This window comes from Ostrinia furnacalis, unplaced genomic scaffold (genome assembly GCF_004193835.3).
Source record: "Ostrinia furnacalis isolate ACB-3 unplaced genomic scaffold, ASM419383v2 OfSCF7590, whole genome shotgun sequence".
Taxonomy (NCBI): domain Eukaryota; kingdom Metazoa; phylum Arthropoda; class Insecta; order Lepidoptera; family Crambidae; genus Ostrinia; species Ostrinia furnacalis.
This window is the reverse complement of record NW_021137829.1, coordinates 873,311-944,597: the sequence shown is the minus strand read 5'-3', so window position 1 is coordinate 944,597 and position 71,287 is coordinate 873,311. Positions and strand designations below refer to the sequence as shown.

The 71,287-nt window shown below is 36.8% G+C and overlaps 7 protein-coding genes across 11 annotated transcripts in view; 2 read left to right on the top strand and 5 right to left on the bottom strand.

The window, feature by feature from the left end:
• The window catches only part of LOC114365422 (UDP-glucuronosyltransferase 2B1-like), a 7,080-nt gene extending 6,800 nt beyond the window's left edge, over positions 1–280 (bottom strand). Inside the window, exon 1 of the mRNA XM_028321995.1 lies at positions 1–280. This exon is cut by the window's left edge and continues 650 nt beyond it. The gene's annotated coding sequence lies outside the window, so the exon portion shown is untranslated.
• Positions 281–2,326: 2,046 nt separating this feature from the next.
• On the bottom strand, positions 2,327–7,285 carry LOC114365436 (2-hydroxyacylsphingosine 1-beta-galactosyltransferase-like). The gene is made up of 8 exons (XM_028322014.1): positions 7,021–7,285; positions 6,562–6,649; positions 5,964–6,162; positions 5,157–5,351; positions 4,429–4,750; positions 3,728–3,947; positions 3,027–3,246; positions 2,327–2,635 (listed from the first exon to the last, which is right to left on the bottom strand). The coding sequence occupies exons 1-8, from the start codon at positions 7,165–7,167 to the stop codon at positions 2,362–2,364; spliced, it is 1,665 nt and encodes a 554-aa protein (XP_028177815.1). The 5' UTR covers positions 7,168–7,285; the 3' UTR covers positions 2,327–2,361.
• A 2,383-nt stretch (positions 7,286–9,668) lies between these two features.
• Positions 9,669–16,507, bottom strand: LOC114365446 (nischarin). Its single transcript, XM_028322025.1, has 4 exons — positions 15,932–16,507; positions 15,024–15,270; positions 12,798–12,916; positions 9,669–10,758 (listed from the first exon to the last, which is right to left on the bottom strand). Exons 1-4 carry the CDS (start codon positions 16,370–16,372, stop codon positions 10,168–10,170), a joined length of 1,398 nt encoding a protein of 465 aa, XP_028177826.1. The 5' UTR covers positions 16,373–16,507; the 3' UTR covers positions 9,669–10,167.
• Positions 16,508–18,611: 2,104 nt separating this feature from the next.
• Positions 18,612–46,867, bottom strand: LOC114365418 (UPF0518 protein GJ17503). Of its 4 annotated transcripts, none has more exons than XM_028321987.1 (16): positions 46,586–46,867; positions 43,456–43,627; positions 42,442–42,626; positions 38,733–38,802; positions 36,467–36,551; positions 35,708–35,816; positions 35,118–35,278; positions 33,407–33,543; positions 32,586–32,672; positions 29,300–29,488; positions 28,483–28,833; positions 27,319–27,820; positions 26,873–27,051; positions 25,707–25,848; positions 21,614–21,736; positions 18,656–21,245 (listed from the first exon to the last, which is right to left on the bottom strand). In XM_028321987.1, the coding sequence occupies exons 2-16, from the start codon at positions 43,600–43,602 to the stop codon at positions 21,001–21,003; spliced, it is 2,712 nt and encodes a 903-aa protein (XP_028177788.1). In that variant the 5' UTR covers positions 43,603–43,627; positions 46,586–46,867; the 3' UTR covers positions 18,656–21,000. The 4 variants fall into 4 exon arrangements, with proteins under 4 accessions (XP_028177786.1, XP_028177788.1, XP_028177790.1 ...); XM_028321989.1 differs by having other exon boundaries at positions 29,300–29,467; XM_028321988.1 differs by lacking the exon at positions 46,586–46,867 and adding an exon at positions 43,867–43,884.
• Positions 46,868–47,405: 538 nt separating this feature from the next.
• Positions 47,406–49,197, top strand: LOC114365445 (uncharacterized). The gene is made up of 2 exons (XM_028322024.1): positions 47,406–47,563; positions 47,702–49,197. Exons 1-2 carry the CDS (start codon positions 47,515–47,517, stop codon positions 49,018–49,020), a joined length of 1,368 nt encoding a protein of 455 aa, XP_028177825.1. The 5' UTR covers positions 47,406–47,514; the 3' UTR covers positions 49,021–49,197.
• Positions 49,198–50,165: 968 nt separating this feature from the next.
• Positions 50,166–52,130, top strand: LOC114365453 (leucine-rich repeat-containing protein 71-like). 2 transcript variants are annotated; one of them, XM_028322038.1, is made up of 2 exons: positions 50,166–50,399; positions 50,481–52,130. In XM_028322038.1, the coding sequence occupies exons 1-2, from the start codon at positions 50,207–50,209 to the stop codon at positions 51,842–51,844; spliced, it is 1,557 nt and encodes a 518-aa protein (XP_028177839.1). In that variant the 5' UTR covers positions 50,166–50,206; the 3' UTR covers positions 51,845–52,130. The 2 variants fall into 2 exon arrangements, with proteins under 2 accessions (XP_028177839.1, XP_028177840.1); XM_028322039.1 differs by having other exon boundaries at positions 50,278–50,341.
• LOC114365452 (collagen alpha-1(I) chain) lies at positions 52,022–70,677 on the bottom strand. The gene is made up of 3 exons (XM_028322037.1): positions 70,590–70,677; positions 66,122–66,181; positions 52,022–54,016 (listed from the first exon to the last, which is right to left on the bottom strand). The coding sequence occupies exons 2-3, from the start codon at positions 66,144–66,146 to the stop codon at positions 52,359–52,361; spliced, it is 1,683 nt and encodes a 560-aa protein (XP_028177838.1). The 5' UTR covers positions 66,147–66,181; positions 70,590–70,677; the 3' UTR covers positions 52,022–52,358.
• Positions 70,678–71,287: the final 610 nt, after the last annotated feature.

Here is a 71,287-nt window from a genome sequence, read left to right as displayed (position 1 = left end):
GATGACGTCACTAGAACACCGATGCAAGGTCGCGTCAATGGACGGGGAAAAATAATTTGTGACTTGTGTGTGATATAAATACGGGCCACAGTATGAACAGGCATTTAGGCAGACTCTACACGTTGGTGCCAAATTTGGTCCCAATTCCTCTCGTCTAACGTGTGGATACAGAAAATGGTATTGGCACCAACATTGGGAGTTGAGACGATGGCGTTGAGGCCAAAGTGTGGAGCTGGCCTTATGCGATATTTATACAGACATTATTATTTTTGGCGACATTTTTAATAACTTAGTGTTGTGTGCAAATAATGCCAAATAACATCTAAAAATACATAATCCCAAAATCACTTCGGTGAAATACCTACACAGCATTTGTAACGTTATAGAGCGCAATACATCTGCAGTACATCTATACTAATATTATAAAGCTGAAGAATTTGTTTGTTTGTTTGTTTGTTTGGTTGAACGCGCTAATCTCAGGAACTACTGGATCGATTTGAAAAATTCTTTTTGTGTTGGATAGCCCGTTAGTTCCTGAAGGCTTTAGGCTATTTATCATCACGCTTAGACCAATAGGAGAGGAGCACCAATCAAGAATATTTCAAATCAGTCAATTTTTTCCTTTTGAGAGCTGACGCTGCGTAAACGGTTAAAGTTTCGCAAAAATCATGTATGACAGGATTGTTCCCCTTTAAAAGTTCTTTAAAAAAGTCCGTGGTAGCATATGTCTATCTTTTAAGGTTGGCTCATAGTAACCATTTTTATGCAAAAAAAATCTGTTTTAAAATAATGCATTATTTGCGAAGGTGTTTTTATAAACATGATATTAATCCTTACCCAAACAAATAAATTATTCACCACAAGTATTTAATTTTAAACATTCTTGCCCTTTACACCATTCGATTTCAATAAATATCTTAGGAGATATCGCAGTTTTAAAATCACATCGCAGCAAAATAATGATCAAGTACTACGCGCGCTACTGATGGATCAATGCACAGCCTAAACCGCTGATCGTAAAGACCTGAAACATGGACGGTGTGTTCTTTGTATGGCGTAAGCATCTGATAAGAAAGGATTTTCCAAAATTCTACCCCTAAGGAGGTAAAAAGGAGGGGCAAAGTTTGTATGAAATAACGAGATTCCTTCGTTCAATCTACTTAAAATTTTGCATAAGCATTCTATAACAGAATTAATGGAAGACGTGTTTCGTATTTTAGTGAAATGCACCCCCTAACTATGTTAAAAAGGGGTAGAAAGTTATTTTAGTGGTGATTTGCTTCAAAGTTGATATTAATTACTCATTAGTGCATTTTTTTACAATCATGACGTCATGTTAACGACTACCATACTCTAGGGGCCTCCACTTAAACCTCGGAGTGGGTGCCCGCTGCGTGCGCTCGCCCAAAAATGCATAGTTGCGCTGTATACATAAACTCATTTTCGCGCGAGAGTTTTGGCGGAGGCCCTTGAGGTAGTGGGAGTAGTCTGGAGGAAAAGCTCCTTCTCCCACGGCCAGGGGCATGCTGGAAGCTTGGTGATTCCAGCACCCGTAGGAAAATATAAAAAAAAGTTTACCAATAATACTGCGGTAGGTGTAGTTTTCGATTTCGTTGTAAAAAAATAATACCACCGAGTAACTTTCACCGGATCAAAGGCCGAGCTGCATATTCATAAAATATAAGAAAAAAATATTTTCATGTTTATTTAACCTGATTTTTATATTTTAAAAGTATTCAAACATTTAGAAAATAACTTAAAACATTTAAAAATAATCGTATGAGAACGTTTTCGACTTCTCCACGGACGAAGTCGCGAGCAAAAGCTATTTGTAAAATAATTAGACTAAATTATTAAAAGTGCCTACCCAAAGTCATTATTCCACGCGGACGAAGTCGCGGGCACAGCTAGTCTACTATATAAAAATAAGTCGGGTTTTCCTCCCTGACGCTATAACTCCAGAACGCACGAACCGATTTCCACGGTTTTGCATTCGTTGGAAAGGTCTCGCGCTCCGTGAGGTTTATAGCAAAGAAAATTCGAGAAAAGGGGGTAAAACGGGATCCACGCGTACGAAGTCGCGGGCGGCCGCTAGTTAGTTATAATAATCGCAATATTTTGTGAGAAAAACGGACTTCGATCAAATGTTACAAATCCTACAGCACATAGGTGGAAACGAACGTAGTCGCAAAAGCAAGTAACGATAGCTGGAATCCTATTCCTCTGTGAAAATAATAATTAATAGGTAAAACACTCATGTGGTCATTTTCAGTTACGTTTAATTTATCAACCTACATAATTAGTTCTAATCTATAATAATGTTGTTGGTTTACCGTAATAAATAAAATAAAATAAAATAATCTAGTTTTTCTTAAACTTCTTCTTACTCTGTCTTTTATTACTCTCTCCAAACACCAAATTCTTCAAATATATCACCAATGCAATCACAGCTATAGCTAGCATTAAAATATCTAGATATGCCTTCTGGTATAATGGTACGAGATTAGCCGGTGAGCGTAGGTGTGGAGCTCCTTGAGTTCGGATGACATGCTCTATCCAGTGTACTAACTCCTTGCCAGGGGCTATTGGACGGTCATGGTATATCTTAGACAGTTTCTTCACTTGTTCTCGGTACCTGGAATTTATATTAATATTAATAAGACTTGGTGGTGTCTTTTCTATTTAATGTCATGTGTTTTTGAACACCCTGACAGCTCATATAAAATTGAGAACAGTATCACAACAGTATTGCTAAGATACATTGACTACTTTAGGTGCCACAAACAATATGCTTACTTTGACTGGTTACATTTATATGAAATAGAAATCTCTCAGTTGTTGAAATAGAAATGCTATTTTTAATGCAGTAAATAACTGTCCAACAACTTTCTTAAGTGTCCAATGACTGGCAGTTTACCATATAGAATATCAGATCATTTTGGTTATCTTCGACGGTTTGATCAATCTGACGCTGACTGTACCTACTTACAACAAATGAGTTAAGTAAATAGATTTCATTTACTTACTTCGGATTGTCAAACACAACGTTAATAGCAGATCTTAACTTCTCGGGCAATTTATAAGAAAGAGCCACTTGCAGCGCATATCCTCTGGTAACCGCCTTCTCAATGTTGAGGAACTGGTCGTATGAGATGGGAACACCAATGATGGGGACTCCGAAGTGTAGGGCTTCGGTCGAGGATAGAAGTCCTCCGTGAGTTATGAATAGCTTGCAGTTGGGGTGCGCTGGAAAGTAATTTAATAGTAAGCCTGGATAAACTTTTATTCGGGCATTATATCGATAACATATACATTTGTCATCTAAAATCACCGATAAGATTATCATGGCGCGTAACCTAGCCCGGCTGGCTTGTTAGCCAGTTAACAATTTAAGAGAAGAAGTATTTTTAATTGTCCTCTCAAAAGCACCTTTTTTGCCAAGAGCGGAGAGATTGCCTATCTTATATTTAACTGCCTAGACACTGCTAGATAATGCTGTTATCATTTTTGTTATGGGGACAGACTTAGGTAAGATTGTAGTAGCTAGCCTGGTGAACTTAGGATAAGCTCTAGCATACCAAACCAAGCAGAAAAAGTTGCCTTCACTGGGACTCGCACCCGGAACCTCTGATCCTAAGACAGATGGTCTTCTTACCATCAGACCACAGAGGCTTTTAGCTATCTTGTCGAGTATTTGTATAAAAGCCAGTTCAACAGTGACTCTTACCTAAAATGCTCTGCTGTGGCGCCCACTTAATTAAGTGAACATTCTTAGGCACGTCAGGAAGGTTTCCTTCGTACTTCCAAATTACCGTAGCCTTCAGTTCCCCGAAGGTCTCGAGAAGACCATCAATTATTTGCATCGGTATAAGCTCGCTATTCCATACTGATCCCATGCTGAAGTAAATTACACCATGTACAGCATTATCCATGATGGTTTTTAAATCCTGAAATAAGAAATCTTTATCTTAAAGATCACCAAGAAAGAAGCATCATCATCACGTCATTAGTCTCCATTGCAGGAGCACCACCATCTACAATTTACTAGAAAGAGACAAGTGGAAGATTTGGCATACACTCCACACGCTGACAGAAGGGTTGCGGAGGCCTGATGTTCATATAAATGTATCCCTAAGTCGCCTCTTACGATAAGACTCTGGCGAAACCACATGTACAACATCCGTAAACGAACTAAAGTCACTGACATAGCCCGACTGATTAGCAAGCTGTAGTGGCAATGGGCAGGGCACATAGCACGCAGAACTGACGGCCGATGGAGCAGCAAAGTTCTGGAGTGGAGGCCACGTACCGGAAAATGCAGCGTGGGACGTCCACCCCCAAGGTGGACCGACGACCTGATAAAGGTAGCAGAAAGGCGCTGGATGCAGGCCGCTACCAACCGTGCGATGTGGAAGTCATTGGGGGAGGCCTATGTTCAGCAGTGGACGTCTTGTGGCTGAAATGATGATGATGAAACCACATGATCTGATGTATTGTTTTAACGCGTCCAGTTGCAAGGTCACTCACCTCAGGTAAAGGTTTTACAGGTGCTTCAATATGGAACCCCCCCACAAATTTCCAGTTCTGGGGGGTCTTCGGTGTGTTACCAGACGCATGGTGGTCATTGCTTAGCACCAATGACGCGTTGTAAATAAGATCATCATAATCCGGCATGATCATGCCACGCTTTTTTAATTCAGGGCCAAATATGCTTATGTAAGCTGCTTCCTCTTTTGGCTGAGTTATGAAGCTGAAAAAGAAAATAGAGATGGTGAAAATACGCAGGGCAATCCAAAACGACTACCTTCTTTAAGCTAGATTTGAAAAACACGGGTATCCATTTTTTGATGACTGATGTTGCATTTTTTAAGAAGTTCAGATTTTGCGATATTAGTGATCTCATCAAAATAGAGCCAAGATTTGCATGAAAGCGAGTTTTCACCCTGCAGGGTAAACCATTAATCATAATTTTAAAACTAAGTATTTTTTTTTTATAAAGGATAATTTTAAGTTAAGTAATTCTTCTACTAGGAGTTGATTCACCACAAGCGATGGGTTGGAACTACTGTACCGATCGGCAACCCGACTCTAACAAACACCATAGAGTAGAGCTATTGTCGGCTCATTAAAATTAAATTACTACCTATCTTACTTACATTTTAGCATATCGCCATTTTACATTCTCCCAGAGCACTCGGAAACGGTCTGTGAAGGAAAACGGTGCTATGGGGGTCGTGAAGTAGTCTGAAGAATAAGCAGGGTTTGTTGGATCGTCGATCAGGCGCATGGCCACCCAGTGGGCTCCCATGGAATACGCCCAGATCAGGGGGCAGTTGTACAGAGCTGCGAATCTGGAGATGGAAGATTTCTTTGATTTATAGCAGCCTTTCCCAAAGTGGGCAATAAGTAACGCCTCTCTGTGGACACTGCAGACCTAAAGGCGTTATGAGACCCAGAAAACAAATCGGGGCGTTGTGTAGAGGCTTGGGAGGCGATTTATAATTTTATCTTAATTTACACCGACTGAGCTCTCGACTCTCAGCTACAAATGGGGGCACTAAAAATTAATTATTCTCAAAGTGGTCAGTAGACAATATAAGGCAAAAGATAAAGTTTCACACTAAATTGTTTTTTCTTTTTCTAAAGATTTTCGTTACAACCCGGTCGAGTTAAGTGCGCGTGCGCACCTCGCTGGAATGCGACTCTCCGTCGCACTTACCCGCACATTTCGGGACGTTCGCCCCGTTCATACCAGAAGTCACGGTCGCCAGGTGCTACTTGTACTACCGTACTTTACCGGGTGATAAAGGGTTTCATAACAAGTATTTGCACTGCCCGCATCCATTCGCTCCCCATAACTTCAGTACCTACTAAATTCAGTATTAGGGGCTAATTTAAGTGAGAAAGAAATAGCATCAATATCATTATTAGGTACTCAGAACATATTTTCATTTTTAACTTACCCAGCATAGAGCTCAGTCTCCAACAAATCAGCGATGAACACATGGAATGTCTCTTTTGGATTCCCCATCAGTGCCTTCACATCTTTATTCTCCAATGTCTTCAGAGCTATATCCAGGGTCAGACGCTGGAGGAACTCCACGTCACTGCTTAAGTCCAGGATGTTTTCAAGAATGAAACTTATGTTGTTGAAATTCTCGTCTTAAATGCAAATGAACAAGGGCGTGAGAACACGATGGTAATTATGAAAGTTAAATAAGCAACATCAAGTAGGTAAATCTAGTCCGAATACCATAGTTTTAATAGTTCGATCGGTGTAGTGGTTCGTAACCCCATAGATCTATGACGTTCGTAACGGACTACTATGCCAGACGCTGCGGGTTCGGTTCCCGCACAATAGGTGCAAACATATTTTGTGTGCATTAACAGTGGTAGGGCAAGCTATATTTGGCGCGTGTATAAGTGCCCTGGAAAGGGCCTATTGAAAGACTATGCATTTGAATTTGTTTTTTTTTTTGTATTGGTTGCTGTTGCTGCATCGTCGTCGGTAGGTACCTATGAATGTATCAGAAAGAAGAAAAAATAAATTTAGAAACTCACTAGCTATGATTTCGTAGTTGTCACTAACATCGATTTCACGCAGGTTTGGAATATTCTGCTTCTTGGGGAATGCTGTTATAAACGTCACCTGAAATCATGAAAATTCATTATGAAAACATTTTTCACGTACCTACAATGTTGCTGTTACTTGTTACCAAATTTAGTATTTCCTTCGACAGTAAGTTGCTTCAAAATATCATAGGCATATTATGCATTATACCTACTAGATTATTACCTACTTAGGTAGTACCTATCGGTCTTTTTTTAGGTTACCTAGTGGTTTGTAAAACACCATATTGCATAAAAATATGAACTTTTTAAAGTTTCACGGCGAAATAATCAGGTATTGATCTTTCTAATTTTTAAAACTTATTAGAGTTGCTTTTTCATTTTTATTAACGTTAGCCACTAATTTAATAACATACCGAAAATTTTAATTAATAACGACTGACTTCTTACCTCATGTCCAGCATTTATCAAATGCCTGGCATACCCGTCGCCCAAACTGTTCATACTCCTCACCGGGAAGGGAAAACATAGTAACACTTTGTACGCTTCTAAGTTCACTGCACTGGCTAATAATAAACAAATAAAAAATAATCTCATCGTGCCACTACCGCACTGCACTATCTCTGTCGAAGAATGCCAATATCGTACCTAATTACCTATCTAACATCGACTGCGGCACATTAAAGACAGAAATCGAACGCCCGTATTTACAAACATTACTATGAGGTCTTGGACGCTAAAGGAGAGACACGAACAAATCGCAGAGCTCTATTCAACGCTGTGCGTTCGATTTGCTGCCTCACTTAAACAAGCATCGTTTGTGAATACGGGGAATTGTAGGTACATTTATTGGACTACGGTACTTTAAAGACTGTAGGTAAGTACAATCTTAATATCCCAGTATTAAGTGCTATTATGCAATGAAAATGTTCCTCTAGCTTGCTGTCGTTTGTAACTGTCGTACTGGTGTTTACATTCATGTTTTGTATACAAAATGGTTCGTGATTACGGTAATTACATAGGCAGTTTCCACTTATGTCACCCTGCATTATTAGCCGGTTTTACAGTGGCACAGAATAAATAATGACAGTGGGTAGATGAAAAACACCTTGACAGTGCAGGAAAAAAATTGCTAAGGATGAATCGCTAATCCATTACGTACCCGAGAAGCCATTCCGTATTTTTTTAATATTGGAAAAGTTTTCCGGAAAACGTAAAAACCCTTTTGTTGTCTATTCTGTAGCTTGGGCACAGAATACATGGCTTGGGCTTGATTTGACAAAATTAAGACTGTTGACAAAACGAATTCGGGTCTTCTGTTTGCTAGGTCCCAATTCCAAGTAGGTACATAATTCTCAATAGTCTAATGTATAATTTCGCATGATAAAAAATTTCCTGTCCAAGCAACCCTTTATACTACATATTCAAAATATCCATCTAACTTGGACTCGCATTAACATGACAAACGCAATTCTATCAATTCAAGCCCGAACTTGGTTTACCTTACCCTTGGAAACTTATTTCATAAATTAATCGTGAGGTCAAAGGTCAATGTGTTACGATCTTGAGTGCCCAGACTTCACTTTTTACCGTCCGTTAGTTTGGATGACTTGTGATTTGTATAAGTAATCGCCCAAATCTTCCATACAGTAGGTACACTTATTGAAATAAAATAAAATACTAAGTTGGCCACAAGTGCTAACAATCCGTGCTGTATATTATTTTCTAAAAGGTTATCAACTTAAAGTCAACCGCTTTGCACTGGTGGGAAATCGACACTGAATTTCGAACTCCTGTCCTTTTGATTACTTTCGTCGCGGGTCCAACGACAGCTTAACTTTCCCCCGGGGCAAACCTGACCTTCACTGGTTGGGTTATTGGCAGTCAAGCTGTAGATCCTGGTTACACAGGAGTTGCAGCGGTGGGAACGAGAGGTGGGAATAGTCCCGTAATCACTAACAAGGCGCACGTTGGTAGACCTCATGGTAACGTAATTTTTTTAACAAAATACTAATGTTGTTTTTTTTTTCAGTCACAAGTCACTCGAAAGTGACGCTAACTAGTGAGCGCATTATAAATGAAAACAGTATATTAACGAACTTAATTTAATGATATAAAACAAATGCCATAACATATTTAATTCAACAACACAACTTCATCGTCAGATCACAAATAGTAATACTTTGATAAATTAATACTAAATGATAATGCATTTTTGTAATTCTTAATAATAGATATTATTATGCACAATAAATATGAAAATAGTTAAGAATGTCATTAAATACTGATGGTCAATATTTTACTGGATTATGTTTTACAAATAAACTGATATAATATTTCATTAAAATAATATCGATATTATTTTGTAAATATCGATATTATTTTAATACCAAAATTATTTACTATAAATACAAAAATATTCACAAAAAATAGTCCTTCAATTAAAGTTTTAATAAGCGTGAACTTTTAGGTTTACCATTCGAGTTCACTCACGCAATACACACATGTTTGTACAAATATTTGCAAATTGCAAAATCTGGGTAGAGCAAAATAAACTTTACGTTACTACTCATAACATACATTTTCATTTGGTTCAATTACACAAATATTTGTACAATCATATGTCATGTAAACATAATTATGTCAAAACTAATAATAATATGCACACTAACGATAGCTTTATTATTATACATATCAAAAATTGATTTTTCTATCCATTTATAATATCACTGATATTTATATTTCTAAGACACTCAAAGCCTTGACTTAGCTTTAAAAACAAGAAAAAATGTAATAAACAATTTTAAACTAGACTGCACATCAAACGTAACAGTCACACTGCAAATTTCGCTCTTATTTTGCAGGAAATAAGGCTAATCTAAAGTTCAATGTGTTTAGGCTGATGTGATGGATATGATAAAATACGCAAAATAAAAATCATTATTTTAAATCTGTACTATAAGTATTTTTAGTCAAGTCTTACTTTTATAAGCTCAATTAATATTCCATTACATGTTCGACTAATTTCTAAATTGAAAATTGGCCATTTTATTCATTATTTACAAATACAAAATTTACGTTTGTTTTATACCTAAAAACTTTTCCAATATCACAAGGTGTTATAATATTGCAGTGTTGCTACAGAAGAAAAAATAAAGCGATAAAGGTATATTCATACTACTAAAGTCCGGTACCCGAGCAGATATAATTTCGTACAATGATCCCAAGCTACCCCATCCTTATTGCGGGCGGCAACGGGCGACCGCGAGAGAATCCGGGCATGGGCCTATGGTAGTAATATGAATACACATTAAAAAGCAGAGCTATTATTATTATTATTTCTAGTCTTTAAAATTTTATTTCACTGGGCACTTTAGGATTATTACACTGAGAAGTGCTATTAGTCATAATTAAATAAAATTATATTACAAAATTTAGTTATTTCAGCTCAGCTGGTGAATCCAAAAAACAATATGACATTCATAGGAAACATTAATATAGTGGTCAAGGCAATATACAAAATAAATATTGAATTTACATTTACTTCAAATATATGTAGTAGTAACTTTAATATAGTCAGTTTGTTTACAATTATCGTCAACTTTTGTTAAAGCTATGGCTGGTATTATTGTTCTGTAAAAATGTCGGCGTCTTTCCTTCTTTGACTACCCTCAACGCTTGTAATACTCTAGCGGTGTCCAATTCCTTTTCTGAAGGCCTCTCATTGTCCAGGCATAGTTCTGACATCCGCGCATTAAACTGCTCTATGACCTTCACTCTATAATCTATGGAAGACGCCACAGGGTTGGCGGTCAACCATAGATACTCCAAACAAGGGAGTTTGCAAATATGCTGGACTTCTTCAACATCTGTGATCATGTTGCAGCTTAAATCTAAACTTTCCAATGAGTATAACCTGGAAAATCCTTGCAGGGTTGTCACTTTGTTCTGGGATAGGTCAATTTTGACAATGTTCCCGATTTTCGCGTGCCAGTTTTCGCACAAAGAATAATTGTTCATAGACAAGTTGAGTATCCGAAGGTCGTGTAGGCAGGATATGTCACATAGTTCTTTAAGTCGGTTGGAGGAGAGACTCAGATGTTGTAGTTTAGGCACCAACTTGATAGCCCAATCGACTTGCTCTATGTTATTGCTGCCGAAGTCTATGACCGATAGTTTGTTCCATTTCTGCAAAGACACAAAATATTTTTACTAAGATTTTAGTTCAATGACCCATTTATTAAGTAATTAGCAGCAATAGATAAATATATTGGTTGCTTGCTCGCTATCTAAACATGTGCGAGCTAACTGGGTCACATGATCGCATCGCTTTGCACATAGGGTTGCCAGGGGTCCGACTTTAGCCGACATGTTTGGCTTTTTACGGACTTGTCCGGCCAAATATTTTCTTGTCCGGCCTGTCCGGTTAGGCTTTTTATGTGGCAGTCTATTGTCGAGCCACAGAATAATATCAAGTACACGTGTGCGCGCACATCAGGGTGTTGGGCAACTGATTCGAAGATGAAAGTTGATCGTACTCAGTCATCATGACCTATGATACCAAAATTGCATATATAAATGACCGGCCGAATCCAGCTTTTATGTTTTTGGACCTGGCAACCCTATGTGCACAATAATGTCACCGATCATCAAATCATTATGAGTATAGTGGCCAAGTTTTTTTGAAATTGCTCGTTTAGTAAGGGTATAGTTTTGTAGTTGAAACTAAACTAAATTAGGTACCTAACCAATAATGTCTAAAATAATATCTCCTAGGCAAAGTTAAGGTCACAGCAAACTTATCAGCCCGGAAAGGGATCAACACCGTATCGCCTTTCGCCGCGAGGCAAGGCGTTTACGTTACGGTACGGTACGGATAAGCGTGCGTTGCAGTACTTACCGCCTCGAGTTGATACGGTTACGATCTGTTTCTGGGTTGATAAGTGTGCTTCGTCCTTTATAGTAATTTCAGTTTTTGAGTCACAATGGCCAAAAAAGTGAATGGAAATAGGGTTGATTCTGATACCACTGAGGGTGATCTAAAGGCACTAAAGCAGTGTTTTTCAACCTGTGGGTCGTGAGACCCTGGGGGGTCGCGAAGCCTCTATAGGGGGGTCGCGAGAGGTCGTAAAAACTATCTTAGTTAAAAAACGGTAAAGCTTTAAAGATAGATTTATCCGAATTCAAATTTATGCAAATGCATAAATGTTGTATGGATTGAAAAATTCGTTCCCTACAACATCTTTGTAGTATCTAACCTAAAAAAATGCATGAAAAAAAGCGACCGACGGAAGCGAAAAAAAAGTACTAGGGGGTTCGTGTCATGAAAAAGGTTGAAAAACACTGCACTAAAGGCTTCAGCTTGACTTTATTTTTAGGATCTGTATAGCCTACCTAATGTAGAGAGAATGTAGTCACATTGCTTTCAGACTACAACACGCACGTGCAACCACCATAGCGTGTATCAGTCGACCTCTATTTGTGTCGTCATGATGATAACAGGAATGTTCAATGCAAATGATATCAATTTGCTATCGTAAATGCGCAAATAATGTAGGTAAGCGGTTCCCAAACTATGAATTTGAGGTCCTTATGTATTTTTTTTTGTAGGTTTTAAATAACTATGTTAGTTATAGGTATACTGCTTTAGATTTTCATTGACATTATTAATATTATAGGACTAGACAAGGTTTCTGGTTTCTAAAGTTGGGATCCACTGACCTTACAAACTGCACAAAATTATTTATTCGAGAAACATATTTCAATTAAAAGGCCAAGGAATATGAACAGTTTTAAGCTTACGACATACATGAATCATCATAGAAGGTAAACTACCACGGCAAAGTTTTAGGTAGGAAATAAGTTATTTACTTATAGTCAAACAACCACAATGATCCTTATTGAAACGATTACTTAGTGACTAACCAATAATAACAGTGGTAAAGCCCGGTCTGTGAGCACGTAGAATTTTGTCCAATGACCCCAAGCTACCCATCCTTATCGCTCGCGCGTAATTATATTGCTGTCGCGACTGTGCGACGAACGCCCGCAGTGAGTGTGCGAGCGCGACAGCAACATAATTACGCGCGAGCGATAAGGATGGGAAGCTTGGGGTCATTGGACAAAATTCTACGTGCTCGCAGACCAGACTATGGTTCCCCTCTTAGCAATAAGTAAATAGAGATAGGGTCATAAATATTGAAAGTTAAATTAAAAAATCTACGAACCACTGTATCTGCTATGCTTGATGGGTCCTTGTGTAAAATATCCACTAATAGAAACTCGTTGAGCGATACAACACTGGCTATCATCACTGTTAAACTCACTAGCGTATCACGGAGAGTGCCTGAAACGTACAATATAGTTCCAATATACTGAACTGTCCTATCCATGACATTGACAGCGGGGCGCCACCGTCTTTATCGGTTCGCTGGTTTCGATTTTTGCCATGTTGGAAACCATATAGTTGAACGATGGTAGCGCCCCCCTGTCATTGAGTTTGGTGGAACAGTTCAGCGTGGGTCATCTTTATTATTATTCTTTATTTGAAAGGAAAGACTAGTCATGACTTTAGAAAAAATAATTTAATGATCTTAGCAGACTTATCAACTCGGAAAGGGATCAACACAACACTGTTATCGCCTTTCGCGCGCTGTCAACCGCGAGGCGAGGCGTTTACGTTTACAGTGCGGATAAGTGTGCGTTGCTGTATGGAGTTTCATACAAAGAATTCTGAAAGCCTTGAGTTGATACGGTTACGATCCCTTTCCGGGTTTGATAAGTGTGCTACGGCCTACGACCTTAAACTGTATCCTAATCAAATAAGTTTTAAACAAACATTTTGTAGACATTTTTCCAAATTTACATAATGTAAATAGGCTTAGCCCAGCTGAACTACCATTATTTTGTACAAATTAAACATTCATTTTCCTTGAAGTTAGAAGAACACAATGAAACATTGTCCCTCAGTTTAAACTTAAGTCTCAAGTTTGGCTATACAACCAGGCCTGTTTATCTCCGCGAGTTTACATCGAAAACAAAACACGCACGATGGCCCACCTACAGGATACTATTCGACAAGGCCTCACATACGAGCGAACATTGACTCACGCACGCGTATTCTTGTGTATGATGGAAGATAACTTTAAAAAAAAACCGACTTCAAATGCGTGAACACAAATAACACCTATTCAACAAAAAAATAATCGTTCAAATTGGTTCATAATCGGCGGAGATATTGCGTATAAAAAGTTCATCCCCAATTTTCCACCCTTGGGGGTGAAATATTTTCTTCAAATTCGCATGAAACCACCCTTTTGATAATACCTATTCAACAAAAAAATAATCGTTCAAATTGGTTTATAATCAGCGGAGATATTGCGTATAAAATAGTTCATCCCCAATTTTCCACCCTTGGGGGTTGTTTTTTTTATTATTAAATTTAAATGGGACCACCCTTGAGGTATCCCAACTAATATTATAAATGCGAAAGTAACTCTGTCTGTCTGTCTGTCTGTTACGCTTTCCCGCTTAAACCTCGCAACCGATTTTGATGAAATTTGGCATAGAGATAGTTTGAGTCCCGGGAAAGAACATAGGATAGTTTTTATCCCGGTTTTTGAAACAGGGACGCGCGCGATAAAGTTTTTCTGTGACAGACAAAATTCCACGCGGGCGAAGCCGCGGGCGGGAAGCTAGTTACCTATACGCCGAAAAAAGATTTGTTCAAATCGGTTCATAATTGGCGGAGTTATCGCGTAACAAACATAGAAAAAAAAAACATACGGGTCGAATTGAGAACCTCCTCCTTTTTTTGAAGTCGGTTGAAAATAAAGAAAATGGTGTACTAAATACTGTGCAGTATTTAACTGCCTAAATAATAATAAAAACACAGAATGTACTTTTTTAAGTTGCCTCAAGACACTGAGAAATAAATAAGTAGTTAATATTATTAATGATAATTCATGCTAAATCATGTATTTCCTCCGCCATTTTCCGCAGTTTGGCACCTCANCTTCTTGGATATGGCCATATTATGGCGTTAGGTAAAGGTAAGTATCAGTTCTGACCCAATAGGTATCGCCTCCGACCCTAGTTTCGTTAGACTGTCGGCTCTCCCATGCCTTCCGAGTTTGTTCATCTTTAAGATTGCATCTAGAATAATTCTAGACTCAACCTTCACTGAGGTTTGCTCACTGCTTTTTGTTTGAGTGCTGCCTGGCTATNCTGTGATACAACTGTGTTAGCGAATAGTTGACAAACAGTATTTAATATTAACAGTAACCAAGTGTTTCATAAAAGCCTATGAGCAGAAGATAAATTACTTTTACGACTTTTTTTTACTGCAGAAGTATTTGGAAGATACAACTGACAATCATTTATTTACACATTTCTGGGTAATGCTATCACAAATTACACAAAGACAATATGCAAATAATATGACGTGCACTTACCAACACTTTGTATACACGGCATAGGCACTCCGATAATTTTTAAGTCTACCAGAGACTTGAAAGGCACTAAATCAAAGCGCAAATCATTGGGTATCACGTTACTAGTGCCCAGTTTGTCATAGTTTCCTTCTATGGTGAGCGAACGAAGCTGTGAACAGTAGTCCAGTACATGACTGAAGTCGTACATTTGATCCACTTTCTCGGTGGGCGGGCAGGCCATTTTAAGTCTTTCGCTTATAGCATGTAACTGGAAAATAAGTAAATTATGAATTTAATGATTGTATGTCTTTAAATTAATTACATAATTTATTTTTGGGCATACAACTGAACTGCAGTATTCCTGTGATTGTTTTAATCACATATTTTGAGTAGATATTTTATGTTATAAATAGCAATACATCACAATACAGCAATTTAATTATATTGACAAAATAACCTTTAAAATATTTTTAAACTTTATTGAATCAATTAAATTGATATAAGAAAAATAACACGGATAACATTATTTACAATAACTACTTACCAACACTTACTCATACAAGTAACTACAACATAAATAATATATTGATGAGTATGATGGTTCGTGAATGAATATTAATTACAATACTACAAGGTCTGGGCTTTACGCCAGACAATAAAGCTTTATCACTTAAAATAATTATATTGTAATGGCGGATTATTACATTGTGTCATGGCAAAATCAGTTGGACCAATTTTTACATACATTCTAATCCATGTTTACAATAAACAGTAATCATTAAATAGTAGTAATTTTACGCTTAGTTTTATTTTTCCACAAAAACGGCACGGGAAGAAGTTTCGGGTGTTCCCTGAAGAAACCGCTACAGGTGTCCATTACCCGCCCATGACGGCAACGGTAAATATACAAAATAAAGTACAATACAAACCTCCAATGGAGTCAGTTTAAACGACATCTCATCTTGCAACAGCACATCTCCTTCCAAATACAGTTTCTTAGCCAAATCTTGCAGCAAGAAAAATATATCATACAAATGAAAGTCTAAAAAGTGAGCAAATTCATACGGCATCGTCAGTCTTAAATAATTAAAGACATTGTTAAGGTATTCGTTTAAGGCTTCCCGTCTTTGTTCGATGAATTTCGGTGTTTTGTTGCGTATTACTTTCTTCGGTGGAAGCCACTCTTTGGACACCCCATGGTCGAACACAAGCTTGTCATGGAGTTCCACGAAGTCACTGTACCGATGCAAAACGCTCCAGTTCACAGGGCCCACTTTAATTTGAATTTTGTAATACGTAACATTGTCTTTCGTAGTCGCTTCGTCTATCCTCAATGTACTATCATTCCTGTGGTTTATGAAGGACGACATCTTGACAAACTTGTGTAGAAACTTGCACTTGACTCACCACTATCATTTATGCAAAACTTTTAATAAAATTTTCCATTAAATCTGACGCAAATTGTACACATCCGTGAAGGAAACACAAATGAAAATGGATTGAATGGATGACACTGACAGAAGACAGCTGACTGACATAAAACGTCATGATGGCAGTAACTAGGCATGGAACATTTCATGAATAGCAGGTGAAAAATCATGTGAAATGAATTTCATTAATCACACCTGCTATTTTACTTCACATAGACTGCTATAATTTCACAGTCAATGAAATCACGAATCACATGAATTTCATTCATTCATTCGAGCGAAGTCCGTGAGCGCACGCAGCTCTGCGAAGCGACCGAGCGAGTAAGAAGGAATGATTTGATCATGTGCGTGTTAGAAAAGGACAAGAGATGTGATGACGGACGAAACTAGGCATTTTAAATATGAACTTTAAACTCAAAGGTGTAAGGTTTAGATTTCCTTTTCGTGGTTCGTATGATTTCATTAGATAGCAGACAGATGAAATGAATGATTTTTCACTAGTCGCGCGGTTATTAATTGTTGCATACATACCGTTCTGTGAAACTGTTTGTTTTTTGTTGTGTGACATAAAATGAAACAGATATTGTTACATTTCATATTTTAGCTAATTAGCAATCGTTCATCATAATTCATACTTAATTAAAAGTAGCACATTATATGAAAGAGCTACATTATAACACTGCGAATAAAAATCATTGCCTGTGAAATTTCGCATGTGAAATCATATGAAAAAGAATCATCATTTCATATAATGAAAATGAATGAAAAATAGCAATCATTTCCATGCCTAGCAGTAACATATTGTTTTTTTAAAATGATGTAATGATGCAGAAATCTATGAATATTCTTATTTGTGTACTACATAATTATGTTGAAAAAAATAAAACAAAATATACCACCCTCCATTATTCATACCAAATATTATTAATTGCGAACTTAATTACGAAAGTAACTCTGCTTCTGAGGGCCTAGTATGAGTTTACTCTTTTCTTAAACTCACACTCAACCCCACTCAACCCACTGAAAGTATAGCCTGACCAGGAACATAAAAACCCTGGCATGGAGGCGCGTCAATTGCATTTGATAGTGCAACACTGAGTACAGTCGTACCTGTGTTAAATTAATAGGCTAACTTTATGTATCAGGATTCAGGATTACGGGCTAATTTGATATTTTCATAAATTAACGAAAAAATATTATTATAGGTAACCTGGTTTAAATAAATTAAATGAAACCGTCAATCGAGTTAGTAGGATTTATTTTATTATTCATCAATAATCAAATTCAGAACTTGAATATTCAACTGCAATGTCTGCTCATGAACGCTTCAAACTCGGTACTTCTTTCCCAATTCCATAAAATTCAAAACTTAGAAAGTGATAAAAAACTTTAAAATAGGTAGTTGAAACAAACCACAGCTAATTTTCATAGTGGACTGTACTATACGATAAACATGTCAGTCAATTTGACAACCTTTGTCGAAAAGATTATTGTCCGAACCCTTAGTAGCTATTTCTCTTCGACAAATACTTTAAAACATTGTGAACCACTTTTCTTTCACGACTATAAAAAGATTTTTGCAATTTAATTCACATAATCAATTGCGCACATTTAAAATAAAGTTTGTTTATACTTTGACAGCAACAGACTGACATGCAAGGTGACATGTCAATGAAGTTTTCAGTTACTTTTGCCATTAAAAGAAATTAGTACCATTAGTTTTCCGCAACATGGCGAGGGTTTTTATGTTCCTGGTCAGGCTATAACGCCCGTATTCACAAACGACCTACTTGCTTAAGTGAAGCAGCAAATCGAACGCACAGCGTTGAATAGAGCTCTGTGATTGGTTCGTGTGTCACCCTGTGCGTCTACGTGCACTGTGAGACCTCATAGTAATTTTTGTGAATACGGGCGTAAATCTATTTGGATGATATGCATAGGAAGTTTTATTCATTATTTCTGGACCGGATTCATAACTTGCTGTAGATAATTATGGATATTCCCAATATCCCAGTCAGTAATTATTTCTTTCAGATCCAACTCGTTTGGCAGAAGGTAATGTAGATGCAATAGATAGAGTCGCAGAGGTATTTAGAGAGCTGTTACTTCTGAATAAATAAAAATCTAATCACAACTTCAAATAACTTCAATAGATAAAGGATGTTAATTAAACATACAGTTGAGTTATTCACATTTCTTTATTAAAATCACTGTTAAGTATGTATACCAAATTCTATGACATCACAATAGTGCATAAAAGTACACATTCAACAACCCTACATGGTCAATCCACCCGCCCCAACTAGTGTTTCGACTCTTGATTGAAGTAGTAATTATAATTCAACCAACACGGTTTACAAAAACGAGAGCTCTAATTTTACAAGGCTCTATAGAAAAATAAGAGCTAAATTGTTGCAAACCATGAAGTCGAATCTGTGGGACAAATTATTTTCGCTACAGTAGTACTTATGACTTGATATTGCAGCCAATATTTATAGTGTAACACAATCATGAATCTTAAATATTCCTGAAAACTGGCTCAAGTGTGAACAGGCACATGAAAGTAGATTGGATTCCATATGAATATTTATTAGAACGAAATAAAATTGGACTGAAGCCATAACGACCAAGTTTACTACCATAGCAAATCCTGTTCACACTATAAGTTGAACTATTACTTGGCATCTCAACTATCCCTACTGTAGACCCTTACCATAATGCTCTTAACAATTTAAAAATATCTTTCTCATCCGTTGGACGGCAAAAGGACGTACCAAGCTTATAGGACATTTTACACTATCATGATTTTGCGCGAAAATTACAAATTGTGTGAAATAAATTTCTTAGCATACGCAAATTCCAAAAATAATCGTTTTACGAAAATAACAAACATTCATACGTAAAATAAACATGTCAAAAGATCAAAACACATACAAAGGTCAAAATAGAATAAAACAATCGCAATAAAACTATATTCTCTAAAATATAATCTAACCTTACTAATAAAATTCGTAAAAATGAGCTGTAAGAATAAGAGTAGAGAAGAAATATTTAAAAAGTTCAATAAATTGCACAAATTGAGGAGTTTCATAATAGTATCTCTAAAGGGATAAAAATTCAATATTTTATTAGTAAGGTGCGTGAAATTAAATAAAATCTTTAAGGTAAACTAAACTGCAAACATTAAAAATTATATGAAATACAATTATAATTATTTAATGTACACAAAATGTACTGTTAAACACACAAACTGGTCAAACGCATCACAAAAAATACTGTTAAAATGTAAAAATTATGTACAATAAATAATGTTATCCGATAAAATTTTTGAACATCACAAAATCACAGTTCAAAATTACGTTGATGGCAAAAGTTAATCAAAATCGTTGCGACTAAGATTTTAAAATTAATTAGAAACTAAAGTAAGGTACTTAGGATTAAGTAATGTGATGTTAACATTGGCGCTCGAACTTGCTTGGTAGTTTAATTTTGAAGATATCATATTTGTTTTTAACGACTTCAAAAAAGTAGGAGGTTCCAATTCAAGTGATTTTTTTTGTTTGTTTGTATGAATATTTTGTGCATAGTAGCGAAATATCTAAGTACGTATTTTTGTATTTTTTGTGCTTATTATTACCAAACAAATTCATCCGCCAACAAACCTTAAGAAAAGTAATTATCTACTCACCCCTTTACTTGGAAAATAAATTTTAAATCAGTAATTTTTCGATGGCTACCGATTTCGAAAAAACTAATGAATCGCTACGCTACGTTAAGTAGAATTTTCAAATAATTCAAACCGAAAGTTTAAGGGGGAAATGTACTTCAAAAAGTGTAACGGTTTTACTAAAGGCGATCGCCCACGAGTCTTAAGTTAATCTTTCACTTCGTTGTAAAATACCTTAAGATCGCTATACTACGATTCCTGTAATTTTGTTCAATTTTCATGCTTTTGTCATGAGAAATTGCTACATTGAACAGAAGTAGTGTTAAATAGGCGTTACTGGTTTTTTGATTGTCAAAAATGTGTCGTGGGAGATGACCCTTAGAAAAACGTTACAGGCGAATTTTAAAATTAACTTAAGACTAAGTTCTAAAAGGCATGCGCATAAGAATAGAAATATTTAATAGCTTTGTATCATGAAACTTGTTCAATCGTTTCATTTACTTTAATAAAATTAGTGTACATTCAGTAGACAACTTACTTTCATTTAAAATTCAATTGAAACATTTTTATAATGCGTTTCGAAATTTAATTTACTAAAAAAAACATTAAAATGCTGAAAATGTACTTTTGTCCATATTTTCTACTATTCATTTGAGCAGTATAAATTATACAGCCTTAATTTATAAATTATATCACGGGTTCGTTAATTGACGACAAACATTTAAAAACACTAAAAAATCTACACGTTACGTTTTCAAAGTCAAAATGCCATATATCACGTTAGAATTTGAAACTAGATTGCGTGAAACGAAACGCACTACAAAGACGTGTCGTTGGAACGTTCCGATGCACGCGCGGGCTTTTTGTTTTTTCTGAAGCCGCCCGCGGCATTGGCCGTCAGTCATAATGCCACAGAGCGAATATATGTGTCATCCTCGTAATTGTCAGCTGATAGCCTTAGGGCGTGTTCTTCGCACATGGCAGCGAGTTCCTTAAGCCACTCGTCTATTAGGACGGCGTTTAGAATCGAGCGAAGGGTGATGGTTTGGCTCCAGTATGCCTCTTGGGTGAAGATGAACCGGCGCTGTGGACTCGCGTGGAAGGTGGCAGGTTGTACGTTTAAAGAGTTTTGCTGTGACGGCGATGCTGAAAGAGGATTGATTGGATTTTTATGTTTGTATAAAAAATCGACACGGCTTGGATTTAGATTTTTTAATGTCAGTTGCCTCATTTCGCAATGCAAAATGCATCGTTCGTTAATCTGACGAATTGAAAACAAAAACTTAATGGACTCTACTCACAAGTCTTTAGTTTTTATTTGAAATCCTAAGTTTAAGGCTGGGTTGCACCATCTTACTTTAACTTTGACCAACGTCAAAAATCTGTCTAACTCCATACAAAAAACACCGGTTATCGTCATAGTTTTACGGTCAAAGTTAGGTGGTGCAACTCAGCCTAAGTGTGTTTATGTGTCAGCCATGCGTCAAAATTATTGTATTTCAACATATACTTACAGGGTGTTTTTCTTCCAAACATACTAGAGAAGCTCGAAGACAGGCTCCGCCTTTTCGTCTCGACTCTTCGGAAAGGCGACACCTCCTCAATCTTTTGCGTCGGTGAATCATTACGGGCTTGACCTGTAAACAAACCATTGTTCTCTAAATGTTCATATGAATTTGATACCTAAAAAGTACAGTTGACAGCCCCACTAACTTAGCTTAAAGCTCGTCATACCTACCTCAGCTCCACTACTTGCTTACCGAGTACCGAACCGAGTTTGTACGAAGTACCTAAGTATGCTGCGTAGTCAACCTTTTTTTTCACAGCGCTATCTGGCCCCAAAGTAAGCAATTAATATGCTTGTGTTATGGGTGCTAGCTTAACGAACGGTTAGCTAAGTTAGTTACGTTGTTAGCTTAGCTTAGCTTAAGGGGGTCCTGCACAGAATCTTTAAAATTGACATATTTTTAAATCACGAGTGCTCTGCGATTAGTGACTTAAATTCATCAAATGAACTTGTTTAGGGTAGGTCAATCCTTGCTCTAGGTCGCCGCCTTTTCGAAATTTTAAATAAATACGTAAAAAATTGATAAACAACATTTAAAATGGAGACATATGGAAAATTTATTTCTTCGAGAACTTTGTTAATTTAACGTATGAAGCAATAATTCTTATATGGAAATGTTCAAATTAATATTTTGAAGGTCGCCCCCTTTTTCGTTTTTGGTATTAATGCATTAATATTGAGAATTTTTGATTTTCCCAAAAAAACTTTGCCGTGAAGAAATGTACAGGCGTTTTGCTTTATCGTAGCTGTCGAGTGTCAAATGTGTGTTTGTCAATCCTTTACAGAGTAGTGTAGACAGCAGAGCGTGCAAATAGTATATCTTTTGTTATGACTTCGATTGTTACGAAAAATATTTTACTTATTTTAGATATTATGGCTAGAAAACCCTTGCAACCTTTCTCTGCCGTACCTACAACTTACCATATTCCATTTTCTGTCATTTTCATAATATTATGTTTCAGTATAGAAATGTTTGAAAATAGTCCCACTAATATTATAAATGCCAAAGTTTGGATGTCTGGATGTTTGTTACTCTTTCACGCAAAAGCTAAGCCAGCTAGTATAAATAACTAAGTAATTGATGGGTACTGTGGGTCTAGACATAGTGCACATTATAATCGCAAACCAGTCGAAAAGAGTGTCAAAAACGGATTCGGTTTTCAATTCGATAAAAAAAAATGCAAATTGTCTAGGGGGGCTGATCGTGTATAATTTGTATCGTGGATGCTTGCGTCTTTGCTCCAAACTATTATTCACCTCTTACACTTGACAAGAGTGTTAAAAATTTAGTTTGATACTTATTCAGTAAAATTCCGTTAAAATATAATAATATAGAATTACATTTAAGATTAATTTTATTTGCTATTACTTACTTCTTATTTTATCAAATCGATATAAAACTAGATTTTTAACACTCTTGCAAGTACGTGGTTTTTCAAAATAAATTTATTTGGTAAGATTAAATAAATAAATTCATAACATTATTTCTATTTAGCGGTATTTGCGTACTGCTCATAATACACTCGGCATCAAATAAATCGCACAATAACTTTGAAGACATGATTGAACAAAAATAATTTTATTAAAATAGTATGAATGATTACTCCCTTATTTTATTTCTAACCCCTTAATATTACCCCGTATTTGGGTGCATACTTACAAATATTTCGAATTGAATAAATGAAGAGCATTCACAATATTTCGCCAATGTATAACAAGCCTTATGGCCTTACTATTTCGTTACTACCGTTTCGTTACGTACATTTTTTTTGAGAAATACTCTTATAACCATAAAAGTTGGCTCAAGCGTAACTACCTATCGCTTTAAGAAAAGACACTGGATCCTTCTAAAGACACATTTTTAGGGTAAAACCTTTTCTTGAAATGAAATGAAGTTTAGAACTAGGCTGTCAAATGGTACCAATATTGAAAGTGCTTGTCGCGGGAGGTGCGATTTATTTGACGCCGAGAATAGTTTGGAAGAGATTAGTAAAATAGTTATTTCCAAACTATTACTCGATTATTTTCACACCCTTGCGTTTTGGCCATGTATAGAATGGAAAGACGCTACACAGCCTATTTGAATTGAACGTCTAGGAAAAATACTCTTTTACGAAACTTTTTTAACGCCTATGTTCATCAAAATAATTAATATATGATTCTAATTGTGTAAGAATTTTTGCAGCAATACAAACAAAAATCAAATCCTTCCTTTTTTCCTAATTAAAATAATTAACCATCCTTTATGTATATAAATTCACTTTTTGCTCAGCAAAATTAGTGAAAATACGTGTTTTTACTCTGTGTTGAGTCTTTTTTGTCTCTACTCTGTAAAGCAGTTTGTGTGCGATCTTGTTAGTTCGTTGCGCCACCGCTAGCTCGGCTATCAAGTCGTAGTTTTTCGTCCGCGCTGCACCCCCTTAACATTTCGCGTTCAAACTTCATAGTAGGGAATTTAGTGCAAGAACCCCTCCACTTTGGTATAGAAGGCTCATTTTTGCAACAGTGTTTCTTTGGGTGCTCCTGAGTGGAATTCCGTCGGTAGACATCGGGAGCCCCCCCCTGTGGTAGCAGGGGGAGGGGGGGCAAGTTTCCTTCCGCCGCGCTTCACTTTAAGGCCCATATCTTCAAAACTATGGGTATTAGGGCAAGTGTGGTATCATTTTCGGATAATTTAAGGATGGCGAATTCATTTCTAGAACAAACTTTTTGCCTTTTCATACAAAAAAATAGAAATATTGAGTAAAATTCACAAAAATGAAAAAGTATTTTTTTAAATAAACGTCGTTTACTTTTAAACCACTGGAGATAATCTAATAAAAAAAATATGACCTGAAAGCTACATTTATCAGGATTATAAAAATATAACATTGTATGGTACTTTTTTTGCAATAAGTAGGTGAAAAAAAATTTTTCTTCAGGACACAGCGGGCAAATTTTATTGCGCATCGTATAAAAATATTTATTTTATCCATGAATTCATACTATTTGGTTCATAAGCAAGCAAGAATTATTATTTTAGAATTTATTTAGANATGGTAGATTGATGTGCCGGCAACTCTAAATAAATTCTAAAATAATAATTCTTGCTTGCTTATGAACCAAATAGTATGAATTCATGGATAAAATAAATATTTTTTTCCGATGCGCAATAAAATTCGCCCGCTGTGTCCTGAAGAAAAATTTTTTTTCACCTACTTATTGCAAAAAAAGTATCATACAATGTTATATTTTTATAATTCTGATAAATGTAGCTTTCAGGTCATATTTTTTTTATTAGATTATCACCAGTGGTTTAAAAGTAAACGACGTTTATTTAAAAAAAATACTTTTTCATTTTTGTGAATTTTACTCAATATTTCAATTTTTTTGTACAAAAAGGCAAAAAGTTTGTTCTAGAAATGAATTCGCCATCCTTAAATTATCCGAAAATGATACCACACTTGCCCTAATACCCATAGTTTTGAAGATATAGGCCTTAAAGTGAAGCGCGGCGGAAGGAAACTTGCCCCCCCTCCCCCTGCTACCACAGAGGGGGCTCCCGATGTCTACCGACGGAATTCCACTCAGGAGCACCCAAAGAAACACTGTTGCAAAAATGAGCCTTCTATACCAAAGTGGAGGGGTCTCCATACAAATCATTGCACTAAATTCCCTACTATCAAAACGCTTCGGGCATTTAGACTCAGGCGCAATGTCGACAACAATCAGAAGTCGGGCGAGGCGAAGCGAGGTTGTTCGAAGTTAAGTGCGGGTCTACACTATCTTTGATGTACTTCGGGAAACTTCACGAATGTTGTATAGTCTGGTCTGTGATCATGTAGAATTTTGTCCAATGACCCCAAGCTACCCATCCTTATTGCTCGCGCGTAATTATGTTGCTATCGCGCTCGCACACTCACTGCGGGCGCCCGTCGCACAGTCGCGACAGCATTATAATTACGCGCGAGCGATAAGGATGGGTAGCTAGGGGTCATTGGACAAAATTATACGTGCTCACAGACCGGGCTTTAGCTGAGATATGTTTCGGTATAACTTACTATCTTCGTTCGTCGGCCCCCGCGAGTTCACTAACGCCATCTCGCGCTGGATGAGGAAGACCCTCGCCTTGTCCACCAGCTCCATAGTATTGTCCAGGCCGGTGGTAAGCTCGTCCACTTCGTCCCTTAGTTTGCTAAGTATCTGAAATAAATAATGAGAGTAAATTAGCCAGTTTCTTTAAGAATCCTAATGTAGGGCTATGTTTTAAACATTTTAAATCACTTTTGACTACGTTTTATAAAGCAGCAGCGATGTTTTGACATGACACTCGTTACTCGACTGTTACCTGTCATTTGGGCGTATAGTTCCAAAATACTGAACTGTCCTATGCATGACATTGACAGTGGGGCGCCACCGTCAATACCGGATCGCTGTTTCCGATTTTTGCCATGTTGGAAACCATATAGTTGAACGATGGTAGCGCCCCCCTTTCATTGAGTTTGGTGGGACAGTTCAGTGTGGGACATCTATAGTGTGAGTTTACGTCAAATGCATTCGATGTCGACTGCGTAAAAAAGTGACATTAAATGTATGACGGATTGTACAGCGCCCCTAGCGGAAACTTTCAAAAACTAAAATCTTCATATATTTTTTTAACGCTAGTGACGACGTTTGATGTAAACTAAGCCCTCTGTACTCTATAAGCCTTATAGAGTACAGAGAGCTTATAGTATTAGCTTATAGTATAAGGTATTGGCTAGGATACAATCCGTACCTGATAGAGCGAAGGCACATTCGGCGGTAGCATGTAACTGGGACACAGCAGCGGCGTCGGCAGCAAGTGACACAAGGCTTGTCACTCAGTTGCTACTTGTCACTTGTACTCTAAGGCACTGGCTAGGATATAGTTCGTACCTGGTACAGCGAAGGCACATTCGGCGGTAGCATATAACTGGGACACAGCAGCAGTGACGTCAGCAGCGGCGTCGGCAGCAAGTGACACAAGGCTTGTCACTCAGTTGCTACTTGTCACTTGTACTCTAAGGCACTGGCTAGGATATAGTTCTTACCTGGTACAGCGAAGGCACATTCGGCGGTAGTATGTAACTGGGACACAGCAGCGGTGACGTCAGCAGCAGCGTCGGCAGCGAGTGACACAAGGCTTGTCACTCAGTTGCTACCTGTCACTTGTACTCTAAGGCACTGGCTAGGATATAGTTCGTACCTGGTACAGCGAAGGCACATTCGGTGGTAGCATGTAACTGGGACACAGCAGCAGTGACGTCAGAAGAGGCGTCGGTAGCGAAGCTAGCTTTGACACGACACTCGTCACTCGGCTGTTCACAGTTATTTCTGACTCCAGCATGGAAGCCACTTTTCTTAACATACTGCTAAGGAGCGGACCTGGAAAAAGAAGAAAGTAATTAATATGTTAATGATTGTGATCGCTTACACCGTCACTTTCTAGTGAACTGTCGCTGAACAGTGACGTACATGGTGGCTTTGGACATGACGTACCGTAACCCCCACAAGGTGGACCGACGACCTCATAAAGGTAGCAGGGGGATACCAATCGGGCGATATGGAAATCATTGGGGGAGGCCTATGTTCAGCAGTGGACGTCTTTAGACTAAAATGATGATGATGATGACAAAATAACAAAACACTTACCTATAATAGATTCAGAGCTAGCTTTCCAACTCCTGACTAAAGGCACTTCACCATTAAACTCCACCGCATTCTCTTTATCAAAGTACTTTCTGAACGACTCCTCAGCGAAACCCTCGTCCTCATTATCATCTTTATACCGAAAGCTTTCATAATCACTGCTCTCCCCAACAGACAAACTATCTCCTTCCTTCTCCAACTGATTGGCTTTCTCTGTCTCCTGTTCTAACAGAGACGTCAAACTGTGCGGTTCTTTGTCACTCGTGTCACTTGTTTTTAAGGTATCGTAACCGCTTGTGCACGAAATCAGGCTGTCCTGCTCTTTCAAAGCGTGGACGTCTACCTCTCTCGTTTCTTTCGTGTTGTTATTCGTTTCGCGCTTCGGTGACGTCACGCTGTCGTATTTGGACGACCAATTGGTGCAAGCTATTGTGCGTGAAACGAGTTCGAATCTAGCGTCGCATAAGTAAGCGTGGTAGTTCGCGAAGAGTGTTTCGTTTGGGTTCTAGAACAAGACAAAATAATTATTGTTGTGTTAATATTATATTATAACGGGACTACGAGTATTCCCACCCCTCGTTCCCACCGCTACAACTCTTGTGTAGCCAGAATTTACAGCGTGGCCGCCAATAAAAACCCAACTAGTGAAGGTCAAATGTCTCGGGGTAAAGTTAAATTGTCAATGGACTCGCAACGAAATTAATCAGAAGAACATAGTTCCAAGTTAAGGTTCGACTTCCCTCCAGTGGAAAGCGGTTGACAGGTGACAAAAAAGGTTTAAGTAATATTTTATTAACATTTTTTTTATTCAGAAAGACTAAAGATGTAAATTGACTGAATCTGACCGGCCACGATGGTCAAATACCATAATATGACCGGTCAAAAACGGTCAAATTCAGTCAATTTGACTCAATATTACTGTACTACCACCGAATAATTTATTTATTTAGGTGTCCAATTTAATCTTAAAAAAGTATTTAACTATTACTGATATCGAATTGACCGAAATTGACCGTTTTTGACAGTTAATGACTTGTTTTGACCGTTTTTGACCAATTTGACCGTAAATGACGGTCAGTCAAATTCAGCCGCTTTGGTCATTTTCAACACTAAGGTAGACGCTTATCTGAAGAAAGACAGTAAATATAAACATAAATTTTAACGTACCCCATAATTAAATCTAACTTCCTGGACTAGACTTTTCATCGCTATACCCTCATTCACGCCATTGATTCTCCTTTCTTCCTCCTGCTTGAAATCCAACACTCTTCTTCCACTCAGTGCCATCTCATCGACCCATTCCCTGGTCTTCTCCAAGGGTCTACTGCAGCACCTTGGTGTTAAACTCAGGAAGGCCATAGCCGCGTCTCTGTAAGGCTGCGGGTCGGAGATCTTGTGTCTATGGGCCACCATGAGATGATGGCCGTTGATGAGGTGTTTGTAGACGAGGTCTATCATGACATCCTCGCAGTTCAGGTCGATGAGGGTCTCCATTAAAGACAGGGATACTAGAGCCAGCTGAAATAGCAAAAGTAATTAAAGTGAGTAAAAAATAAAAATATTTTTATTGAAAACCATTGGGTTTGTTTTAATTTACTGGGTCACAAGTTGATTATTAATTTTCCGCTAATTTATTACCTTGAAGCAGTAGTAAACTATAGTTCAAGTTTTTCTAGATAAAAGACATATCAAACGACGTAGCGACTTATCAGCAGACGATGACGAATTTAATGGATCAAGTTTTTCAACTAGTGTCCTACTTTTAAAACCATGAAGTGGCCTTGAATTTTATCTGATCACACTCTCTTTAGTAAGTGATGGACACAACTATCAAAATTTTATGAAGTATCGCCTTAACGGGTGTACTGACTACACCATTTGCGCATTTTTGCATTCCCACTCATAAATGCTGGCAAAAGGAAATAGTCGCGTAAATGATAATATGAAGAAACTCAAGAGGATTATTTAACTGTATTCCACTCACCTGCGAATTCCCCTCCAGTCTCCTCAGCAAAACATCGGCGACTCGTACACCGTCATACTCATACGTGAATAGGAAGTGCAGAACTGCCCTTAGCAATCCTCTTTGCGTCACACAGCGCAGCACCAGTTCAAGATACGCCATAGCGGCCGCCTGCTCGGTGGCGCCACTCTGCAATGGCCCCCGTTTCGTCTATGGTACGCACGGAATTAGTAGGGCTCATCGCATCGAGTGACAGTCGTAGTGTTGGGGTGTGGGTTAGATACGGTTTTTTGGAAGAAAGGATAAGACTACCAAACAAAGATGGCTACTACCACACAGTTTAATGACATAAGAAGGGAGATAGTTAAATAAGGAAAAACTACAAAAAACAGGAGTAAAAAGTAAGGTTTAAAACAAAAAATCCAAACCAGGAATTACCAAACTATTACTAACTATGACATTCAAATATGAATCATAATCGTTATCTATGGGCTGATTTTTCAATCGCCAGATATCTTTTAACTGAAGAATAAACTTGTCATTTTGACTTATTTCCCATACTGTCAATATGCCAAACTTATTCTTCAGTTAAAAGTTATCCGGTGATTGAAAAATCAGGTCTAATAAAGGACAAAAAAAACATCACAATAAAGCGAACGAAAAAATTACCATCACCCGCCAAAAATTCACCCAACAACCCACAACATAAGTTACAAAATCGAACTCACTGTCACTCAACCCGAGACTTGGTTTTGCGTGATGATGTGTGCGCTCCACCAATCCCGTGCGTGCAATGAAAGCCCCGTGATTCTTATGACGTATGCACGCGCGAACAGGTGACTTTTGTCACCGTGACAGTATGTCTCTCCATAGATAAGAATAAGTACTACGTTCTCTCTTTTTCTCTGTATAAGTGTAAAAGAGAAAGATATACTGTCACAGTGACAAAAAGTCATCCATGCGCGCATAGCCTTAGGATAAAAGTATGATTTTGCAAAGTCGATTAAGCTTCAGTTGGTATTAAGCATTGATTTTCTTTTGTTTAAAATATTTCAGTATTTAGAAAAATCATCTGCCTGTTCGAAAAAGGCTCCGAGAGTCCTGATTTTTAAAAAGTAAATGCAAGTTATTTGCGATTTAAGTACTGGTCTATGCGAAATTAAACCTTATCTCATAGCATTACCGTAATATTTAGTTGCTATTTTCATAAATAGAAAATTACTGCTTTTATCGTCATCTTTAAAATAATTTATGTTTGCCAAGCTTCTAATGCACTCAAGAAATAACCGTAACAGAATAAGATAAGGCATAATTTGCAATGTCAATTAAAAACGAGACCGATTCTAGCAGTTCAAGGACATAGTTTTAGTTATAAAACGCTTCATTGAATCATTATGAACGATTAAAGTATCATAAATAGATAATTAGCAAATTCAATGTTAATTTGCTGGATATTATTTAAAAATAGTGTATTGTTCGAAAAAATGAATATTCTGGCAAGAATTGTGCACATAACTGACACTAGTGCATTGTTAATAATGTTTTATACAAAACTCATTGGTTACTTCTTCACCTGCCAGTACTGCAAAAAACATATTAGTCTGTTAGTTTGTGCTCGAGTATTCACACCTTCACACATACAATTCATCCCACGCTAGTTTAGTTTAAAAAAATCTAAGGCCTCAGCCTCCAATTTAGCGGGCAGCGGGGCGGCGGCGGTAGCGGCGCGGGAGCGGCAGGATCTTATGCGTAAAATCAAATAGACCGGTTCTCGAAAACAGCGGCGCGGGAGCGGGCAACGAGCGGGCAGCGCACTCCTTCTTTTGCCCACAATAAATCGAGCGTTAGGAATAAATTTGAATCGAAATAAAATTGTCGCCGTTGTTCAGACATTTTGTTTGCGAATAAAAACAAATATCTCGAGTACACAACCCCAAACATAACACTTCGCCGCTAAACCGCCGCTCGAGCTGCCCGCTTGTTTCGAGAACGGGTCTGCGTTGCCCGCCCCGCTCCCGCGCCGCTGCCCGCTAAATTCGAGGCTGAGGCCTAAGTCATAGATCTAGCGATTAAATGAGTGAGTGCCTGAGGTATGAGAGCGGCACGGAAGGGTGTTTTGTAACGGTCAAACGTCAGCGAGACTTCAGATCTCCATCAGATTTGTATGCTCTGTCACGTCATAATCAGTGGGGGCTGTACATTAAGTGCGCTCGTGCGCTGAACCACCGAAAAAATATTTAAATTATATCAAATAAGTATTACCTCATCTATATTTTAAAATTACCATTTAATAAATATACAAATCGTACAAAAAGTTATATTTCCAATTATCCCAAATAAATAAATAAAAAATAAAAAAAAGACTTATTTTTCTGTAAAGACAAATTCTCGTGCGCTTCGGCGAGCGCACGCGGACAGCTCATAATATTATAACTTGTATGAGATGCGAGCTAATACGTCTGGCGCGTGAGACAAAAGATAGTTCATAGAAATGTACCGAGAAAAGAGTCGGTTCTCGAGCGCCGCACGGCGACTCGAAGATTGCCGAGAGCAACCGATGTTTGCCGACGGCCGGTATGGGCGCGAGGCGACACGGCAGCCATGATTAATTTCATCATTCATGATTATTCGCGCGTAAATTTTTGATAGTTTTTATTTTTTGTTATTTTAATATTTTATTAAAGTGCACCACCAGTTCGATAACCCACCACTGGTCATAAAAATATGTCAATGTCACACCTCTCGTGCCGCTTCTATGCCTCAAGCACTGATTCAGTTAAGCTATACCTATAGTTTAACTGTTTATTTTTAACTTTGAAATGCGAGTAGGTAACCTACTTTAATAAAAAAGTGTTATCTTCAATATAGTTTTCAAATTGTATGAATTGAACGAAGAATTCAATTTTGAATCGTAATATCTTTAGATAAGTTCTAAGGCAAAACGATGGAATTTTGATATTTTATATGTTTCAAATATATGAATTGGCGTTGGGTCCCCATAATAAACACTGTATTTTTTTTATGTTTTTATCAAAATTGTGATCAATAAAGTAAATTATAATCACCATTTACTTGCAATTAATTATTTTTAATAGAAGTGTGTTCAAAAATACAATGTTCATAGTTCATGTTCTCAAAAAATCACATTTAAAGACTATTGTTTATTCAATTTTGATACAAATTCAGCTTCCAGCTTTAAAGCTTCCATAAAACAGTTCTTATGCCAACGGCGCACGGATCATAATGGAATAAACCCCATATTAGCCCATCACTCTGCCCTCACCAAGCATTGAATGTTGGACCTTACCTGTAGGAGAGCCGGCCCTAGGACGGGAACTAGGAATCCTTGGTATAGCAAGTCTAGCAGGTGCTTCTTAATGGACGGATGGGCAACCTAGAAACCATATAAATTAAATTAAATAAAAAATCTTAAGACCCCGCAGACTACATACTTTTATCGGTGGGTAGTTTGATCTTCTAATTTGTATGAGAAATTGTCTTGTACCACAGATCACAGAAACTAAAGGGAGATACGAAAAGGGGGCGGGGCCAGTGTCGCCAATATGCCCAAAAACACAACACATTTCTCGCAACAGCAATAATGACAGCAGCGACGTTATTATGTGTAAACAATTTACATTGCTTGCGAAGTACTAAAGATTATTTGAACGTTGAGTACTGATACCGCAATGGATAATGAGCACATTCAAATTAACAGAATACATTCAATCGCACGTCACTGCATATTGGTGCGACTAAGAGAGAAATATGCAAACATCAGGCCTCCCCGACTCATCTGGATGTTTTAACCAAAAGGTAAACTGGATGAGAATGCTTTATGGCATTAAGTTCGCCTAATGTTAATATTTTTGGCATTGAAGTATAAATAAATAAACAAATCTGGCCAGCGTGAAGCGTGTAGGCCAAATCTACCATTTGCCTCTGGTAAATTCGAAAGTTAACTAATGGGCTATGTGGAAATCATTGGGGGAGACCTATATTGAGCAATGGACTTCCTGTGGCTGAAATGATTATGGGATTCGAGGGTCGTGCTCATACCCTGGGCCCATGACCAGATGATGATGACATAATCATAATACTAGTATTGATTTTAGATAGATGGATTACCTGCGCGACAGCATTGCAAAACTCAAGCGAGTCTATGAAGAGAGTGAGCTTGTTGACTTTGTTGACGTCATCTGGCGTCAAACGATGGACTTTCTCGCCTAGTGTTCGCGGTAGGAGGGAGTAGAGACCGCTTAGACCTGGTGGAAAAATAAATACTAAATAAGGCTTCGTAGTAAGCATCAATAATTTCTTCAGAGATCACTAATAGGAGATAGAGAAAACTCACGGATGGTTTTAGTGAATGACGGCGAATAGCGACATCAATTTCAACATGGCGACTAAACTAGTTGCCGCCATATTGATGTGACAATGCAAAATTAAATCGATTGTCAGAGTAAGGTCATAATCGGCTCAAGTTTGGTATTGCCACAAAGAATGAGTAGTCTACAAGTTGCGTGCTTCGCGATGACATTAATATTCGCTCATAGCAGCAGTGCTTCGCGCTTGATCCAGTGGCGCCCTCTAGGTAGTCAAAAGACTTTTTCTAGGCTCTAGAAATGTTCGTCTCGAATCTTTTAGAGTAGGCGCGCACCGTTGATTTTTAGTTGGCCGATAGTTTAGTCGGGCAGTTGATCAACCCACCACCACCCATGGCCATACCAACCTTGCGGTTATACTGGCCGAATCGCGGGAGGTGTGCGCGGAATTGCGGCTGCCTAGGGCAGATTGCACTCCACCGCGCCACACTTCTTGACTCCCTACAAGTTATTTATCTACGTCCTTGTCCCTATGATACAGTTCTCCCCCTTCTGGGGCCTGACGATCACTCCACGGATGACACCATCTGGTGCCGTGCAGCGCTAGCGGTTCTCCTCCTATGCCAGCCGTACGCAAATTCGCGCAGCCGGGCGAAGTTCGCCTCCGAAGAGACGAGATCGGAGTACCAGGCAGGTCCGGGTCTCTCGAGCACGATTCCTTGAAGCAGAGCTTGGCGTAAGTCTTCGTACAAAGGGCAGGACCACAGAACGTGGTGCCTGTCCTCTTCACGTTCCCCACATTCGCATTCCGCGGCGGTCCGGAGACACATATCGCACAGGCGCTTGTTAAAGCACCCATGCCCCGTAAGTATCTGAGAAGTAACAAAATCTGGTACGACCCAGCGCATGCCGAGTCTGCCAGCCACGTCGGGGAAGAATTGGAAGAGCTCACGACCCTTCGTCTCCCCCTCCCATCTGGTCTGCCAAGTATCCAGCACCGAGTCCAAAATTTGTCGTTTCCGTCTGCCCATCGCGTCCCTGGGCGTGTCCCTGCGGGCCACGTCCGTCATGCCAGCGCGGGAAACCTCCAAGTCCGCGGGTAATACGCCAGCAAGCACCGGGAGCGCGGCTGTGCTGACCGACCGATAAGCTTTGGTCAGTAGCACCAGTGCAGGCCGCTGCCCCCGGAGAATAGTGGTGCGCATGGACTGCACCGAGAGGCGCTCGTACCAGCATGCCGCTGCATACACAAGGGTTGCAACAAAAGTGCCCTGGTACAAGATGCGAAGGCCTGGGTAACGAATGCCCCAGGAAGACGCCGACACACGCGACATCTTCCCGAAGCATTTGGCCGCGCGATCTACGATCCCTTGCGGGCAGTTGATCAGTATGGGCATGTATGGGAGTGCGCACACTACGCCGATTCGATTTGGCCGATTCTTCATACAGTTTAAAATCGGGCACAACTATCGGCCAACTAAAAATCAACGGTGTGCGCCTACTCTTATACTCACCAGTAGCCAAAACAGGACAAGTGTTTCCAGCCAGCATGTAGTCAGCTAGTTGCGTGCATCGAGATGACATATTCGCGCATAGCAGTAGCGCGTCACGCGCCGCCGACCCAGTGGCGCCCTCTCGATGTACCGAAGTAAGCAGCAGCCGGACTATTATGAACCTGGGGATGTTTTGGTACATTAATAGCGTCTGTATTCATCTACTTAAATCTTATAGGTTGTTGTAACAGCCTTTGGGTCACACGTTATGAGCTGATGGCTAAATCTGACCAACGCAACGTGGCTTTTATTTGTCTGATTGTTTAGATGACATCTCATGATCATGTTTTAGTCTAAAATCAATATCCTGTGTATTTCTGAGAGTAAGTTCAATCTGTGGGCTAGTGTACGATGGGGATTACAAGTGGTGACGAAATTAATCTTCTAATTAATATCATTCGACTACAGCCCAAATTAAAAGTACATAACAACAAAAAACTACATAAGAAAACAGAAGCATTTTTATCTTTCAGATTTCATTTCACGGTTTTGTCCGTAGGAGTTTCTGCATTTACAATCTCTTTGTGAACAGTAGTACTAGTCATACTTACTCAGCTTGCGATCCGTTTTGCGTGTGCGTCGTTAAAAAGAACAGATCTAAGAACTTCATATTCTGCATCAACGCCACACATAACTGGTTTAGGACGGTCACTAGTTGGTCTGTAATAAAAAAAAATAATGATACAGGGTGTTTGCGTCGAGTGCCAAATTGAAATAGACTGCAAAGGTCTGCGCCTTTATCTTGACTTTTAGGGCTGCACATGCCTTGGGGAACTTAAAACTCTTTTTGCATTTTACATAACCGAACCAATGCCGTTAAAAGTAACATACCTACATAAATAAAAGTACAATCGCTTGCACATAATAGCTATTATAACTGCATTAGATGGCACAATGTTTTTTTTTATAAACAAGGCAAGTATTTGACCGCTATCGCACCTGGTGTTAAGTGAGATGCAGTCTAGGATGGTACATAGCCCTGTAAGTGCCTATTCACTCTCGCCTTGAAAAGGCCCGGATTATAGTGTTCGGGAAAGACAAGCAGAGCCCCGATTACGGTAACTTTTAACGTCTACAATCCAGACGCGTTTCTGATTCTGCAATACGATTGGTCAAAACAGCTGACGTACGCTGTTGAACGACCAATCGTATCGCAGAATCGAGAAGCGTGTCTGGATTGTTGACGTTAAAAATTACCGTAATCGGGGCTCTGCAGGCAGCGAATTCCCTGGCTGTTCGCATTATAAAAGAGTTATCGAAACGCTTAGTATTTATTCTTGTTTAGCTTCATGTAACAGTCAGATACTCACTTTCCAAGTTGGGTGGTGGTAACTCATTTCGGAAGCCGCTGAGCAACTTTAGCAATGGCCTGAGGAAAGGTTCTGCTGCTATCACCTAGAAAAGAACAAATCAAATCATTTGATTTCAACATAAATTTCTATCAATGGTAGATAGAGATATGTAAGAACTTTTTCGACAAACATAAACCAAGTCATCATCATGTCATATAGTCTCCACTGCAGGAACACGACTCCTCAATTTACCAGAGGCCAAATGGAAGATTTGCCAAGGATTTCTCCCTTAGTCGCCTTTTACGACTTCCACGGGCAGAATGGAAAGAAAGAAAGAAAGAAACATTTATTGCCATGGACATCACAAAAGACAAAAGAGGTAAAATAAAAAAAAAGCAAATGAGACAGAGGTGACATAAAACATACAATGAATGAGCAAGTAAACTAAGCAGTGCCACCCTGTCGCACAGCGATGCCCATCGCAATGGGACCCCACTCAGCATATGCCATGGCCCCCGGTGAGGGAGGCCACGACGCTGGTTTTCAGTGTGCCCCATGCCGAGTGAGAGTCACGGACACTAACCTATACTGCATAAAATATACGTACATAAATAATAATTTTAAGTGTAAATACAGACGTAGTAGAAAATAATAATATACAATATAGACGAAGTAGAAAAGATGTGATAAGATATTTATAAATAAAAAGATAATATTTAAAAAACAAAACTGTGTGTGTGTACATAATAATAATAATAAATTGTAATGTATTAAAGTGCGTTTGTGTATACTGTGATTGTGTGTGTCTCGAAGAATGGGGGTAATCCTATTTTACACTTTAGCCGGGACTGCACGGCTGATCAACAACCCTTTACAGTTCACTGCTGGACTATGAGCCTCCTCCACTATGGTGGAGGGTTTTTCCATAATCTCCACACTTGGCAGGCGGGTTGGAGATCGCAGTTTATAAAATTGATGTTTGTCAGAGAGCGCTGCTGCCCGTTCTCTGTTTGATGTGTAGTCCCTAAGTCGCCTCTTACGACACCCGCGGGAAGAGTAGGGGTTGGTGACAAATGTATTCTACTCTGCCGTCACCACACTGCAAGCACGGCTGATATTTATGAATAAACCTAATAATAAGTATTAATAAAACAAATTAAACTAGAAACTAAACTAACTGTGTAATAATATGTGCTCATTCAGTTTTAATCAGGACATTACATATGTCTTGAAACTGGTTTTCAGCAGTTGTTTTTCTTGACAGTAATGAACTTTTTAATAATTTAATTACTTTGTTTTACACATATTGATCTCAACAGTACTCTTTCGTGTAACTGTTAATAAACGAAATTGATATTTAATTTAGAGCAATATTTTTCTATTTATTACTTACTTGTGATTACAACAATGAATAAATCTGATACGGTCGATTGCGGTTTTGTTGCAGGCCGTGTCGAGTGCAAATCACTTATACATTTAATTATTTATTAACTAGCCTCTTACCGCGGATCGGTGCGTGTTCGCAATATTTATACAACTTACATAGACACTGAGATTGTTTTATATCATTAAAATTAAAATAAATGAAATATCTTTCATAAATTCTCACGAAGATGTGGCTTATGTACCTACACTTGCATCTACCCATTTCCGGTCATGTCGTGTCGTTCTATCGCAAAGAATCTCTAATTGATGAGAGCGAGACAAAAAAACAGGAATGGGTGGGTACCTAGCTGTAGTTACTGTGGCCCACTTATATTATGTATAAATAATTTAAAAATGTAGCCCATAAGTGGGTCTTTACAAACATGTCCCCTTATCTTTTGAGCCCTACCAATATCAGTCAGTATAGGTCCATAATTTTCTGCAGTATTTAATTCTAGAATATAGATTGATAAACTTTAAGCGTGAAACATACTTCGGAAGCGGGTATTGTACCTACATAATTATAATTGTAATTATTACAGTTATAGCACTACGACTAACTGTAATCGAAATGCGTGTAATATATCTTCAAGCTGACGAAAATAAATCATCCGTACTAATATTATAAATGCAAAAATAACTCTTGTCTGTCTGTGTCGCTTTCACGCCTAAACCACTGAACCGATTTTGCTGAAATTATGGCATAGGGATAGTTTGAGTCCCGGGAAAGGACATAGGATAGTTTTTATCCCGGTTTTTGAAACAGGGACGCGCGCGATAAAGTTTTTCTGTGACAGACAAACTTTCGCGCGGGCGAAGCTGCGGTCGGAAAGCTAGTATTTAATAAATAAATTAATACCTGAGTACTGTAATGGCTGACGAGTATTCCGAATAACTTAAGTTGCTCCAATCTAACTGCATTTTCGTATCTGTAACAAAAAACAATTTTATGAAACATTTTATTAATTAGGCATGTTTTATGCAACAAGCCAACTTAACAATTTCCTTTAATTAAATATACAATGTACTGAATATAATAAAAATTATGAATTTGAAAGTAGCTGTAATTTGTAACGCAAAAATATTACGCAACCGTAGTCACTGGTTGAAGCAAAATTGTATTTTAAATATCTTACACAAAAGAAAACAAAATACTGTTTAAAAAAGTTATTAAATAAATGAAAGTCTCTGAACAGAGCACATAAGTACAGTCAGCTTCAAATAATTCATGACACCCAGTGGCCAATAAGTTGACAAAGACAACACTTATTACTTGTAACAAAGACGTGCTGCGAACTTTTTGGCTACTTTAGATGTCACGAACTTATTTGACGCTGACTGTATCTTATAACAGTTAAAATTAAAACTAATTTGCATCTGCATTTCTTACATTCAACTATTTTAACAGTGTCAATATGTCATTCATAAAGGCACCGACGACGACACAACAAGGTAAACAATGCGTCACCTTATGCAAATGAAATAAGTTCGATTTTGCAATAAAAATGTAATTACCTAACACAATTATATTAGCAGACGACGCTCACAATAGCTCCTGGCAATAGAATTTGTTCAACTAATTACATTTGTGAAAACTTCAATCAATTAATTAACTAATACAAATAATGANAATAGATTTTAATATGACTGGAACAGTGGAACTATTCCATTCCCGATACTTTTAGTGCAGCCCTCGTAGCAATGATCTATTGATGAATCATTCATGCACGCATCTCATTCGTTAAAACTATTCATTCATGATAATAAAATCGATACTTTGGGAATGCAGAAAGTTGTTAATTAATAATGTATGGTGGGAAAAGCATAGAAATAGCCCAGGTATCTTCAAGGCGAGGCATTTACTGGGCAGGTGTATGTACAGCAGCGTCAGATAGTTTGTGACACCCAATGATCTACTATATAAAAATAAGTCGGGTTTTCCTCCCTGACGCTATAACTCCAGAACGCACGAACCGATTTCCACGGTTTTGCATTCGTTGGAAAGGTCTCGGGCTCCGTGAGGTTTATAGCAAAGAAAATTCGGGAAAAGGGGGTAAAACAGGATCCACGCGTACGAAGTCGCGGGCGGCCGCTAGCTAGTATTATATAAAAACAAAAGCAGATAGTTCTATAATATCATTGGTTCGTTCGTTCGTTTCAGCCGAAAGACGTCCACCTAAAATTGTGACACCTAAAGTGGCCCAAAGTTGACAACAAAACCTTATTACAATTGTAACAAAGACGTGTTGCGAACTTTTTGGCTACTTTGGGTGTCACAAACTATTTGACGCTGACTGTACCACCCTAGAATGCATCTCACTTAATATCAGGAGTGATTGCAGTCAAATACCTCCATAGTTTGACCAATAATGGTTGATTAAAGTATCTTATTGATAATACATCTGACATTTCCAAATATGTGGGACAAACGTGACCTTCACTGGTTGCATTTTTATTGGTGGTCAAGCTGTAGATCCTGGCTACACAGGAGTTGCAGCGGTGGGAACTAGAGGTGGGAATAGTCTAGAAAGAACATTGATTTTACTTTTAGTATGATTTCCACGAACTTTCGTTCGCTAAGTCTGAATTAACTATTCATAACTCGATAAGTGCCTTTGCAATCGTTAATGAACGATAACGAAATGCGTTGATAAGGCTAAATTATTGAACTGCTTATCTCTATGGATTCATTGTTCAAACAATGAGTTTTATACAACACAAACCATATCAGCCTTAATATATTGTCGTTAAACTCGTCACTATTGCTTGGGGAATAAGAGCTACTTTAGAATTGCAATTGTAAGACTTGACACGCCGTCAGTGAATGTAAACAAAAGCAGTATTTGTTAGGAAAATGCAACTATGACAAAGCGACTAATTATGACCAACATTCTCTGAATGGAATTCAAAGGTCAACTATGACTATGAGGTAATTGACTCTAATAAAACATTTATTTATTTACAGTCGGTAATATGAATTTTGTGGTAATATGCCGATGTGTAAGTGAAATTAATGTTCAAACATTATCACAAACAGGAAATTTACATACGGATGTTGTATACTATGACTCAAACTGATACAATACTAGTACAAATTCAGGCCAAATTCAATAAACAAATAATTCTTAATTAAAATTCGAAATTGCTTGTTACTGCATTACATTTTATTAATTAACCGATCAATATAATGAGCCACTTGTATAATAAAATCAATGCAAATAATAACAGTAACTAAACCGGCTCAAAATATACTTACGCCCGTAATCACAAACGATTTTTGCTTAAGTGAAGCAGCCAATCGAACGCACAGCGTTGAATAGAACTCTGTGATTGGTTAGTGTATCACTCTGTGCATCCACGCGCATCGTGAAGCGTTACAAGTAAAAGTATGGATTCACCCCGTTTTGTGTTTTGTGCCGAGCGATCTTATGAACTGGATCAACTGGATGACTATTTATGTACCTATGATATCAATTTTTTATTTATTATTTATTATACTTTTGCTCGCGAGTGTATAGTATAGAATATCCACGAAGACGCGCCCCACCAATTTTTGGTCGAGGGAAGCGCGGCGTGCGGGGAGTTTGAACGAGCAATCTGAGCGTCATTATTGTAGTGTGCGTTTGCACTAATGGATAATTTAGCGTGTACCGATAACACTCAAACATTAGCGGAAGAATGATGGGGCGCGTCTTCGTGGATAAAACAATCAGGTGACCTGTAGAACAGGTTTTCAACAAAACCTATTTCAGGCACCATTCCCACACAAACTTAGTATTAAGTAGGACCTATAGGCTATAGCATAATGTATTTTCTACCAACTGTGTTTGCTAACATAAGTTTGTGAGGGGAAATAAATGATTTATTTATTTAATCTATACTTCGCTGTATTTACAAAGGTGTAAGTAAAAGATTGGCATTGCCATAACTTCGTCATTAGCAATGAAAATTGATACTCGTAAGCTTTAATTAATTCTGCGCACGCTCTTACTACACGTTTCTAATTATAAACGGCGCGTACGCATGTCGCCTTTAAACATAAAGCCGGCAGATCAACGAATTTGGTTTTTATGGCTGTGTTTACAAAGCGCTAATTGTTTTGGCTAATGTAGCAGATAAAAACTTTTACAAGGATACTTGAATTGACGCGTATTGAGACTGCAGATGGAGATAAGTTTAATGTTATGTCTGTCGCAATCTGAACTTGGTATACTTATCTATTTAATTTACTGTTTTAACTTTAAAACCAGCAATATTCACAAGTTATGTCATGACTGAAGACAGTTACACTATTTTCTATGCTATAAAACAAAAAATCTAGTATATTTATTTCCTATCACAATAAGTATAATATAATTCTAATACTCTATCTCTGGGTGTGCAGGGCCAGTCGTTGAGAAAATCCTTGGCTTTCGTCCAGTAGTAGACAGAATCATCCAGCAAGTTCTCGCTCAGAAGGTGTTACAAGCACGCGGCCTGAGCTAATCTCCACTGTCCTAGCTTCCAGTACAAACAACGTAGACAGCTTTTCCATGTGTTGACTAAGACTAAATGATGATGATACTCACTTCCCAGTGCATATCGCCCACTCGTACAGCTTATCCAGCAGGTTTTCGCTCAGCAGGTGTTCCAAACACGCGGCCCGGCCACGACCCGCGCTGATCTCTCCAGCTCTAGCTTCTAATACCAGCAGCGTTGCCAGCTGTTCGAGGTGATTGACCACGCCGAGCACATCGTCATGCAGGTGTTGAGGCTAGGAAGAAAAAGAAATCTTAAGTTACTCTTGCAGATACAGTGTTCACATTTTGAGTGGGTGACCATTTTATTGTTAACTAGCTTTTGCCCGCGGCTTCACTCCCGTGAAATTTAGTGTCACAGATCCGCATAAATTAATAGCCTATATGTTAATCTGGGTTACAAACAATAATACTGTAAAGTTTCAACAAAATCTGTTCAGTATTTTTTGCGTGAAAGAGTAACAAACATCCACACAAACTTTCGCATTTGTAAATTTATTAGTAGGATTTTTTTCTAAGGATATAAAATGTACGAATCATTTTGGTAATATTAATCTTCATTGGAAGGATGAAGGTAATTGGAATGGACATTACAAATTCTAACAAGATCATTCTTCATCTTGCATATTGTCAACCTACGTCTGCAGGACAACAAGATGATTATTAATAAAATCATATGTCCTACTATGACATTTGACTTCATCACGATTAGTAATACACGACAGTATAGTTCGTTTCATCCACGAAGACGCGCCCCACCATTCTTCCGCTAATGTTTGAGTGTTATTGGTACACGCTAAATCATCCATGAGTGCACATGCACACGCACAATAATGACGCTCGGATTGCTTGGATCAAACTCCCCGCGCTTCCCTCGACTAAAATTTGGTGGGGCGCGTCTTCGTGGATGAAACGGTAGGTACGGTCAAAACCATCCATCGTGGCATAGGCCTTATCTGCTAGGACGATGTCCATGTCAAACGCCTATGGTGGCTTTGTGGATGTCTGAGATCGGGGCTGTGATCTTAGCTGTGCCAAGCCTTGATTAAAGATCCTGATACTAACCTGGGACTTGACAATAATATCGTGAGCCTGTTGCCAATGCTTGCAGAAGGAGTTGTAGCACGCCTGCGGCTCGTAATCGTGCCGCGGGTCGAGCGAGCGAGACAGCTGCCGTGCGAAGGAGAGCGACGTATTCCGAAGCCAGCTCATCGTGACGCGCCAATCATCGGGTCATCTGAAATCGTAGTGTGTAAACATGTGACTAATTGATGACCCTGACTGTACAGTCGAGGGCATATTAGACTAAATGTCTTCGTTGCAAAATCGGACGTGTTACAAATGCGTAAGATGCAGTGTTTCATGTTTACTTGATGTGTGCGACTGTACTTTTTAAGAAACATTGTGGATAGATAGGGAGTTATTTTTACTACTGTTGCAAAACAGTGATAGGTGCCTACGAATTATTTTGTGTACATTGAAGATGCTTATGGAGAAACACACTAAAGTCGCTGATGCAGACCGATGTCTGAAAAACCTGAAAACCTGAAAATGTGAAACACGCGATAGGATAGTCCTGCAGAAAAATTCTAATTATAATTGGAAAATTGTTCCACGTCGTGCATAGCAAGGTTACATACTGTTATGTTTATTTTTACCCAAGGAATATGAGTTGTTATGTTGTAATGGTAAGATTGACAAACAGATCTCACACGGGGTAAAAGGCTATCGTAAAAAAACATACCTACTAAAGATACAATAGTGGAGTAGTTTTTAAAACGACGAATCACACATTCAGAAGGTTATCTTTACTAGATTTGACCTGTCATTTGACCCATGGTTTATCTCAAGTCTACATACTTTAGAAGCGTAAGTAAAAACTAAAAAGGAGGTCACACAGAATGCGTTCGCTTTCTGCATTTCAACAATGGTTGTAAACTTGTAGTACGATTTCTTCTTTTTACGCTGCTGAATGAAAAGTAATGCTTTCGTGTTACTAACTACTAACTTTTTGCGTCTGATAGGTTTGTCAGGTTGGATGTTAATTTATAACAAACTAGTTTTTCCGTTTCCGATAGTATTGTTTTGTACTTGTGAAAATAGTTTTCAACTAAGTTACTTACATAAGTAAGGCCAATAATGGCCAGAAGGTTTATAGGAAGAGAATGTCACTATGGCAATAAAGGTTTTACTTGTTTACAAGTCAAATATTATCTAATGCAGAACTTCACCTTCACTCTTCACAAACAAATAAATTAAAAAATATCTCACTTGCTTCTCACAGAATCACATGACAAAAAAAATAAGCGTAATTATTATATTGAATTTGGTAATAAATTCAATGGACGTGGGTTCATTAATATTTATTTGTTGCACTAATTGGAATGTTCATTAGAAACTTAGTTATGCTATCTTGTTAAAATTTTCATTTTGGCATTCTAGTGCAAGCTTTCAAGCGTCTAGATTAGATTTGGAGATATAATTTTTATCTAAAACGAATTTCACGATCTTAAAACTAGTAAATGTTTCAATTGAATTGAAAATTAGTGTAAGCTGTAAGATAAAAAGTGTTTTCAATTACAGAATGCTATAATTGAAAACAGTTTTTATCTAATGTAAATATGTACCTTGTCTCAGTGAATAAATAAACTTTGAATCTTTAATAAAACTATTTGTATTAGAGCAATATGCAAGCAGAAGCAAGAATAAAATAGCTATAACTATAATATGTGTGTTCGATCATTTCAGCCATATAACGTCCACTGCTGGACAATAATGTGTAAAATATGAAATTTATGATATTAGGCCTAGAGAGACACATAACTAGTTTTTAAATAATTCTGTTAGAAGTAAATTCAGATATCACATGATTTAGAAATGAAACTATGATTGCCTAATTGATGCATGCTTCAATAGCAAAACTTTCTCATAATGATTATTTTAATTGACATTTACCAACAACAATGAGATCTGACTGCATACTTAACCAATTCAATGAAGAAGTGTGTGAAAATTTGCAACAATAAACTCTTTAGTACAAGTGAAATCTTTATTTCTTATGGAATTACTAGGGTTTTACATTGGATTGAAATAAATGAAAATGTTTTAGATAGACTAACACTAACAGGACTTGACTACCAATCAGATGTAACTAGTAAAGTCTATGTTTGTCCCAGGGTAAAGTTTAATGTCTATTCACCCACGAATTAGGATAAAATAGATGACGTTTGATGCTAAATTGCTAAGTATGTATTGATTTGATCTATAATAAATAATTAGTAATTAGTAAATAATAATAATTAATAAGATTTAGCAAATTAGATTGCATAATGATCAATGTCTTACTCATTATAATTAATTTACTCATTAGCTACACACATTATCTTCAGTATCGAGCCAAATGGTTGTAAAGAAATCATAAATCAGAGTAATTAAAATACATCTCTACCATTTGTGACATTCTACAATAACTGCTTTTTTAATGGCACAATATGTATAATAAACACAATTTTCAATTTTATTACTTGTACTTATTATTTATTTGTTGTATTAGCTTTCACATCGCTGATTAAAACTCTACAACGTTACCTGTTTGATTTATCTTTAAGTGAAAATAATTATCAGTAGGTAACTTAAATAGTAAAATAAGTTATTATTATTATTAATGAGTTTGTATTGTATTCTTTTACTAATCTGTTGTTGGTAGTTCAGTGTTAAGTTAAACAAAATGTTAAGCAATAAGATAATATTGGCAACTAATAGTAATTGCTTCATAGATAGATAATACTTGTTTTCTTATTGCTAAATCATTAGGGCATATTTCTGATAATAATTGTATGATTTCTGCAAATCACATAACTGTACAAATAAAGTATGTGCTATCAGCTAGACATGAAGGTTACAAGTATTAAATTAATATTGTTTTAAGAACTATAAAGATGCCTCATCAAATATTGGCAGATTTAATCCAATTCTAACAAAATAAAAGTAGTTTTGCTGGTATGAGATTAATACAATCAAGCACCAAAAACAGGTTTTAAGCTACACAGAAATAATAAAAGATGAATCTTATTGCTACGTCCAATTTATGAAACCTTGAAAACATGAGCTAAGGCTTTTATTTGTCATAATCAAGCCCCGTGTATTTTCCTTGAAATACTTGATCTTAAGAACTTAAGAAGTAAAATATACTCACTGTAATAAGATGATGAGTTCGAAAATAGATGCTGGATCCCACAAAACAAACCACAAAGTTACATGATACGCAATTCTCAAGGTAGATTATTATGTCACTCACAACACCGAATATGTCCTTTTAGTCCTCTTTCAAGTTCCTGAATTTACATCGCAAATGCTAATGTTTTAATTTACTGTCTCCTTTAACTCAAAAATTTCGGAATTTGTTTAAAACATTGGGTTTTACCAAAAAAATCTAAGAATTACAACAACCAGGCCAACCATGCATGAATGACAAACAAATGACAGCACAGATTAGAGCATAGAGAAAAGTAATACATAGGATTAGAGAGTATAGATGACCCACGCTGAACTGTCCCGCCAAACTCAATGACAGGGGGGCGCTACCATCGTTCAACTATATGGTTTCCAACATGGCAAAAATCTGAACCAGCGATCCGGTATTGACGGTGGCGCCCCACTGTCAATGTCATCGACAGGACAGTCCAGTATTTTGGAACTATATGTTGACAGACAACAAGAAGATGACAGAACAACAATTTCCAGTTGCCACTCTTAAAATGTAAAGTTTGTAGTAGATTCTAGTAGTTTTTGAGATACCAATTTTCACATACAGAGCTAATTTTATCCAATAAACTTTTTGGTGCAAAAATTAAAAAATATAGATGATGCAAGATAAACAAATAAAACAAAAAGTCAAGGGCATATCGATAGATTTTTTATTTCCAAATTAATTTTCTATTCAAAAATAAAATGACCACCAAAATATTAAAAAATAAAGCAACCCATCACAGTATTGAAAGGATTAATACCGCCAGTGATATTAAAAAGGTATCAGCAATCTTATCCGGTGAATCTAGAAGAAAACCTTCGTTCTCTGATAAACCCACTCCATTAGATTTTGAAACTTTTATCCCTTGGGTTTGTATGGAATGGCAAGTTCCAGAAATGGTGATAGTTGTACGGATAAATCAAGGTACCTATGCTATTATTCTGAAATCGCAATGCATTCTCCTCTTTATTTATTTTGTAAGACAAACACAATGTTTCTTATAAAAGAGACTTCGAGATGCGTTGCGTCTTCAATAAAACTAATATCATAAAATGTTTTCAGAAAAAATCACCCGATCTGAAAGAAGGATCAGTTCAGCTAAGTCGAAGTCAGCCAAGAGCATGCGACCAAAGGAAGATGAAGAGTCAACGAGTAATAAAAAAGGATATACATCTGCTACCAATACGGTTGTAACCAGAAGCAGCATGGTTGATAACGTCATTCCAATTACAGCATATTACGATTCTCATGGTCATCTCGCAGAAATAGCAATAATGACATGTCCATCTGCTCTACATAGGAAAGTTATTCAAGCTATCAGCCTTTGCGTTCCTTTTCACTCCTTTTTGACGAAGTTAGTAATTCGTAAAGGCTGTCTTGATTATCTTTTGTTGCATGAAATTAGCAAATTGCTTCCCCATTCCAATATAACAGACGTATGTCTAGACGACACTTATATTCCAGAGGGAAATTATTATGTGCTCTTGGACCAGGCTTCAAATATTAAGTATTTGTCTCTTAATAGATGTAGAATTAACGACGATGTGTGCAAGGAAATAGCTTTTAGAATTGATTTTGGGCAACCAGCAGGAAAATCTTTGCTTGCATTAGATCTAAGCTCTAATAAAATAACAGATACAGGAGCGAAATATTTTGGTGATACCCTAAAAAAGAATCGCCATCTTCTTCATTTAAATTTACTGGGAAACAGAATCAGTGATGTTGGTTTTGGATACCTCCTAAGACATTTGCAGGAGTTCCCATTGACTTGCGATGAGATAAGTGATAAAAAACGAAGAAAAATGGAGTATACCATTAAGAAAAAAGAAGTATACGAACGTTGCTTGGATGAATTAGCTCGCATGCAAAAAGCTGATGAATTGTGCAGTATGCTTTCCGATAAACGGTCTTCTTTGACCAATAAGCACACTAAATTCAAAAAGGCTAAGAAATCAACGCCTCAAGTTACTGAGCAGCTATCTCAAACAAATATAGCTGAAAAAATGACTCATGAAATTGTTGGTGATCTTGACGATCCTTATGAAGATGACAATCTCATAAAAAAGGACAATTACTATTATTCCACTGGAAATCTCAAACTTTGCTCTTTAAATGTCGCATACAATAATATAGAATTTCCGTCTTTACTAAGAGTTCTTGAAGTTTTAAAATACCAATGTCTGCTAGAAAAACGACCACCTAATACAGGGCTCATGAGAATTGTTCTGGAGGGAAATTATTTGCCAAATGCATGTCCAGAGCTTGCGCACATAGACATGTTTTTGAAAAAGGCCGGCGTTTCCCATAATTCTGTACCAGTTCAGCATTCAGGTTCTGGAAAGAGACGCCCTAGCGGACTTATAAGCAGACATAGAATTTAACATTTTACAATAAATAAAATAGAAAAAGCGGGATTGCATTAAGTAATGTAACATTTTTGTTGCTCTGACTGAGTTAAATACTGCCTCGAGGTTTGTGTGTGAAGTCTACGAGTTAAGCACGCAACTCAAGCATACTTTATTTTTGTTTTTAAGAAGAATTTATATTATAAGTTACATGAAGTCAATTTTAATTGAATTTCTATAAGTTACTTTCTTTTCCACTTATATTGTAGGTACTTACATAATAGATTTGTTAAGATACGAGTTGTTGATTACTGTTTAAGTTTTGTCCATTACTTATCATTTAAGAAGTTTTTCTGTTTAATTAATAATTGTGTTTATGAGTAAATAAAAAAAATTGTGTTGAAAATAATAAATGTTTAATGTTTTTTGTGAATCTAAGTAAAGCTTCACCTTAATACACTATGAAAACACTATTACGTGCCTAAGTATTTGCTATTCAGACTTCAAAGGAAATTCAATGTTCGCTTTAACAACCTGTTTTGTAGCTCTACCTACTCAAAACACAACATAGGAGCATACCTAGCGCTATTTCCGTATCAATCATAATATAGCGAAAGGAGCTCCCAGATAAAGAAAACATTTCATTAGGTGTATTAAGTGTAGTAGGTATATACTTACTTACCAAAGAAAGCAGATTGCAGGGGCCGCTTCAACAATTCCTTAGCAGAGAGTTATATTCGATTTACTATAATAATTATTAAAAGAAGTTCGAATATAAACTGCATTCTATATTATTTTTAGATGTCTGGAGAGCAAGATAGCGATAACGCGTTATCGTACCACAGTCCACAGTAGCTCTTATTGCAGTCTTATTGTTGTAATGGATCCAACAACAACAATGTATTTAATTTAGTATAATTTTACCCTACCCTACAGTCACCTTACGGCGTTCACAGTCACGAGTTTTCGATTGGGACTTGGGTGTAAGCTTGGGTGGGACTTAATAGAGTTATAGGTAAACGTTAAAAACCTTTTCACCAGTTTTTGAAAACTTCAACAAACATCAAACTTCAATCATACTTTTTTGTCTATGTTCTTTGTGGATATTTTGATGGCTGATTTTTGTCAGTCCAAGATTGTCCTTTGATATGTTTATTTACTCTAGTAGGATTTAGATTTTATTTTAGATTTTTTTACGAATATTATTTATATATTTTTTACAATGAAAGCAACAAAAGCGGATTCAATGAAATCAGTAAGATCAAACAAATCAGTGCGATCAGCAAAATCTTTGAAAAATATGTCGAGCGATATCTTGGAAGACCAACAACCGTCTTTTGAAGAATGCTTACCAATGGTGTGCAGGAAGTACTCATGCCCGTTTTCTATTTTTGTGAAAAAAGACTACCAACACGGTAATTAGAGGACTTGTGCATGCAGTAGGCACTTAGATAAAATATTAAGTAGGTATACAACCTGTGTTCTTTCTCTTGCAGATGACTTTTACAAACAATTAAAAGCTCCAGAAGAATCAGTGAAGTATAAAAAAATTACGGTCACTACGCCTTTGCCAAATTCAGCCACATTCCAAGGCGACTTTATGAGACCTGACGACAGGACCACTGCCACTAGTGCTTCAGAGATGTCCTTCGATGAAGACGCTATATTCATCACCACTTATTACGACAATGTGAACAACTTAACAGAAATATATTTAGCTAAAATACGACCTGTGCCTAGATCTTTAATGCAAATAATAGGCTATCTGGCACCATCATACGAGTATCTGACAAAAATTACCTTGTACGCATGTAACATTGATTCCCTTGTTATACACGAACTTTCAAAGATACTGCCCAAGACGGCAATTACTGATGTCTGTCTTGACGGATCTCCAGTCCCTGAAGGCAACTATTTTAATCTATTAGACCACAATGAAACTCGCATCAAATATCTTTCACTGTGCAGGTGTAAAATAAACGATGAAGTGTGTAAAGAAATAGCTAGTAGATTACACTATTTGTGTCCAGCGGAGAGAACATTATTGCTTTTAAATCTATCTTCTAACCACATAACAGATGAAGGAGCAAAATGTTTAGGCCAAGCTCTAAGAACTAATAGACACTTGCGGTATTTAAATTTGGCGGATAACCACATAGGCGATGACGGTGCTGACTTTATATTCGACTCGCTAATAGAATTTCGCCTTACATACGATGAAACTATGAAGAAACGAAAAAGAAGGCTAGAATATTTAAAGGCCAAAAGATCGTTTTTAATGAAATTCTTAGCAGAATGCGATGCGACAAAGGAATCAGATGAATACAGTCAATTCAGTCGCAAATCTGGTACGAAGAAAAAGAAAACATCTGTCACCTCTTTGAAGAACAAAGGCTTTAAAAAGGATATTAGTAAGAAAGATAAATTAATATCTGGTGAAGATGGCTTGCTTAGAGCAGAGTTGTTTGCAAATGAGCTATTAGGGCCGTTTATTGATCCATTTTCACCACTTAACACTGTACTGAGAGATGGATATAGCCATTGTACTGGAAATATGGTGCTATGTTATTTAAATTTGTCCTATAATCGATTAGCGTATCCTAGTATGAAGAAGCTCGTTGCCCTTTTACAATACCAGAAACTTATTAAAAGGCCGACTCAATCGGGTCTTGTAAAGGTCGGGATTGAAGGAAATTGTATCCCGGTGTCATGTGTTGAATATCAGAAGATAAACGATCTGACTCGTTTGGCAAAGAGTGCGCATAACATCTCGGGAAGAATGTCTATTACAGGACTGAAATCAAGGAGTCGACAGGCTCGAATTTCATTGGTTCCTCAGCCTTCCTCAGGTAGAAATTAAATTCACATTTTATGCACAATGAGTTACATTTTATTTTAATTACACAACTATTTACATTTTCAAGGAAAAGAAAAATATATTGTATGGCTATATGATAATAAATCTTTTGATCTATATAAAAAAATTAGCTGATTTAATTTCACAACTTTGTAGGTACTAACTTATTTTTAACACTAGATTTGGTAACTAAAAGTTTCTTTAAAATCACATTAGGCTTCTTTCATCGTAATCACCATCGAAATTGTAACAAATAAAAACTTACTTTAAGTAAAGCAGAAAGTAAAAACATACAGTAATACTATGGACTTATAATAATAGATGAGTTGAATAAATAGGCAAAGTTTAGTTGATATTAGTTTAAGACATGACAGCACCAACAATTTCGTTTGTTAACGTTACACTTACTGGCTTCTACAGTAACTTTTCTCGTTAAACCTACAGGAAATACCTTAATAATAAAATTAATCTAAGTCTTTCAATACTGGTCTTTTCTAGTCATCAACGAGACTGTGATTTAATTTCTAGGTGGTAGGTATTCTCTGTTAGGTTTCGGTGCATTGGAACCTTGTGGTCTACCGCTTCCAGACGGGAAGCTAGGGCCACTTGGTTTGCCTGACGGGTAACCTTGACTTCCTCCTGAACCAGAACCGGGATAGCTTGAGCTACCCTGTGATCCTGGATAACCTTGGTTTTGAGATCCTTGACTCCCAGGGTATGACGACGATGGGCCTTGTGGTCTAGTGCTGCCTGGGTATGGTGTTGAACCTTGTGATCCCGCATTTCCAGGATACGAAGATGTTCCTTGAGGTCGAGAGCTTCCAGGGTAACCAGAAGATGGTCCTTGGGGTCCTGAACTGCCGGGGTAAGATGATGAGGGGCCTGTGCTACCTTGGTATAGGCCTGATGGAGTTTGCGAACCGGGGCTACCGGGGTAGCCTGTTGATGGACCTTGTGGTCCTGAGCTACCAGGATATCCAGCTGATGGACCTTGAGGTCCCGAGCTTCCTGGGTATCCACCTGATGGACCTTGACTTCCAGGGTAACCACCGGATGGAGCATTAGAGCCTGATCCTGGATATCCAGTTGATGATCCTGGAGAGCCTTGGCTTCCTGGATAACCTGAAGATGGGCCTTGTGGTCCTGAACCTGGGTAAGATCCAGTGTTATCAGGATACTGGCCTGTACTTCCAGGCTGTCCCGATTGTCCAGGATAAGATCCTTGTGAGTAGTCATTCGAGCCAGGGAAACCACTTTGGGATGATCCAGTTATGGAGTAGTCGTATAGATTAGCGTTCAATTCAAATAGGCCTGGGGCAGAGTTGCAATCAAATTGGTTCCACCAGACGCAGACAAAAACTTCTTGTGAGAAAATAGTTCCATTTGGGCAAAGAAAATCATAAGTTCTGTTATTGGCACAGACATGGAACACTTGACAGCGAGTTTCAACATCAGCATAATAGCCAGGGTATGGTTGAGCATCACATCTAAACGACGTTTCAGGGATCTCTGTTAGGATAGGATAATCCACATCAGGTGTTCCGGGAATAGCTGAGTAGTCACCGTTTTCATAAGTACCATCATCATCAGACCCTCCGAAGCCTTGAGGTCCTGAACCAGGAAAACCAGGACCAGAAGGCCGACTAGGGCCACCAGAACCTCCAGGTCCAAATCCAGTACCAGGAAATCCAGAACTGCCCGGGCTACCTGGGAATCCACCAGCGTTAGATCCACCAGGAAATCCACCGGGTCCAAATCCAGATCCAGGTCCACTTGGTGTTGAGCCAGATTGACCAGGATAGCCTTGTCCTTGGTAGTTTTGAGATCCAGGATATCCACCAGATGGTCCACTTGGTCCTTGTCCAGGGTATGAAGATCCTTGAGTGGGGTAACCCATTTGTGGGCGTTGATTGTCAGATCCAGGATAGCCCTGATTGGGGCCGGATGGGTATCCTGTAGGGCCAGATGGAAAACCAGGTGTCGACGCGGATCCAGGAGATCCAGAATATTCGTCATTCTGGGGTCTAGTAGGGTATGACGGAGTAGTAGGTGAACTAGGGTAGCCACTAGAGCCACCTGAGTATCCTGGTCTGTTTGGAGTTGTCCCTGAACCAAATGGTTGGCCAGGCTTGTTGTATTCATACCCATTCTGCGCTACTGCAAGAGCCAGTAACACTGAAAAAGAAATACAAATAGTCAAAATTAGTTAATATCCGATTTTATAACTATTTTCGCAAAATACAAAAGGAGGACTACAAAATCCGTGATAATATTTTCTAATTGAGCATTTAAATTCAATCTAACGCTTTTGTAAACAGCTTAAAAGCGCCAATCGTGAGTTCCTTAGTCCAATTTCCCAGCCTATTTCAATTTCGTGTTATTCAATGCCGTATAATCTATTAACCATCTTAAACCCTTTCTCCGCGGCAGCGTTTTTGTGGGTCCCTGGGGCACAATAGACCCACACCACGAAGCCTGAGATGACATCGCGTGGGACCGTTTAACACCGACACGTTTCGTAATGACGCTCTAATAGGGAAATTGTTGTAACCGACCTCTTTAGGATAGGCTCATCATTAATTGGGAGATTGTTCTCAAACATAGGCTTACTAAGAAATAATAATAGTGACTAGCAAGCAGGACTCTCTTTACTCGGGTACCTAAACGATATTTTTATTTTTTTAAATTTATATTATAGGTGTACCAGAATCTCATGGCAAATGGGGAAAATAAACTTTGTTGAGTGCAATACTGGGGAAATTGGATTAAACGATCTTGATACTGTTTAATTTTTTATTTATGACTTTAATATTAATGAACATGAAGTACGTACGAATGCCTACCTATACATTTTAGATTGTGTATGAAGAATGTTGTTATACATCGGGTTTTTAACATTTATCATGTCTTGAAAAATAAATAAACCGTATATTACTGTAAATAATTTTATTATGTATCATACTTATAACTTATCACTTCATTCAGAACTAGACGTTTTCTAGGAACTCCACTTGCAATTCTTGATTCTTCTTCAATAGATGATCAAGTTAAAGAGGTATTTATACAGAGTGGAATTTTGTAATGCCATCTGGTACTCTTAATACTGTAGATAGAAAAATTTGCTGAAAGAAAATTCCTTTATTTTCGAAAAAAAAGAGAGCTACACTAAAAGATTTTCGAATTTTTTTCGAAAATTCACTACTATACCATACAATTTTCTGTAACATTATTAAAATATCAAAACATTTCACTCCAACTTACTGTCAACTTAACGACGCGCTTTAAAATCAAAGATTGACTTTGAATTATGCCTTATTTTACAATACACATTGCAAACAATATGATTTGCTTGAGGTTTTTCGACTTCTTCACAAAAATAACAAATAGGCATGAAGAGATTACAACATTTCTGCAGCGGCTGACAGATCTCTTGATTTACTTTGACAGGTGACAATAAAGCCATAGACAATTGCCATATGAAAAACACACTTTTCCAATATTTTTATTTGCCATGAGATTCTGGTACACCTATAACTACTCTTATTCCGATAAACTAAATTGGACCAAGAACTTTCAGCGAGTTTTTCAAAATATTCAAGATAATTTGGCTTTCTACAACCATGAATTTGAAATATTTCCCAATCGTTACTTTGCCGTGACTGCAAAAATTTTCAGTTGTTCACGACTAATCGTAGGTCCCTGTAGAGTTGTGTCGCAATACGTTTCCCAATAGCAATGGCCGTAGAGTGATGTTTAATGTATGCCCCCGCGTAATCTGTCTCCATTCAGTCTTAATTTGAACAAAACATTGTGGTCTAAAGGTGATTTGGTGTTAAAATAGTGCATTGTAATGTTCACATTGTCTGATCTGATGTAAATTATGAGACATTTATACCCCAAACAAAATAGACAGTTTATCTGAAACTCATAATGTTCTATTATAGTAAAGTACTCATTAATAACTCCTATACTATGGTAGTAGGTTGGTGGTCACGTCCATTCATTGTGTTGATTTTAAAGAATTAATTTGCCTTAATTAACGAGCTTGATCGTCGTTTTAATACCCAAGTAGGTACATAATATTCATGTACCCTACTTACACTATGGGAATAATGCCCAGCAATATTATGTATCTTCTAATCAATTAGGTGGTTGCTAATATTAATGACGGTGTTGTTATGTTAAATTACCTGCTTACATTATTTTAATTGAAACGTAAAATTGCTTGTATTGTTGTAATTGCCTAGTTACATTGAGTAGCTAGTCGTGATTTGTAATAATTGATGTTTGAAGAAACGTTTATTGGTAATGTATGATGTGTACTTGTTCGTATTGGCCACTGCGATACAAGCTTTCCTGCTTAGTGCAGAGACCGCCAGAATAATTTGTACAATGTGACATCTTTTAGTAATAAATACTTTTTTACTTTTTTACTTTTTACTTTTACTTTTAAGTAAATTAGAGACTAAAAAGAATGACAGACAAGCCCAACCGTGGGTTTTATTACATTTTTTTAATAAGACTTTGGATTGAAAGACTCTTGTCTAAATTATTTTAAATAAAAAATATTAAAGGTAATGTGAATTGATTTGGTAAATGGGCAATTAGTTGCTGTGTTTTAGGGCTGATTTTTCAATCGTCAGATATTTTTTAACTGAAGAATAACCTTGTCATTTTGACATATTTTCCGTACTAAAACTGTCAATGTGCCAAACTTATTCTTCAGTTAAAAATTATCTGACGATTGAAAAATCAGCCCTTAAAATAATATTTTTAACCTACTTATTAGGCTTTTTTTAATAATGGTAGTTTTTCTGTTCTTGCAAATAGCAACCCTGAATAAGCTTCAGTTTTTTTTTAAACTTTTAAAGTTTGAAACCGAAAAATTAATAAAAATTGTGGCAAATTTTATTGAAGAATCGATAAATTAATCCACTGAACTCACTGAAGACACTGAACAACAATATGAATAGGCCTAATCGTCCATTCGAGGAGGTAAACATAAACTACTATTTAAAAAACAGCAATTCGGTAATTTCGGAATAGCGCCAAATAAAAAACTTTTCCTCGTCGTGATCTATTTATTTAATTAGAAAAAAAAATTGCTCGTCTTATGCCCGTTTTCACCATCAATCCCTAATTTTAAAGCGACCTTTAAATAATATTAGGTAATACCTAACAGGAATTTCGTTTTCACCAACACATAAGGGACACCTTAGGCCTTATGGGATCACTTTAAAACAGGGGCCCGATTTTCGGCCGCCTAAGTGTTAGGTGACAGTTATATTGTCAATCACGCCTATTCGGCAGAATGGAAACTGAATTAAATGATTTTTTGGAGCTTTTTATGCAATTGAGACAGTGTAAACACTTTTTCACTCAAGTTTATTTAGGCGGCCACCAATGATATTAGGTACCTATATAACTATAATATCATTGGCGGCCACATAATAATAATACAGGATTACATACGGTATTAGATATTGGTCACTCATAACTTATCTCATAACCAAGCTATATTTCTGGCTTCGTTTGTAGTCCCTAGAGCCCTAACAATACCTTATAATTAGATAATATAATAAAGATTTGATAGGAAGGAGGGCTGCACTAAGGCTTTCTTGGCCTCAGTGGGGGTAAATGAAACACAACGCGGACGGTTGATATCTGGTTTATTACTGTTATGCTATTACTATATACAAGATTTACACAATTCAATGTGTCCAGTCCAATGTGCCGTCGGTGTAGAATGCCTACGGTGCACGTTGAGGGTTCATGGGCCAGTCGGCTAGCACGTAGGTCGCGGTCGATGCTGACGTGCTCGTACAGTATCCTTGTGGGCAAGTAAAATTATAACCAATTTATCTTTTTCCTTGAGGGAAAAATTTGCTTCATTTCTTTTTTCCATTGTCGTTTTTATCGTTAAATCGCAACTACACACAGAACTCAACAAAATATCTATCAAAATCAATATGTACATTTTTATTTTCATTTATTGTGGTGCAGCAGTCATCTTGACATTTACTTTTTTTAAGGCAAAGGAATTACATTATGCACCCAAACCACAGATTACATAATAGCCCAAATATCTTTTTTGTCTTTAATAATAACTCAAAAATACAAAAAGACATCAGTTTTGGTCAACTATTTCTTAGTTTTACTTTTATTTCATTTGTTTCTGTGAAATACGTAAGATATTCCCAATAAAATATTTTATCGGAAAGTACCGGTTTTTCAAACGTCACTAGGCGCACGAAGAAACGCCACCTGACAAAAGAGTCCCTACTTAGGTTTACTATAGCATGGTGAAAACGAACTTAGGTTAGTGGGCAGTTTAGGCGATCGTTTAACCAAAGTGATATTTAGTTAGCAAACGCTTAAGGGATCGATGGTGAAAACGGGCATTATACTAATCTATTAATCTAATTAAAATGTTGGATAGGTACCTAGGTAGGTAGGTACTTCACTAGGGAAGTGCTTCACAATTTTCGCTTCACCACAAATTTGCGTTCTAACCGCCCACGCTTCGTGTCCTCCCGTCACGAAATGGAACATCAGAATAAGGAAGCTCTTCTAGTCCATTTTGTATGTTGCATTTCTGAATCTTTAAAATATTAAGTACCTACTTTTAAATTGAAATCAAACTCCCTCTTTAATATCTCCGAGTTGAGCGAGTTGTCTGGAAGTGATCACTTCCTATCGATAAGACTGCCTAAAGTTGTTCCGCTTTATTACATCCAGCATACAAAATAAAGATACCTATTTTACTAAATCTTTTTACCTGACCTCTGACACTACGAGATTTTTATTATTTCACAAAGGAACCCTAAAATTCGAATAGGGAAGAAAGTCGCTAGGCTAGCTAAAATTGTATTTATTGATAGCAATAGTAAAAATAGTTAAACTAAATGAACCCTAAAATACCTTTCGTGACCAGTGGATACCGCCGAAGGCTTAAAGAGCGTCATTCCGGTAATTCCAGCCTAACTACTTACTGTCCTATTGCCTCAGACGATAATGATAATATTAGTTCCTTAATAACTTGTTTTCTTTGCCTTTGTGAAGAATTTACCATAGAATCAATACTTCTTTAATGATAAATAGTGACGTATCAATCAGCCATATCGATGATATGGATACGGGACGCCTGGACTACGGGTGGGCAATTGCATTTTATTAGGTGCCCTGTTGTAATTTTTAATCCTTCAAGCTCCGCGAATTTAGACACAATAGATAATCAATTGTTATGACATTAATTAATGCCGTCTGGGACTCAATCGGTTAATTAAAGGGCCCTTAACAAAAAATTTAATACAGGACCTCTATAATTAGCTCTAAGGCACGCACGCAATTTGGCTAGACTAAAGTAAAGTTCGATTCTACCTTAGATCTCTAGAAAAACTATAGCTAAAAACTGGCCTGTAGGCCTGATGCGCGCCTCGATAAGCTTTTACCGAGCCATTTTATCGATTTTACGCGATAAGCCCATACGTTTGTCGTCTAAAAACATCGATAAGGTTTAATCACATCGCATCTTAGCCCGGCTGAACCGTAATATCAATCGAATCTTAGGCCTGCACAATCGAAACATCGTTAATCGAGTTCCGATTACGATGCAATTGGCCTCGTACTGCGATGTGATCTCGTGAGGTTAATAATCTGACATCTCAATATAAGTTGTATTACCACGGGATGGGTGATGAAGTTTCTCAAATCACGATAGTTTCGTCTTCGGGGTTTTAATTTTAGCACGTACTATACTCGTAGTTATGCATTTTCCTCCTCTGTTAGAGTTAGGACCTACATGATTATATTATTTTAGTTAATTTATTATTGTTTCTTCTCCATTAGAAAATGTTTAAGTTTGAGTACCTAGTGGTCATATTGTTTAAGGCCTTCATCACACAGCCGGTGAGCTCATAAAAACTGACAGTCGTTGTCCCGCATTGGGTTGTAAAATAGTTACTTGCTCTCGGCTTATCTACTTATTATACACACAGGCATAAGGCTGAAATAGCATGCAGTTTTAAAAGCTCCTAAGTCTGAAAGATAAGCCCCTTATAAGTATTTTATTTAAGCTATCATGAACTTAATCGGCTAACTGTTTTCAAATCAATAAGTTTACATTTGTTTAACAAGTCATATAATTTAGTAAGTCAGTCAGTCAGTTTAGCGTTTAGGTACTAACATAACTCCAATTCAATGTCCTTACGCATATTTATCACGCATTATGTCAAGTTAGCCCATGGGCGTATGGTTGTCTTAACGTCTGATATTATGGAGTTAGATTAGAACAGGAATTTCGAAGCTATCAACATGATTAATTTGCGCTTAATAAGCTATTTGTAAGGAATTTATGATGTTGGTATAAAGGTGGGTACTCACTAAGAAGACACCTATTTAAATATTAAATCGGTGTATATGTCCAGCGTCCAGATGTACCAAAGCTCATCGCACACGCACTAATTGTAAATAAATGTTATGTGAGTTAAAAAACGAATTAACATTTAATTAATTCTCTTAGGTCAGCCGAGCTGTGCACTATTGTATGTTTTGTATTGTATTCGGCATTGTTAATACACGCGATTACTTCCAGTGAGTAACCATCTTTATGGTTATTGTTTATAATGTGACTGGTTCCTTTTATCTCTAGATAGAGCTATGATATTGTACCACAATAAGTACATTTTAGATGCCTAACATTCTTAAATAGATAAGGTAAATAAGTATACCGAAAAAGCTTCATATCTTCTGCAAAAAAGTACAATAATTGAAAGATTCTAGTAGTAAGTCGTCGGGAAAGCTTTTGACTTTTTTGCTACTCGTAAATCTTTTTAGACTAACAAACAATCGAAATCTTAACATCAATGTATTTTATGAGCTTTTATTACCACATACTAATCTTATGAGCTTTTATTTAAACCAACGCGATCACATGCGATCAGCCGGCATGCAGCGATGGCGACCAGAATAAATGCATTGATCGCCATCGATCCCCATTACCAAACCTACGATTTTAGTTGTAGGAACTAGCAAATAGTTTATGGTAAGGACTATAGTCCTTTCAAATATCGGGGTCTATTCCTTGTTCTGATAGGTATTTCCCAGATAGAATCCCGTACTAGAGAATGAACATTATACCTACCTGACTGCGCCAGAAGAAGAGTTATGTTTAAGAAATTAAAACTAGCTTTGACTTTCAAAAAGTAAGTGTCTATCAGACGAATCTACTCGTACCTACATGAGAGGTCGAAACTAACTAAAAGTGACAGCAACGCATGCCCTTTGATAACATCCCAGCCTAGATTTCACACGGCACTCACTTCGAAATAACTCGAAATAAGTAAGCTATCCGTGTAAGTGTAATGACGTGTCAGAGGTTCACCTCCTGATTGCTGGCCCTCGGGAGGTTGCGACACACTTCCCATCAGTTGATTCGAGGGTGTCAGTCACTCCGGCACGCACTCGGGAGACAAAGTAAGCTGTGTTATTGCCAAATACCTCTGTTTAGATGTTAATCTGGAATCCAACAATCCTAAGGCTGGGTTGTACCATCTTACTTTACTTTGACAAACGTCAAAAATGTGTCGCATACGCAAAAAAAACACGGGTTATCGTTAAAGTTACGGTCAATGTTAGGTGGTGCAACTCAGCCTAAAAATCCAGACAGTTTTCAAACTAACGTTTGAGATTAATTTATTGTTTTGTTATTGTGTCTCCATTAAGCCGGCAATAGAAGTACCTACTTAATTCATGAAATAAAGTCTATATGAATATGATTTACATAATTGAATAATTTCAATCTTTTTAAACAAAATGTTGATTAGTTTTGATCTACTTCAGTGATTAACCCTGGATCTAAAAGTATATTACTTACTTAGTTGTTCCGCCTTTGATAAAATAACGTTAAAGTATAACTTTATTAATCGTAAGATTCGGCCCTGGCAACAGTTATAATGAAATGCAAATTATGCTATTAGGATGCTATATTAATGCTAAATTAACAATGTGTGAATTATACAAGAAAATAATTAAAAGGCATTTCTTCTTAAGGACCATCTGATTTATTCAAAACATAAGCAAGCAGGGATCCACCATGAAGCTTTTTTATCACTTCCAAGTTCAGAGGCTTCTCGGGAAACGGACAATTATTGTCCACTAATTTTGTAATCGTAAGTTAATGTATAAGATACATACTATTATAAAATGACCTTGAGCTCTACGAAAAGTTGACCCGAACCACAAAGTGACATACTGACACCCATGCCAGAAGGTCAAGTTCTTTTATAGAGACATTAGCATCGCAAGTTCATTGTGTGGCGTTTTGTAAATCTCTCATGCGTACCCTAATGTTCCTTTAACGATAATGTACGCAGCTTAACGTGATCAATTAGAAATGTTGCGTGTGTCTTGCAACATCTTGATGTATACAGCATCCTAAGGTTTAAATGTTGTTCGTGTGAACCTTAACCAAACAGAGCAGGGGTCATTTTTCAAGTAGAGATACGATACTTTTTAGGTTAAAAGTAAGTAAAACTTTACGTCGTGCACGACTTCTGAGATCAATCAAATACGAGTAGTTTGGTGTGGTATTTAAAAGCAATTAATTGATTGGGGAGGACCTATCATACTCGATGATGACGGTCACGCACAAAATCATTTTACTCCAGGTCAATATCAAAAATGTTGCGAAAGACTGTCTTTCGTTGTTTATTGATGAAAAAGTGCACTGAAAGGGCGGGCATGGATCTTTTTCAGGAGAGGAAGGATTAACGACGAATATAGCATTTGAATTTGTTATGAAGGTTGACACTATAATGTATCTTTTTATTTTAGATATGTATCCAGTATTGTAATTAATTGTTTATAAGCTCATTTTACATAAAACGTTACTGTTTTCTGTCTCAAATCTTATAATTAATGGTTGTTTCCCTTTGAAAGAGAAAATACCTAGCTCGTGTGATTTTGAACAGGTTTTTTAATCGCTGTTTTTTAAATTTGGTCTCAAGAGGTCATCAGGATAGCGATCTAAAATCATCATTTGGTCAGTGAACTCTGCAAAATGTCATAGAATCATCTTTGAAATTAACACTTTCGAATACTAATTTAATTTGTACGAATATGGAGAAATTAAATTATAGTAATAACTCTAGGAAGTATGTCAGTAGACTGTAATATGCTTGTCAGTTTGAATCTATTTTAACAAATCATTACTCACATTTTGTGACCTCTTGTGAATTATGAACCAATGGGGTATTAAAGTTATATAACACGTTTAAGCTTTGTATTACGTGTTTACTTTAGCGTTTTAAATTATAATAATTTAGGGATCTGCAAAACATTATTTTTTAACGACTTAGGGTGGTTCGACCAAACAAGAATAATCTCAATATTAATTTCAGAATAAATTGTCAGTTTTGGCATATTTCCCATACTGAAACTGTCAATGTGTCAGCTATACCAGGATTTATTCTCCGATAAAAGTTTGGTCGAATCGGGCCTTAATAGTCTTCTTAACTCTACTTCCTGGGAGTTTATTATGTACTAACCTTTTCAATTATCAAAAATTGCCTGTAAATATTAATATTCTCTACGGAAAAAATTACTTCGTATAAAAATTGAGAAATTGCTATGGCATTAAGTATTATTCCTATGTACGGAACATCGAAATTGCGGAGATGCTTAAAATACGTCGTGTCATTAGAACTAATAATACGTCATTATTCTACGAAACCAAAGCTCAAAATTGCTTGGGCATGTCTTATAGAATCTTACGTACTTATTTCCATTTCTGTTGGTCAAAGATCACATTCGTATATTTTCGTAAAAGACCTATAAATATTTCAGATTCCTAACCTTACATAATAACGCCTATTATATTAGTGAATCTGAAAGCTTGATTATGATGTAACTTGATAATAAACCCTAACTTTGGAGACTAAGTACCTACTCATTTAAAACCATTTTGAATAATACTCGTAACAGGTCAAGTTGCGTTTCACGAACTTATTGGTACTCTTTGATACAATAATAATTTAGTATGGTTTTTTACCAAAAAAGGTGCCATTAAAATATTTTTTTAAGTTGGAATAATTTTCCAGCCAGTTTTCAGTTGTTTTTCCAAGTCCATCGTAAATTGAATTTTGATCTTAAAAAAAGCTGCAATTAATTAATTAATTAATTGCTTTATCGACACGGATGATACAAATTGATTTAATAAATCTTAAAAAGATATTCATTTAATAATTTTAAAGTGCTTAACACCTGTCACATTTAAGTTAACTTTAAACTTATAATTTACGTAACTACACATCACTGACACCTTTGACTGCCGTTTTAATGTATTACGATGCAATAAAAACTTAATTTACTTTATAATGTATTTACTAAGCGCCCCGTTTTGCATATTTTAACATAATATTTGCGTAAAGTGCATATTTAGACGATCGGATTAAAAAGAGCATGCATTATGGCGTATATTTCACAAATAAATTGTTTAACACTAGAAGTGCCGAAGATTACGACCCCCCCAAAAGCGCCGCTGGGTCAATTTTGTCCCAGCATGTATTTTGTAACATTTTTTAGTTTCAGGCATGAATATTATGGTTAAAACTATTTGTAGTATCCTTAAAAAAAGGTTTATCTATGTGGTTAAAACAATATGTACTTATTTCTTTAAAAATATAAATGTATTCAATTTTAATTTGGAATTATTAAAATTTAGATATTTTTGGTTTCATTTAAAAATTGTCACATTACGTGGTGGTATACTGTATTAAAATCATGAAATTACTACTTTAACTATTCATTATTAATTTAAAGAAAAAAATAATAGTGCACATTTTGCACAAAGTTTTTTTGTATGGTTTTTTGTCTATCTGGTGTACTATGTGTTTAGGAATTTCTATAGGTATGGTTACTTTTCTGTTATCTGTACACAAACAATGAAGTTTTTGACCAATTACAATGAGAAGTATGTACGTTTAATCTTTAAAATTTTATAAGTCACACATTTTAAAAATGTATCAAATCATACAATGTATGAACTGGCTTATGTCTAGAGGCCATCTTCCTACTAATATTATAAATGTACAAGTTAATAAATATTGATGAATTGAAGGATGGATGGACTGATGAATGGATAGGATGGATGAATAGGTGGATATATGCCTGGAACTTGAACTAAGTGAGTATGGATTCATGGTTAGATCGATGGATGTTTTTTCACTCTTTTACGCAAAAAATACTAAGCCGATCTTAATAAAACTTTGCAATTTTAATGTTAATACTTCAGAATAACATAATATAGGCTATAATTTAGAATAATATTCAGTTATTTGGTCAAAAAGCAACGATAAGTGTCAAGAAATTAGGTCTTTCTATGATAAACTTAATTTCTCACGGGTGAAGTCACAGGCAAAAACTAGTACAATATATTTACATTTCTGCATTGTCACGAGTCAACTAAACTCTCCTCACCTCTCCACTTTCGTATCTCCTCGAAAAAAGGACTCTTCATCGAATTATTGTGGCAAATACCAGGGTGGGACAAAATTGACCCAGTGGCGCTTCTAGGTAAAACCGATTTAAAAAAAAATCTATTAATGTTATTTTATCAAAAACATTAAAAAATGATAAAATTCAATGAATCAGAAAAAGTCAAAAAGTTTCATGGACTTTCGTTGAAAAATAAAAAAGTTAGAGCTGATCAAACTCGCTAGTGGGACAAAAATGGGACGGCGGCTTTTCTAGTGTTAATATTTACTAATATTGTCTGATGATTGCATGAAACGTTGTTTTTGTTTCCCCGTGAATTTATAAAAAATTAATTTCAGATAAATTACAGATGCTTTGGAAATTGATTACGAATGTTCTTTTATGATTTGGTAGTCCACCTTTTATTGCATAATGTGCTTAATCAAATGTTTTAATCTATATATATAAAAGAAAGTCGTGTTAGTTACTTCGCTTATAACTCAAGAACGGCTGAACCGATTTAGCTGAAAATTGTCAGGGAGGTAGTTTAGAACCAGGAGAAGGACATAGGATACTTTTTATCCCGTTCGAAATAAAAAAAGTCTGCTTATTTATTGACATTAAGGCGGAACAAAGTTCGCCGGGTCAGCTAGTAAATTATAAAAGCTAACATAGTTGGGCGAAAGATAATGAGCCCGTTTATAATTTAATAAGTTAATTTTTTTCTCGAAATGCTTGGCTTATTAATAAAAGATTTGTCTTGTGCCCAACTGTAATATTGCCCATATTACTATTAATTTTACTTACTGCAAAACGTTGACAAACGCAGCATGGTGTTGGTGCTGCTGGTTGCGGCTTAAACTAAATCTGTGAACAAAACATTTAAGATTAAATTAAACTATAGACAGAACTATAAATTGCCTTAAAAATTAAGTTCTGAGAGTGATGTCGTTATAGTTTTTATATGACATTTATGTTTTCTGCTCCATGTCCCTTATCCCGTTCCCATCTGACGATTTCACCCGTCGTCACTCAAGCCCTATAATGATGACACGCAAAACTCAATTAAATTAAAGCATTGTTAAAGTTTATGAAGCTCAATTACAATAAAAAAAGAAAATTGTTTATTATGTGACGAAATCAGTTAGACATCTGTCAGGTAGTTATTAAGATTCTTAAATAATTAATATATCGTCCATTATACTTCAAGAGATATTAGTTACATCTCTTTCTTGAATCTAATTTTGAGTCCTTTCATAAATGTAGCGTAACTCCACGTACTTTCATGAAAAAGGGTCACTTGTCACTTCCCTTTTCACGGAGCCTTGCGTAATTCCTACACAAACTGTCTGTCATCAGATTTCAAGACACGTTTCGAATACTAATGCACCACGCTGCAACGTTGAAAGGTGATCGGTGCATCTGACGGATATTTGCATCTGGCGTCAAATGTCGCTCTACATAGAAAGCGTGACCAAACTATCTGAGGATGAGTAACTTTAGTACTTATTGCAGCATCTACGAGATTATTAGTTAACTGGGTTGAAGTGTCGAAATTCTGGAGGACTATCCCTTAATTGGATCAACACATTTAAGTCTTAAAACTTCAATTAGTTTTCAACCAACTGCTAATTCACATTAAAGCCGCCAAGGAAAAACTTCCGTGCTTTTAAGCGATTTTGTGAAAAATATTATTGGCAGGTAGTTGCTAATTGCTCATAAGATAGGCCCCCTTAATTTAATTTATTGTCCGTGGTGCATAATCTTTTCTTGAAGGTTTTAAACCTTTGTTTGTCACCTGTCATCCGCTTTGCAATGGAGGGATGTCGAACCTTAATTTCAAACTCCTCCTATGTTCTTCTGATTAATTTCGTTGCGGGTCCAATGACAGTTTAACTTTCCCCCGGGACAAACTTGACCTTCATTGGTTGGGTTTTTGTGGCGGTCAAGCTGTAGATCCTGGCTACACAGGAGTTGCAGTGGTGGGAACGAGAGGTGGGAATAGTCCCGTGCTAATTCACATTCTTCTTAGTTGCTTTGAAATTGATACAAAGTTAGTTAAACCACGACGCCTTTGGCTTAATTGCGAAAATCTGCTCATCATCCGAATTACTTTTACTTGGATGAAAACAAATTAGATTTATTTGTATTAATAAAACTTCGCACCTAATGCCGTGTGACTTCCGTTGTCTTTTAACATTAATACTCAAATAAATTTATTACCAAATAGCTGCAGAATTTTCTCACAATAACTGGTAACTATTGATTAATTATTGTAGTTACGAGTATTAATATTTTAAGATACTCAAAGGTTTTATGGAATTTTATCACGAACAGACCTAGGTACAGGAGAGTGCCTGGACACTAGGCATTCACTTTGTGCCTGGACCAAATTGTACTGGACCTACATTATCAATCGAAAGAAAATGCCCTCTTCCAAGATTTAAGTATAGTAAATAACAATGTCTACCACGAAATATAATATTTTCAAATAGCATAGTGAAAATGTCAACCAAGATTACCTTTTTGTTGACAAGATACGCCCTAATGGATTTTATCAGAGTCATATTAGGTTTAAATACCTAATTATTAAACAATAGATCGATTGTCTCGAAGTGACATTACGCGTATTGGGGCGAATAGCGAGATAATTGCTTTAACGCCATCAAAAGGTTAGCTACGCTTTAATTAATTGATTATTCTCCTAATTGGTAGAATATTTTTTCTGTGAGATTCAAGAAAAACTGAGTAAAATATGTCCGGCTTTGAAATATGACAGACTATAGCTTTCCGCCCGCGGTTTCGCCCGCGTGGATTTTTTCGGTTTTTTATATAACATAAATGACACTATAATGTGGCTTTCTATTGGTGAAATAAATAAAAAAATAATTGTAATTTTATTTAAATTTTAAAGTTACAAGACTCACGTGATACCAATATAATAAACATTTTTTTTGAAATTTTGATAACCGTTTTGGTAAAATAAATTGACTGTAATTTTATTGTAGGGAGAGATTTCTTTCTATGCCTGTAGTGTCACAATTTAGACATATTAAAGAACTCTATCTAACAATCCACACGACTATTAAAGCCCTAATTAGGTAAGCTAGTAACACTAATCCTACGACACTTGTCGTAAAAGCAAATGTCTTACTATCATTTTATTAAGTCATCCAAAGTCTCACTGAGCAGATTCCTCAGCTGTGTACTAACAAGGAAATAATGTATACCCTCAAGAGATGGATCCCACCGATTACCCGCTCGAGTGTTGAGAGAAATGAATGCGTGCAGAGCGCCATTGTTTCAGTAATACTGTAACTTATACGCAGTTTATCTGTTGCATAAACTATTAAAAGCTTAAGAGCAGATTGGGATCGCGAGGTGATAAAAACGATGTTAGTTTTGTTTTGCAACTCCGACCCAATTGCGCGTTACGTTGAAACAAATGAGATATCATTTGGACGTCTTATTCCCAGGTTTATAGTAGTGTTTTGTTTATTTTTGGCGTGGATTATGGAACATTTTTGACCGCTAAGTACTGTTTTATTTTAGGAAAACACAATGAGAAATATCTTTAAAGCAAAGAGGTATATACAAACCGTAGATATGATTGGAAATCTTGAAATCTGGTCATTTTGATATTTTAAATACGAATGAGATGTTCAGCAACCATTTCGAGTAGGATTGAAAAGTTATTTTACAAATAGAATATTTTAACTGTAGATTTTTTATTTTGCTTGTGACCACGGCTGCGGCATAGCATACAAATGATGAGTCTTGTTACTTGATTAAATAAATTATATGATTATTATAGCAGCCGAAACGTCAAGCCGTGAGTACATACTCGTATGTTCGTTCGTTCGTTCGTTTCAGCCGAAAGACGTCCACTGCTGGACAAAGTATGTAACTCCTGTAAAATGTCGCATTGAGACCCGTGTTTCTCTATTTTAATTGAAATGGAACGCGACAGTCTAAAAGCAAAGAAGATTTTAGTTAGTAATATGAAACTATAGAGAACTTTCAATTCTTTATACTAAATAATTTAGGTTAGACAGGTACAGATGGTGAATATTTAGGCTAAATATAAAAAACATCTTCTGTAAAATTTTTGCTGGAAACATATTTTTATGCGTCAAATATTTTAATCGTTCGAAATAGCACTCTCGTTATTCAGATAACCTAATTTTCTCTATCTAGCCATTCTCTGCCAATAATTATTCCCTCAATTTAAAGTCCACTTTGCATATCGGTTGTGTGAACTCCAATAACTTGAAAACCAAAGAATGCCAATCAATGACGATTGTTCTGGGCAAGAAAACGCATTGTCGGCGACAAAAACACTCTACATGAGAAAACTACTATAATCTGCATTGTGTCGGATTAAAGAATCGGAAACTGTTTTTCTGTATCGGCGAGGCAGGCACTTGGTTAAAATCCTGTTGGATTAATATTCCACTGATACATCTACAACTACTATTGTAGCTAAAAAATCTGCATTGACACTGTAAGAAAATGGAAGGTATTTTCTTACTTAAGCGTACTAATAGTTACATAGTACTAATAAAAAGGTAATCTCAATTTGAATATGATTTGAATCCAAAATAAGCACGATACATTTTTTCCACTTTCCAATCTGGTTCAGTAAGACTGAGTGATTACGTATTTTTGAATATTCATGTTTATTTTTTTATTCAAAGCTGTTGCTATTAACCCTTATTTTTACTTTATATTTTTTTGGTTTAATAGGCAGAAATATTAACTTATTCTTAATAGTTAATTCAGTTACTATTTTCAATTTTCATAATACTGAATAATGTTTAAAAGTAAAATCAAATGAAGGGCGGGCGGAAAACCGCTGCGTACTGACGCGTTTATGTCTTTTGTACGAGCGCGAGTTCAGATCAATTTAATACGTCTTAAAACCATCTTAAAATTTAATTATGAACAAAAATCACATTTAAAAATATACCGATAAATTAACATACTGAAACAAATTCATATTGCGTTAATTTACTTTGTTTCAAGTAGCTAAAGTAGCGTTCGTCAGAAAATTTTAAGTTTCAATTTATTGACCCAAAAAATATTGTTTATTTTTCCAAAATATCCTTTACCTAGTAATAAACAATTGAATTAAAACAAATTTAATAAAATACCAAACAAAAATCTAAACAAAATCCGAACAACAAGCACTATTTCACTCAAAACACTAACTTATTCCAACACTTACACAAACTGGCCCAAAAATTTTCAAAATTATCCAAAAAAATGCACTCACCGTGTACGTACAATGCGCTAACGTGGCGCGCGACTGCGAGCAAGCGGCGCGGGCGCATGCTTATATGACCGTCGCCATGGCAACGCTGAAGGGATGACACGAAGACTGCGGTTTTACAAGGCTGGGTTTTAGAATGGGAACAATAGTGTGTGCTGGAGATGTATAGTTTTGTAATTTTGTGGACATGAAGGGAAGGTCCTAAGGCGTTGCGAAAAATTGGGCTATTTAGTTTCTTTTGACTCAGGATGAAATTGACCTTTTTTGGCTGATTTTTGAAGTAGGTAATTTAGTATCTTATGCCCGTATTCACAAACATTACTATGAGGTCTCACAGTGCGCGTGGATGCACAGGGTTACACACGAACCAATCTCAGAGCTCTATTCAACGCTGTGCGTTCGATTTGCTGTTTCACTTAAGCAATAGCATCGTTTGTGAATACGGGCGTTATTTTAATAAATACTTTCTATGCTATCCTACTGATATTAGGAGTATTTAATGTGCATGTTTGTGAGGATTTAGGATATTATGATAATTTACAATGCATCGTTTAGTATCAAATTAGGCGAAGCTTTACTACGAGTACTTATCAAACATCATTCATAAAGGTAGCAGGAAGGCGCTGGACGCAGGCCGCTACCAATAGATCAACATGGAAATCATTGGGGGAGGCCTATGTTCAGCAGTGGACGTCCTATGG

What these genes read in the sequence shown, in the direction of transcription:
- LOC114365453 (XM_028322038.1), top strand. Translation starts at nt 50,207, where the DNA reads ATGAAAGCAACAAAAGCGGATTCAATGAAATCAGTAAGATCAAACAAA. An exon ending in GAAAAAAGACTACCAACACG is followed by an intron (nt 50,400 to 50,480) that starts GTAATTAGAGGA and finishes TTTCTCTTGCAG; the next exon opens with ATGACTTTTACAAACAATTA.
- LOC114365445 (XM_028322024.1), top strand. Translation starts at nt 47,515, where the DNA reads ATGGAATGGCAAGTTCCAGAAATGGTGATAGTTGTACGGATAAATCAA. An exon ending in AGTTGTACGGATAAATCAAG is followed by an intron (nt 47,564 to 47,701) that starts GTACCTATGCTA and finishes AAATGTTTTCAG; the next exon opens with AAAAAATCACCCGATCTGAA.
- LOC114365436 (XM_028322014.1), bottom strand. Translation starts at nt 7,167, where the DNA reads ATGAGATTATTTTTTATTTGTTTATTATTAGCCAGTGCAGTGAACTTA. An exon ending in TGATAAATGCTGGACATGAG is followed by an intron (nt 6,650 to 7,020) that starts GTAAGAAGTCAG and finishes TCATGATTTCAG; the next exon opens with GTGACGTTTATAACAGCATT. An exon ending in GTTGTGTTTGACAATCCGAA is followed by an intron (nt 2,636 to 3,026) that starts GTAAGTAAATGA and finishes TATAAATTCCAG; the next exon opens with GTACCGAGAACAAGTGAAGA.
- LOC114365418 (XM_028321987.1), bottom strand. Translation starts at nt 43,602, where the DNA reads ATGAGCTGGCTTCGGAATACGTCGCTCTCCTTCGCACGGCAGCTGTCT. An exon ending in ATATTATTGTCAAGTCCCAG is followed by an intron (nt 42,627 to 43,455) that starts GTTAGTATCAGG and finishes TTTTCTTCCTAG; the next exon opens with CCTCAACACCTGCATGACGA. An exon ending in TAGGGCCGGCTCTCCTACAG is followed by an intron (nt 29,489 to 32,585) that starts GTAAGGTCCAAC and finishes TGCGTACCATAG; the next exon opens with ACGAAACGGGGGCCATTGCA.
- LOC114365452 (XM_028322037.1), bottom strand. Translation starts at nt 66,146, where the DNA reads ATGCTGCGTTTGTCAACGTTTTGCA. An exon ending in GCGTTTGTCAACGTTTTGCA is followed by an intron (nt 54,017 to 66,121) that starts GTAAGTAAAATT and finishes TTTCTTTTTCAG; the next exon opens with TGTTACTGGCTCTTGCAGTA.
- LOC114365446 (XM_028322025.1), bottom strand. Translation starts at nt 16,372, where the DNA reads ATGTCGTCCTTCATAAACCACAGGAATGATAGTACATTGAGGATAGAC. An exon ending in TTAAACTGACTCCATTGGAG is followed by an intron (nt 15,271 to 15,931) that starts GTTTGTATTGTA and finishes CTTATTTTCCAG; the next exon opens with TTACATGCTATAAGCGAAAG. An exon ending in CAAGCATAGCAGATACAGTG is followed by an intron (nt 10,759 to 12,797) that starts GTTCGTAGATTT and finishes GTGTCTTTGCAG; the next exon opens with AAATGGAACAAACTATCGGT.